This window comes from Ambystoma mexicanum, chromosome 11, assembly GCF_040938575.1.
Source record: "Ambystoma mexicanum isolate Mex_15411 chromosome 11, UKY_AmexF1_1, whole genome shotgun sequence".
NCBI classification, from domain to species: domain Eukaryota; kingdom Metazoa; phylum Chordata; class Amphibia; order Caudata; family Ambystomatidae; genus Ambystoma; species Ambystoma mexicanum.
This window is the reverse complement of record NC_090934.1, coordinates 69,669,267-69,741,355: the sequence shown is the minus strand read 5'-3', so window position 1 is coordinate 69,741,355 and position 72,089 is coordinate 69,669,267.

The following is a 72,089-nucleotide window of genomic DNA, read 5'->3' as shown; positions in this document are numbered from 1 at the left end:
GGGCAACTCGCTCGCCTTGCAAGCCTGACTGACACGCTCATCACAGCAGATGCTCCTCAGCAGAGTCCGATTGGCCTGTACGGGAAGTGTGAGCTTGGCTGACACGCTCATCACAGCGGATGCTCCCCAGTAGAGGCCAACTGGGCTGTGTGGCAAGTCTGTGCTTGGCATCCCCACTGATTGTGTTGGCCATTTTTCCAACCTATTAGTCACTAAACTCAGTGAACTCTACTCTCATTTTTTATCAGAAGAAAAAGCTCAAGGTTCATTTCTCCAGTCTATGCTCATTGTTTTCCCTAAGCCCAATAAAGACCATGAACTCCCTCAAAATGATCGCCTCATATCCCTTTTTAATATCGACTGAAAGATTTATGCAAAGATCCTGGCCAATAGACTACTCTCTTTTTTACCCAATCTCCTTAAACAAGATCAAGTTGGATATATCAAACGTAGAGTGTGCTCCTCCAATACTAGACTCTTTTAAGACATCATAGACCTAATACACAACTCGAAAGATCCCCATGCCGTGAAAGCTCTTGATGTGGAAAAAGTGTTTGATAAAGTTGAATGTGTTTTTTTATACAAGACTCTTTAATGGCATGGCGGCTTTGCCCCGCCCCCCTTTCGTTCTATGAATAATGCCCTCTACTCTATGCCAAAAACTGCAATCTTTGTAAATGGACAATTATCCTCCTTTTTCCCTTTCTCAAGAGGAACACGCCAAGGTTGCCCCCTTTCTCCAATCCGGTTTATTTTAGCGCTTGAGCCATTTCTGGAAACCATTAGGCAAAATGAAAATATTTTAGAAATTCAATATAAATATATTCACATCAAAACAGCTGCCTATGCAGATGACGTCCTTCTCTTTCTAAAGAATCCAGAACAAAGTACTCAGCATTTACTTGATATCATCTCAAAGTTCTCTAAAGCATCTGGCTATAATCTTAATATAGATAAGTATGACATTCTGCCCCTTAATATATATTGTACCACACACCATACTCTTTCCCTAGGTATGAGGTGGTGCCCTAAAAGTTTTAAATATCCTAGGGTTCATATTTCAGCTTCCAGTGTCAGGAGGATAGCTCAGTGGCAAAGTGCACACCGTGGAAGCAAGACGACATGGAGCAACACAGGTTCGAACCCCAGGTCCGCACTTAGAAACCTCTAGCTACTAAGCGCGTTATAAATAACCAATTATAATTTATACATTATAACTATAAAAGCAAGACCATGCATTTCTCAAAGCAAAGACATTTCCTGGAGAAACTAACAGTCAGTCATGGAAAGAGAACAGTAAGTCAGGTGTGGGGCGCATCTTAGTATCTCCAAAATATTTACTGCTTACCTTTAAAGATAGGCTCCAGGTACCTACAGAGTCCCAAATAACCCCTATTCTCCCACCTGCACTACACAAGCACAACAAGAATAGCTTGAAACGTGTGTATATTTCCAGCGAAAGAGCCCTGGAAATAATAAAAAAAACAGAAAGTGACCATACCACACAACCCTGCAGGGACCTCCCCTGCCCCAGGAGGTCCGTGGGGAATGGTAGTGGCTCCTGGGGGAGACCTCCTTTGCACGGTCCTGGGTGACCTCTAACGTTTCTGGATACATCTCCTGAAAGGTTTGGGGGGCCTAGAACCAATCACAATATGGGTGGTTCCGCTGATCCATCCATTGGAGTCATCTGCGCTCCTCAGGAGTAAGTCAGACTTACTACTGGTAACGTCTTTGTGACCTGAATAGGAGCAACACAGAGTTAGTCTTGCAATCGTCTTTTGAATCATTTGTTCTATTTTCTTTAAGACCGTCAGCTCGGCTTCTAAACCTCCTCTCATTCAGGGCCTACCTATCCGCAGAAGGTTCTTCCGTTGTTTTTATAAAGTACCTTTCTTCGTAGTAATTTACTTTGTGGAAATTACTTTGAAATTACCTTAAAATGATGTTTTTTTTGGGTTAATGGGTAAAAGGTGGTGGGGAGGAGGTTGCGCTAGGGGTTGTAGTGTATGGGGGGAATTACTTTGTGAAATGACATGGAACCCTGCCGCAGTGACTCCAGGAATCCCATCTCTGGTTGCCGGGGGACATTCTTTCCATTACTGGTTCACGGATATCGATGTGTGACTTTCAGGCAGCACAGCAGCTTTTATCAGTGCTTTATTCAGGCTTGGTCTTGCTTAGGTTTTTCAGCCTCTGTATATGGTTTGCATTTCTGTGTCCTGTGCTTTGCTGTTGTTCCATGGTGTCAGGCATCGCTTTTCTATTGATCTCTGGGATACCTTACATTTTAAGGTTTGAGAATGATCGGAGCAAACACAACAGTAAAACTGATTGGTCTTTCCCCTTTCTGTAATGGCTTGGCAGGTGAAGAACAATGGCCCAAAGGGTTGCCCAGAGCAATGGCAGTAGTTAAGATTAATTCTAAACCTTCAGGCACCTCTTTTGTGTTGATATGTGTGATTGTGGCAATCTACTGCAGTCCATTAAACTAAATGTTCTGCACATTTTCTTTGTAAGCCATGTTCTGTAGGAAGAAGTAATGCTATTTAGTTATTTATTTATTGTATATTTATAAGGTGCACTATACAGCAAAAGTGTTTCCAGGTGCAACAAGGCGAAAAAAAGGGGGGAGGGGAGAAGGGGATATAAACAACAGTAATGGTCCGAATAGGCCTTGTGACATGCGGATCGTGCAAGTGCCGTAACAAAAGTGCAAAGTGGAGTTGTGTGCAGGCAGGGGGGTACTGATGGTCAGGGAGGGGCCATACATGCAGGGGCATAAATGCAGGGGGGAGGGGAAGAAGGAGGAAGGGCACCGAGGCTAGACAATTGCTGGGGGTGAGTCCGGGGGGCAAGTGTCAGGGGGTGACAGGGCGCACTGCCATCTAATTGCGAGGACAGGGGTGTACCACCATCTAAGTGCAAGGATATGGGGAGGACCAGACTCAGGAGGAAGCCCATCCCACCTAAATAGTCCGGGAGGGGGCCCAGAAGGGCAGCGCTAGTTAGGGGTGTGCTGATAGACTAATCAGGGAGGGCCTGGTTACTCTGTGTCACTCATAAAAGACTAGCCTGCCAGTCAGAGTGGCTGCCCGTTAGCAAATGAGGGGGAGAGGGGAGGAGCTAGAGAATAGCAGGGTTTTGAGAAGATTCCAGAACTTAAGAAGGTCTGGCTCAAGTCTTAGAGGGGCAGCAAGGGCATCCCAGAGGGAAGCACCTGCCGAAGAGAGAGATCTACCCCCCACTCTCTGCTTGGAAAAATATCTGACCTGCATAGAGTTGGAGCTAGAGGGTTGAAGGGCACTAGCAGGGAGGTATGGGCCCCCCTTGCTCCACACCCCGACCACTCCCCACCGTAGCTGAGACTGGATGGTCTGCTCCTTGCTGTTTCTCCCATGATTACTTGTAGAACCCTAGATGTCAAGTTGCCTGCCCTCACCATCCTCTGTCGTTTCTCCCCGCTCGCTGTGTATTTCCCCCTATGACTTGCAGAGCGCTCCATTGAGCTCAATAAACATAATAATAATAATAATAATAATAATAATAATAATCATAATTGTACTATCCCAATATTGTCAAGTGTACATTATTTTGGCCTCAGTTCTAATAATACTACACACCGGCCAGGTTGTCAACCAAACCAATGCTTAACCAGTTATTGTTAACACAGCCTCCATTTTACTAGCATAATTGACAATTACTATCACCGGCCGTTTGTGTTGTGTGCTTTCTCTGATCCTCAATACATTAGGGATACGTTTGCAGTACATGCATGTGTTTACTTAAGCAATAAGCCCCGAGCCGCGGGGCCATTACCGAGTCAGGTAATGCCCCCGTGGCGAGTGGCTTATTGCTATTAGTAACCCAGCCCGCAAGACCGTGATACTAATAGCATTTTTTCTGTTCCGAAACGCTGCAGCATTTCTGAACATACAAAAAAAAAAAAAAAGGAGGTCAGGGAAAATGCCAGCCGGGGAAGGGAACACTGAGTCTGTTTTCCCTTTCCTTGGTGGCCATTGAGAGCAGACGGGCTGGGAAAGAAGCATTCCCAGTGTGTTTGCTCCCAAAAACGGAGACATAAGAAGGTAAGTGGGGTTGGGATGGAGGGGTGGGGATTGTTTGCAGGGGAGGGGGAAGGGGAAAACAACACTTACCTGTATCCCCTGCGGGAGAGGATGGCAGCCTCCAGCCGCGTGGAAGCTCGTAGTGGGGATGGCCCCGTTTCGAGCCTCCTCATTGGCTGAAGAGCTGCCACACTGCCCGCCAGGAACAATGGCAAGGAATCCCGGCCGAGGGATTCCCGGTTGGGTAAATGCCTGGCGATGGCCAATCAGAATGTTTGTTACATTCTGTTTGACCCTCGCCAGGTACTAATAAATAAAAACAAAAATAACAGACAGCATCCTTAGTGTCACTAAGGTGGAAACAATGCATTGCTCATGCTGTGCACAACTGTCACAGAAGGGAAGAAAGGCGAAGGACTCATTAGGCCAGTTACACTGTCTCGCCTTTAAATAGGTGGGCCCTGTGAGCTCTGGTTGTGTTCCTCGTAGTGCTTAGTGACAGAATAATGTCCCCTTTAAGTTTCTGTGCCTATGTAACACTCTATGGTTCAGGAGTACAAGAGAAAGTCTCAGCTGTAAGAATGCTTTTCAAAGTCAGCCTGGCAGAGTGGAAATTATCATTGTCAAACTGAGGTCAAAGTGGCTGGAACTAAAGGGCATGAAGTTCCCTTACTGCTCGGGGCAATCCATGAGCGTTCCCTTACTGCCTGGGGCAATCCATGAGCGTTCCCTTACTGCTCGGGGCAATCCATGAGCGTTCCCTTACTGCTCGGGGCAATCCATGAGCGTTCCCTTACTGCTCGGGGCAATCCATGAGCGTTCCCTTACTGCTCGGGGCAATCCATGAGCGTTCCCTTACTGCTCGGGGCAATCCATGAGCGTTCCCTTACTGCTCGGGGCAATCCATGAGCGTTCCCTTACTGCTCGGGGCAATCCATGAGCGTTCCCTTACTGCTCGGGGCAATCCATGAGCGTTCCCTTACTGCTCGGGGCAATCCATGAGCGTTCCCTTACTGCCCGGGGCAATCCATGAGCGTTCCCTTACTGCTCGGGGCAATCCATGAGCGTTCCCTTACTGCCCGGGGCAATCCATGAGCGTTCCCTTACTGCCCGGGGCAATCCATGAGCGTTCCCTTACTGCTCGGGGCAATCCATGAGCGTTCCCTTACTTCATGCAACCCGATGTTCCATTTCACCATGGCAACTTATTTTCTTTTTTAAACTTCTTCCCTACTGAGGATTTGAACCTGAGCTTTGCTGATAACCAGACAGTGCAACATTTCACTGTGCTATCTTGCATGCCTGTATTGGTCTTGTTTATTTCAATGGACTGCTTGGGACATAAAACGCATTCTCACGCAGCCAAACAGCCCAGCTCGGCAGTGTTCTGCATATGAATTGCTGTAGGTGCAGCAGTGTTTGCAGGGAATGGGAGCGGTGTGTGTGGCTAAAGACATGGGCATGTCCCTTAGGATGTGCAGAAGGTGGGTGATTGGAAGGGGAGCCTATATAAAGCTGCATGCTTTGGGGGACAAGGACACAATGGTGGTCATTTAAATGTAATTTCTTGCACCGTTTTCTTCAGTCTTGCTTGACGTGTTTAAACCGCAGCGTTGCAGGGTGGAGTGGAGGAAAGGAAGGACCTTATATTCAGTTTGATTTGGGGGGCGGGAGAGTGACGGTGCGTATAGGGAGTGGGGAGAGGTCAGAAAAGGGGATGGGAGAGCGGAAACATAGCTCCACTACTTTTTGTTTTACACTTCGACCACCACTGTCACAGGCCACTTACCATCACCAACATTCAGGTGAACACCACAGTTACTTCGATGTGTGCATCAACATTTCGTACACTAATCGCAGTGGTGAATAATAGCCATCATTTCTTAAAAGGCAAAGCAAATGAGAAGGAGTGTCTGGGAGGCAGATCTCTAACTTTAAAAACTTAGTCCAGCTTTGCAGAAGCATATTAAACATGCAGGGATTACCTATTTTAGGGTCAGTTTGTTGTCTCACTTGAATGATTCTTCTACACGCCACACTCAATATTGTGTGGAAGGCATGATCTACTGAATTCTGTGATTTTGTATTGTGCTCTCTTAAAAGCAGGTGCATTACTAACTACAGTTGCACGTCACAGTCTGACAAACCAAATGGCTGCATAGCATAGTGCTCTAGCACCTTGAAGCCTCTTGTGTGCTAGATAGAATTACAATAATGATCTCACACCAAATAATGAGACAGACTCAACGAATATGGCAAAGTGCTTCTTTATTATCAATTGAATAAAGCAATCACAACTAAATTGGAATGCATGGGGGTCTTGTACCCCAATTTGCATCTTCTATGATGTCATTCTGTGTGGCAAGATAGAAAACCTATCAAGGGTAGGGATTGGTGAAGGCAACACATCTACCTATAGAACAGATAAGGATTAGTGCATCATTGGCTACGCCTTATCTGTAGGGCATGCCTTGAACTACCTCTAGATATGTATAGTACTGATTATAGCAGACAAAACATCAGTGGATTGGGTTCTGCAACATTGTGTGTTTGGTTGTCCACCACCCCCACTGATTGGTTGGCATACTATCCCAACCTTGGACTTTTGACTCCTCAGCAGCACGCACATGAAACAAAACCTAAGTATTTCAATCTAGTAGGACTACTCCCCATTTTCCCAATTAGTCCATCATCTCAAATCGGTAGGCCACAAGCCAAAGTTTTCCTTTTGTAGTTGATCCTGTGCCTGCTCAATGTCCTGGAACATTCATGGGAGTGTGAGTGCACCACTATCTCAGATTGAGGTTCTAATGAATTGCCTTTATTTTGGACTTCTGAGTCACGTGTGAAGAGACCACACATTTGTCCATTTCAGCCTTTCATTTACTGCTATTTAATTGTGCTGGGTGATGTTGCTTCTTCTGACCTCTAGAGACTTGCTCACTCTATCTCATATGAACTTTGTATGGTTTAAATTGACAAGCAGTTTGGCACTCACAGATGTTGTGGTCCCACATTCAGAGCGTATCCATGTACGCCCTTTGTGCTCTGTGAATATCCTTTGAAATAGCATCGGTGCTCTGGGCCAACCTTGACTCATTGTCGGCTCTGCACACAGAGCCTTTTTCCTGATTCTTATAGCCTCGGCCTGTATCTGTGTTAGCTTGGTTTAGCTCAATGTGACCCAGCATCTATTTTCCTAATATGTCTGTCTTTGCCACGTTCTTTATTGCTCTATAGCAAGTCTCTATATGTTTCCTTTCCACCTTTCGTTACTGGGTATTTACAGTTATTGGTCAGTAAGTTGCTTCGTCTTCTTTAGATTCATGGTTACTTTAGCTTTAGATTCATGTTACTCTCAGTGCTTCAGTATTTTCATATCGTCTTAACATAGGTTAAAATATCTTCTTCATGACATCAGTCTGTCCTCGTCAGATTTCACTTTAACGTCCTTACATGAAATTCATTGATGCATTCTGACAACTGGATAGGCAACATCCTGACATGTGACATCCTTCCATGCGACATCCTTCCACACTTTCAGTGCAAGGGTACATTCTGTGTGGCTGTCTGAGAGCATACCGTCTCTCATACACTGGATGCTGAATGTCAACAAGGCAGAGGGTTTAATGTATTGCTTCTGGCCGACTGTTCCAGTATGGTGGTGATGAGGGGGCGGGAACTGGCATGATAGTGCCTGCCTGCTCCTTTACAGCATCATAATCAGGAATTGGCTTCATATCATCATTCTAGGATTGGGAGCTATTACTTTTTTTGGATGAAATAAGGGTTCAGAACGTGCAATGCCAGTTTGGCTAACACAATGAGACGCAGCTATACAGAAAAGAAACAAAAACAAACACTCGCAAAGCCAACAGTTTGGGCTTTGGTGTAGGTATGGGATAGGAATTTTCTAGGCACCGATGTGAAAGTACCACCTGGCCACAATATCGAAACAGCTGAAAAAATTAATGATTATCTGGTTACATGGTTTCAGTACCTGGCAAATGCTTATTTAATATCTCAAGCCAACAATGTTGGCTTTCACAGTGCTTGTTTTGAACTAGACGGCAGTGTCAGGGACAGATATACATGACATGGCTTTTTGTTGCACTCGTAGCCATTATCAGCTGCATTAAAAAAATTAACTCTTAGCAGACTTCTTAGAAAAACACTGGCAGTCTAACGTTTGATTGTACTACTTGATTAAAGCGAGCTCAAAAAGATCCCAAGGGAATGTGTGGGGAGGGGCAAAGAGTGGGCGGGAATGCCAGAGGGATTACCAGGGCCATGGGCAGTCAATGGGTGGGCAACTAATCAAACACCACCCGCAAACAGTTATCCTTCCTACCTGTCACCCCCCTACCTGTACTCCAATGCTGTCGATTGGGCTTATATGTGGTGCTTAAGCACCACCTATTAAACTGAACTAAATAATTGTTATGGTGCCTCCTCCAGAATCAATGCAAATACAATATGAGAGCCATCCTATTGTAAACAGGACCTTATATTCCAGCTGCAGGTCTGAACCTGGTAACTACCAGTAATCCAGGGTGACCTTACTCAGGGAAACTAAGAAGAACCCAATATCTGCCATTTTCCATGGACTGAAATTTCCCAAACTCCATTTGGTGTTGGGATAGTAGGACATTCTGGTGAGTTCACACTCACAGGAAACACAGGAGGCACAGATAGATGGTGAGGTCGTGGTCAATTTTGTACACAGAAGCAACTGGATCTTGGCAGAGAGAAGTTGAAAATAGACTGAAGGAGAGAGACAGAAAGAGAGAGAGAGAGAGAGAGAGAGAGAGAGAGAGAGAGAGAGAGGGAGGGAGGGCGAGATCTCTTGTGACTGATTACTAGGGAGTAGAACATAAAAGAGTTGTTTACAGGTAGGATGGTGCATCCAGCAGTTGTAACTGGGTGTGAAACACACATGACATCTTGTTGGAACTCGCACAATTGACACAATTGAGAGACTCTCACTGACCGCCTTGCATGACATGCAGTTATGTGACATTGTTTGTGAGTGGCTACTAGGTAGGAAACAATCACAGAACTGGTTGGAGGCAGGAGATTACAGTCAGTGGAGGTTACCGAGCATGCAGCAGAAGTGGCGTCTTGCTGTGATGCTGGTGAGTCACATATTACCACAGCACAAGTTGAAGATCGCAGCTGCTACCTGCTGGCATTTCAAATCAAATCAAAGACGTTATTTTTCGGTAGGATATGGCATACCATTAAACACAACGATGAACATCACGATATTCATAAAAACAACAGATAAAATCACATCAGCTTAAAAAAAGAATCATGGACAGTCAAGTCTTAATAAAAGGTCTCTCAATGATACAGCGCGCTTTACAATCATTAAGACAGCCCACCCCACATGTACAGAGTCCACCTGAACCAAATAATATAATGCTGACTTGTAGTGTTGCCGACGAGGGCCCTGCAAAGCAGGTTTTATTGCTTGTTCGCTAATTGTTGATAAGGTGGGGCAGAATAAGAATACATGTGCCAAATCTTCCTTAGGTGCCGTACAAAGGAGACAAGACTGGGCTGTTCTCACTACATCACAGCTCTCAGGTGTATGCAGTTAAAATGAGCCCTTGAGAGGGGAAATCGCTGAGACGGATGGTTAGCCCAGCTCAGATAGTTATTGAGGGCAGGGGATGTAATTGAGCTTATGGCCCTTCAGGAACATGCCTGTAATGGATGGGATCGCACAGAATAACTCAAAGTTCCAAATAACCAAACCAACTCAGGAAGATGGCAAAGTACTGTTTCATTAACAATTATCTAAAACAGGGAGTTACAGCGAACATGAACGGACAGACGCTCAATTTCTTTCAGCAATCTTTTAAAAAAACGTAGTATTTATACTAAAAATATATATGAGGTGATGCCATACTACATGGCAAATAATAACAAACCTACTGAGGATCGTGGTAGGCTTAAGGGGAACATCTAAGTATATTACCTGTAGGAACTAGGATTATGATTGGCTGCCCCCTGACAGGTAGACTACATATATCTACCTCTAAAACATGTCATCTTCAAACACATTAGATACACAGTTTCTTATTGGTTCTCAAACTATAAGGTCCTTCATTATATGGACCACTACAATTGGTTGGCACGCGTGTGCTATGTCTGGAACATTCAGATAATTTAGCAGCACGTAAGCCCAGACCTAGGTGCAAGGAGATGGGCCTGATTCTATCTTCCCACCCAATTAGCCCAACATCTCTCATCACCCATGCCTTCTGCCATAAAGATTGTCTTTGAACTTGGCCTTGCAAAGTATCCTCGTCTCAGAAAATACACAGGAGTACATGCAGTTGCTATCGTGTTCCAGGACTCCATGTTTGAACTCTATATTCATCCTTGGCTCACGTGACAGGAGACCATGATCTGGTCCATTTTGCAGGTTTTAAATGTCTTAAATTAATTAAACTTGGCACTCTTGGTGTTCTTTCTTTGCACCTTAACAAGAGATGATTCATCCTTCACATGTTCACTCCTTTCCAGACTAGATAGCTGACCTTGGCTGCTTCAGTTTCGACTCCAAGCCAGACAGCCTCGCCATGCAGCTCCATTCTCCATCTAATTCTTGCTGTAACATGGTTTTCTCTTCCCTCTTCATGAGTCCTGGCTTACTAACATTCATGATACCAATGTCCAGCTTCTATACAATGGTGGCATTGCCCGCATTCTATTCACTACATATATCCAGCCTTTATGATGACTTAGTCTACTTGCGTTTCAGCATCTGTACAATTATTGAACAGTTGATTCTCTGCAAGACTTTTTGCATGTTGTATCTTCTTTTTCGTATTTAAAGGTTCACTTGATTCTTTACTTCATCATTAGTCTTTTCAGGATCTATACATCCTCTTCAGTCAGAATCCGGAGACGTCGTTCATACTCTCTTATTATGTCACACGCTTCTTTTCTTTGCCCCTTATAATATTCCTTCTGGTTCCTCCCTCAAACTGTCATCCCTTCAGGGATACATTCGATAGGGTTGTCTCCATGGGTATCTTCTTTCGAGCATACATTGCGGTATTGGCAACACTGCTGGTGTCAAACACGGCACAATCTCAGGCTTCCGATATATGGGAGGTAGGGGCAGGGTTTCTTGCAGAGGCATGCAGCTGCTCCTCTACATAATGAGTGAATGTGACCTGCTAGCAGGCTTCACAGACTCTGACAACACTCTTCTAGCCAAACGGAACTGGAGCACACTTCTTCTCACAGAATGTACAGTCTTAGGAGGTAATATGACTGATGTATAAAAACAGTGACCCTCTCCTACATCGGCCAACAGTGTCTTTACATGCCTAAGCCAGGGAATATTTGAAAAAGAGTCTCTGAGCACCAAATAACTAATAGGTTCCTGAGTGAAGGTAGCTCTAGTGTTTCTCCAAATACTTACTGAGCCCGAGACCGACGGGTAAGGGTACAACTACATCGCCCAAGAGCTGACAGCCAAGCTCTTGATGGACTGCACAATTCATAGCAGACACCGGCAACCCCAAAATTCTCTTGAAAAATATGTTCTCGGCCACCTGGATCGGCTCCAACCTGCAAAAAACACACAGCTCCATATAATATCTTGCCACAGACATGGCTTTACCATGGTAGACTTTTAGTAGCAATTCTAACGGTGTTGCATTAAATCTGCAGAACACTCTAGATATACCCTGATTGCCTGCTTACACCTTTGTAACTGCATCTCAAAATGTGCCTTTGGCCCCAAGTTTACAGAAAATCTCACCCCCAGATAATCAAAATAGTTAACTCTTGGGATTAGCTCTCCTTTTCAAAAGATAATTAAAGACCTTGGGTGGCACTTCTTTCCACAGTAGGCCATACTAACGGTCGATTTCCAGGCATTTATCTTGAGTCCAAGATTGTCCATAGAGCCAGAATAGAGGTCCACCAGATGCTGTAATTTTCTGGGGGTGCGAGCAGGTAGTACCGCATCACCAGCTGAGGCATGTACTGGCTGGATGGCATCTATTACCCAGCTTGGGAAAGTCAGAAGACAAATTCAATAAGTGTTTGTATAGGTCATTTGTGTAAAGACAAAAAGGAGGGGGGCCAGAACACACCCTTGACGCACCCCACACTCCACTTGGAAAGAGGGGGTGCAATGTCCATCAGCTTCTCTTCTAACTTGGGCCATTGTAGAGAAAAGCAATCGCTCCACCAGGTCCATCAATGGACCAGGAGGCAGTTCATGGATCTGAGCTAAACAGCCTAGCAAGATTGGCCTCATCAAAGGCCGTGCTCTGGTCCATGAAAGCCAAAACAATGGGCCCCTCCTTAAAAAAACAAAGAATTTGTGCTGCAATCAGATACATATTCAAATCCTGCTGTGCTGTTCCCAGGCCCGGTTTAAAGCCTAGTTGAATAGAGGAGAAGATGTTTGTGTTCTCAGCGCAGGACTCAAGTCTCCCTAAAATAGCCTGTCTCAAGATCTTAAAAGCTGAATCCAGCAGGAAGATCGGCCTATAGGACCCTGGCTTCTACCTTCGACACTTGTTATATATTGGGCAGATCAATGCCCTCACCAGGACCCCGGGATAGGTCTGTTAATACAGCATTAAATCTGAGAGTCAAAACAGAAGCCCACAAATCCAGCTGTGCCATGAACAAGTCTGCTGGAACACTGTCCGGGCCAGGGAACCTATTCCTGCCTTGATTTTTAATGGCCAGCATGACTTCCTCCACTGTAAAAATAACACTAGCTGTCATATAGCAAATTGTCAGCTTGGTGCCTCAGACAGGCTGTCCCTATACATGGTCACACAGTCATTAGCGAATAGGGAGGCGAATGAGCTACCCATGACTGTTCCAAGACCACCACTGATTGCCCACAGGTTCTAAATTCATAAAACATTCCTGTGCTAACAATTTCTCAGAATAGATTAACAGTGTTAGAAGGTAAGGAATTAATCCAGTCCTCCCATGTCTCTCTTTCGATTTCTTGTTTCCTGCACACAATGTCTTTTTTATATGCTGCTTGTGCCCCAGTTATGTTCAGCTTTGTGGACAGAGGATTATTCAGAATACTTAGCAGAGGGGTCTTCAGTTTTGCACATTCTGAATTAAATCACCTAGGGTGAGGACTTGCCCACCTTGTGCCCTCTCCCAGAGTAAATGTGGCCGAAAGGTTGGAGAGAAGTAACAAACAGTCTGGCCCGAAAGCCTCCTGTTCCATACACCCACAGAGCAGTCTTTGCCAAATCTGCCAGTTGTTTCGAACAATAATGCTCTGCACACTCTGGGGATCCACTGATCTCCATTTCACCCCGCGGTGCAGAGCAGTGGAAGGCACTCCCTGAGACCCAGCAGAGCCCACATGGGGCAGACCACATTGAAGTCTCATTTCGAGCCGGATGGGGGAAGATCACTGCCTTGGCCGTCAAGTACTCTGCACCCACTGATACAGCTCCAAACCTTTATTGAAACACAAAAATGCTCAATAGTCGAACGTCCAAGTATGGAAATAAAAAGTACAATTCCCTGGAGTGCGCTCTATAAAAGGACCATTGACTGAATGCAGTCCCCATCCGAAGAGGAGCCTCCCAAGTCTAATCCTCTCCCTACAAGTTCACGGATCTTTCATTACAGGAGGCGGCACACCAGCAGCCTCATGGTCTTCAGCTGGATCAGGCAATGTGGCGCCTGATTCACTTCCCAATTTAGCGTTATAAGGCCCTCCCAAAACGAGGAATACCTCATTCATGGCCACCCAGCTCCATAATCCCTCCATTGCTAGTGTTAGGGTGGAAAAGCACTTGTTTACCAAATTGGGCATGTGGGCTGTTGTAAAACTTAACCACCAGCATGTATTGGCCACCCCTCCAACATATTCTCACCCCTTGCAAGAAGGGGTGAACAGACTCAAAATGCAAAACTTAACTTACAAGAAGGAGCTTGACCAATATACATAAACCCATCATGGTGTCGGCCCCGTGATCCCTACAGGGCCGGTATAGAGTGGGTCGTGAATCCTTCTACACCCATGTCCTCCATAGCCCAGGATTCCTGTATCAGTGATATCAATTCCTTCACGCAACAACAAAGATTTCAAATATCCTAGTTTGGAATGAACACCCACCACATTCCAATACATAAAGACCAGGGTTTCCATGGGCTTAAGGCAAGGAGATAACACAAACATTTCATCAACAGAGCGGATGGCCATACTAAGCAGGCCATTATCATGACAATTCATGGGCTCCCTCACAGCAAGGGCTCCAAACTCCCTGCTGTTGCTTTGTCCAGGGAGCCCAAGTAGCAGAGACATGCACCCTGTCTCATGCCAGGAAGGAAGTTGGAGGGGACTGCCTCAGCCTCGCCTCCAGTTTGGGTCTTGTCGGGTCGATAATGAGGCGAGCATGATCAACAAAAGGCTCAGGATTGTCAGTGCGCCTGAGGCATTGATGATCCATAGCTGTGGGCGCAAAACAAAAAGCGCCACCGCCAGCTCCCCCCCTATCCTGCCGGTCACTTCCAAATGCAGGCACGAAAGTTGAAGTTGGTGAAAGAAAAACGAACATTGCAGCCATTGCAAAACATGCAATCTGATAAAATGTGGACAACTGGGAACTATTTAAAGGAGATATCATTCACCCCCCATACTTCCATCAAACCCTGGACTAATAGTCGTATATCAGCATTTTTATTGCCATGTGTCAGGCCCTTGAAACAACAGTTCAAATGTTGGTCTTGCCAGCTTCTCAGGGGGTCGTCCTGTGCACTTCTATGGCCGGTATGGTGCTAAGAGCAGCCTGAGGGGCCGGTTGGGCATCGGCATTGCAATGTTTAAATCCTCCTAGGCCCTGCAACATTCCATCAGAGCTTGCCTAAATCTCGGTGACAGATTGTACAGTCACTGCATCAGGATTGCAAATATGCAGCGGGCTTATAGAGTTTGTCGCAAGGTCCTTAGACTGCATTGAAATTAGTCTTATTCCTCTGGGGGGAGGGTCTAGAAATTGCTGTGACACTTGCTCCATCAAGACCAGGCTTAGACTTCAAAGCCTCCATATCAGAGTGCGCTGAACCGGAGCCAGCCCCCTTGGGCTTCTTGGCTCGATTGCACATATCGCCCAGGTCAGAATGATCCGAATGACCATAGACAGCTTCAAAGGCCACAGAAGCTTTGGGCACCACGGCATGAGCTGCCGTCAACGGTGCTAGCACACTGTCATGATTCCTGCCCCTCATGTCCCCAGCCCTCCAAGAAGTCAGGCTGGAGCCAGGCCACGATACCAGGTGAGCGTTACACACACTTATCACCTCCAAGCAGGAGCCAGACTCCCTTGCATCTTTACCTTACCGATCCTTAAGAGACCTGAATTCCAACCTCAGTTCCAAAAAAGCTGTTTTAAGACCGTTGAGATGACGAATAAGGAGGGATGCTTGGGCTGTGTTTTAGCCTTATAGGCAGCCTGTTGTTCTGGCAGTCGGGGCTCCGGGGATTTCCGATTGGGGACTGCCTCAGTCCCTGATCACTGTAGAAATACACAGAAGCTCGCTAAAATGACAGCCCCCCACATTCCAGGGCTATCATTGTGGCCTGGCAAGCATCCCATCGGGAATGAATGACAAGAATCCTGTGTGAAGTTACAGTCAACATCACCCTCCAAAACCTCCCCATTCAGGAAATCCCCATCTCTTGGCCGGAGTACAGGAGCACTGGGCTCTGATGGTTCATTTATGGCCTGCTCGGTCTGTCCCGGAAAACAATTCTCCTCATAATATCAGTCAATGGAGCATTGGAGCGCCTCCAAATGTGCTCTGGGTGATCAGCCAGCATTGACATTTCTGCTGATTGTGGCCATCGGTCCAATGTCAGCTCTGGGCCTGTACTCCAGAGAGCCCAGGCCCGGCGTTAAGGTGTAAACAATTTGAGTTGCCCCACAAGTGCTTGGGTCTGCCCCTGCAGCACTCTACCCCACTGAGCACCTTGTTCACACTGCTATGGCCCAATCGGCGGTTCCATACAGGCCATGCTCTCAGCAGGCATGCCACGGCTGTCCTCTGGATTTAGGCCCCCAATGATAGACTCAGGGATTAAGCCCCACCATTGCCCCCCCCCCCTCTCTTCATCCAGGTTTACCGAAATTGTTGAACTCTTGTAGTCCGGCTACTAAGGGACACCCAGTCAATGGTTGATCGCATGGACTGTGTCAACGTCGTTTTAGCAACCACGTTCGGGTCCTTGCGAGTACGGAGGGTGGCCACCATTTAAAGGCCTATGTGAATTAATAGCCTTTATAAACTGCTAGGTTGTGGTAGCTTGCAGCGACTGTTTAGCCTTTGGCAACCCCAGTATGCTCAGGCCCTATGCTCAGGCCCCCACTGTCGCTACATACCAATGCGCCAGATAACCAGAGTTAAACGACACCTAGGCACCCAATGCTTGGTTAAACTGACCCCCAAAGAACCCCGGAGAGCACAAGGAAAAACAGCATAGAGTTTGCAGAGTGCATAGAGCATAGAGACCCCCACTACTGGTTTAAAGATTTATATCTTTATTTTGTTGTTGTTCCCTAACTGGTACCAGGGAGTACCAGTGGGTACCTAAGCACAGAGATGCGGACGTACCCACCAGCAACTCCCAACTCCGAACTCGCTGCTTGTCCACAGCCTATTAGCCTGGCGCCGCAATTCCTCTCAGAGCACTAAGAGCAAAGCACTGGCTGCAGCTGACAGACAGTGGCAAGATACAAACATGATGCACACTCCTCTCCAGAGCTAGGCAGTTAGACCCCCAGACTCCCGGGACACCACGCTGCATCCCTTCATCTGGAGCTTGGTGCAGGTGCTGGTATTAGGACAGGTTCGAAGTAGACCGGGATAAGCCACGGAACAACGAGCGCTGGAACACCAAACATGAGCGCTGCCAACAATGCGCTCTCCAGGGATTAGAGGAAAGCACCCGGAGTCAAGCCGCAATGCAACCTTACAATCGTATGCATCTGCTTCTGACTCAGTCCTCCTTTCTGTGAAATCAATCTGCAAAGGAGAATAATGAAACCCTACACAACTATTTGAAATGTATCCTTTGCTTTCCCTTACAGAAACATAGAAAAGCAACTGAAGAACACAAAACAACTAATGACCACACTCAGTGTTTTTTTAGTCTCCTTTCCAGCCTGCAAGCTACGACTAGCACCACACTAAGGTGTCGTTATTGGTGAACGCAAGCACACATGTAGATCTAAATATAACACAACCACTATGTACTTTAAGTAAAGCATTATGACCTCAAACAATGAGTTTACAAGAGCACTCATATCTGTCTCTCTTCTATATGTCCCTATAGACAGTGGACTGGAAACAGCACGAAGCACATATAGATGTTGATCGTTCTGGCAACAGAATGAGAAACCAGAAGGTTCAGAGACATTGTCACACGCAGATAAGTGTGATAATAGAAATCCTAACCTGGACCTCTGTAGCTGGTGTTTCACCATGCACATGTGAAATTGCTTAGGTGACCAACGCAATGCCACCACTGAAGATTGCCGCAGACACAGCCGGCAATTACATGGGGATTGTTTACTCCAAGACTTAGCTACTGTCTGATGCCTGTTCTGTGCAACAGCCTTTGAGGAGACAGCACACGTGTCGCACGACACACTGCACTCATCGGGGTCCTGCCACTGGTGTATCGGCTAGTAATTGTTACGGAGTGAACTCTATGTTGTACGCATGCGCGACCCAGAATGAGGGCTGCACATGCGCTTTGAATAAAGGGGAGCCTTTGCGCAGTAGTTGCCACTGGGAGCTCGTACAAGCCAGACGTGTGTCCGTGTCCTTCTGTAAGGTACTGGGGACCGGACCTGGATACCGGGTGTGCGGCAGTGCATATTACGATTTACAACACTGGCGAATAGGACGCCGCAGAGTGGGGAGGGATTTTCAGATTCGACCAGTTAGTTTCATGAGCACTTTCTCAGCGCCCACTAGCTGCGTCACCTATGCAGTGCATGCATGACTGCCATTTTGTTTTTTGCCTAACGGTTACGGCCCTCACGGGTGCTCGTGCGCCATTGGGGCAATTTTTGGAGCCTCTAGAAGCTTTATCCACCTGAATCCTGCCATCCTGTAAAAGTTGTTTTTCTCCATAATACTCAAAGCCATCCCTCCACGCTGTTCCACAGCACAGCAGCAAGGGATCTACTGTGCCTTGATTGGACATTCATGAGTCCAAGTAGGGCCATTCTCTCTGTCTGCTGCTCACCAGTTAAAGACTCCTCCACCCTTGTATAGGGTCATTTTTCAGTGCCATCGCCCTGCCCCAAACTTTGAAGTGTTTTCTTCCTAGTAAAGGGGATAGATTCCAAGGGCCATCACCTATGCAAACCACACCAAGGTTGGAGCGTGGCTCGCACTGGGCATAGTGCAGACAACTACGCTAGGACCCAAGTCGACTCCTGCACTCTGGGCTGTTACTGACTTACGGCCTCTGTGGATATAAGAGGTGCCTGTGCGGTCCGCAGCCATGGTTGACAACGCCCAAGGAGCTGGAGCCCTACCTCCTGGCAGACCTATTCCCAGGCAGCAGGGCACACTGGCGCCCATGCCAGAGTTGGACATGTCCGGTCCTCCCTCTAAACTAGGCCCCAAATGGCTTTTGTGGGTCAAGAAGTTGGAGGTGTACTTCAGGGCTACAGGGGAGACTGAGGACTATGCGAAAGTGGCAACACTACTATATGCTGCTGGGTCAGAAGTCCATCGGATCTTTGAATCACTGAACTCTCCTGCAGTTACGTACCAGGCAGTAAAGAACATTTCTTAAGCCTGGCCAACCAGGAAGTTGATAGGTTTGTAATGTGCAGCGAGAGGCAGCAGGAGGATGAGTCAATGGATCACTTCTGCGGGAGGTTACAACACCTGGCCAGCACATGCAAATGTGAGAATGAAGAGGGGATGGTCCGGAATCAGCTCATTCAGGACTGCAGCTCGGGGAAGCTCCGGCGCCAGGTGCTCTGCGAACCTGGGCTTACACTGACGCAGATCCTGGATATGGGCAGGTCTTATGAACTGGCGGACAGTCGTTCCACCAGAATGGACGCCCCAGACAAAGTGGGGAAGGGTGAAGAGGCCTACGCCGTCGGGCGTGCTGCGCACAACGCGCCCCAATGCCCAAAGTGGAGCCTATGGATGTCTGAGTCATCACAGAAGCCTGTCTCGACACAACTGTGCCAGAAGTACGGGTATGACCTTCCACATTCCAGCGACTGCCCCACAAAGGCGAGGGTGTGCGGGAGCTGTGGCACTGCAGGACATTTTGCCCGGATGTTCAGAATGGCCACTCCAGTAACCATCTCGCGAGGCCCAGCAAGGTCAAACAGTAGTGGCCTGGTCCAACAGTAGTGGCCCGCACCAACAGCGAATTGTGGCTGCTGTGGAGCAAGATCTACAGGAGCTGGACATTGCTGAGGAGGAGGAGGAAGACAAGGAAGTATTCTTTATATCAAATATTGACACCTTCTCCAGGAAACACTGTCAATCCACATGTGTGGTAGATATCTGCGAGACACCCACCCAATATTGACAGATATGGGTGCATCAGTGTGAGTGATGGCCGCAAGACATTACGAGGCAATGCCGGGACCACCAGCGCTAGCTGAGACCAAGGCCAGAATATACTCATTTGGGGGTGAACACCCACTTCCACCACAGGGAGTGTTCACAACATCCATCACCCACGCCAACCGCTCCATCAAGGCCAAAATCTTTGTGACTAATGTCTGTCCACACTCACTCCTGAGTTGCGCAGGGTCTGAGGCATTGAACATAGTGCACTTTGCCCTTTTAGTGTTCCAAGCGGACATCCAAAGCATGACCGAAAGATTTGCAGACCTGGTGGGCAAGCTCTGAGGGGAACCCATCCACCTACACATCGATTAGTCTGTGAGACCAACAGCGCTGAAGCACCACCGGATCCCATTTCACCTGCGGACACAGGTTGAACAAGAGCTTCATAACCTAGTAGATCAGGACAATATAGAGAGGGAAGAAGGCCCTACTCCTTGGGTATCTCCCATAGTCATGGTAACCTAACCCTAGCAGCCAGGGCCGGTACGCATCTGTGTAGACATGCGGCTTCCCAACCTGGCCATTAAGCGAGAACGCCATCTGATGCCGACGCTCAATGGTGTGGTGGGGGAACTGCAGGGAGCAAAGGTATTCTCGAAAATGGACCTGCGATCAGGCTACCAACAGCTCGAGCTGCACTCAGATTCCCAGTACATCACCAACTTCACCACTCACAACACCCTTTATCAGTACAAGAGACTGAGTTTCGGGATCTCCTCAGCCATGGAGGTGTTTCAAAATGTGATCAGGGGGGCTCTTGCCTGACTGAAAGGTGTGATTAAATTAAGTGTTGAAATCCTAGTGTACGCATCCTCGGAGACAGAACACATTGGAAGGCTGGAGAAGGTGTTGGAGAGGATCCGTGATTTGGGGCTGTCCCTATACCAGGAGAAATGTGTGTTTTTTAAGGAAAAGATTGAGTTTTTCAGTTTTGTATTTCACTTTGGAGGTATCGCACCAGACCAGCGGAAAGTGAAAGACATTCAGGATGCCGCACCCCCAGAGACACCCTCGGGAGTGCGCAGCTTTCTAGGGATAGTGAACTACTGCGGGAGGTTCCTCAAGAACCTTACCTCCCTCTGTGTGTGAAAACATAAAAATAATATGAGGCCGGGAAGCCCAGAAAGAAACACACCAACACAGGTTACAAAGAACATACAAGTGCTTTATTTAAAAGCTACAACAGTTACCAAAGTCAATTGACAAACGGATAGCTATTCGGCTCTCAGAGTAACGTAACAAACTTCAATGAAGGTTCGATGCATTAGTTAAAGAGACCGTACATTGGAATATTTAGGTCTTTTATAAGCTTTATCCAGCCCTTGGCTAACCCTCTCGCGGGTTAACCATTCTAGGAGTCAGCCTATGGGTTCCTTGCCAGGTCAATCCTATAATATATGCATTTTGATTAGTTTCGCTGATATAGTTGTACATTTACACATAGGTCAACAGTAGGACAAGGTCTCAGTTCGCGACCCCGACAAGTGGCCTGCAGGCATATTAATTATTTGTGTGTACAGTGGTCACAACGGCCAGAATTTTACTCAGAATGTCATTCGGCCTCCATTTTGATGTTCAGGGTGACTTCCATATAACAAGAGAACCTAAAATGGCAGCTTACTCCAAGATGGCGACTTACATTACTTTCTCTAAGGTCAAGACCTTGCCGCTGAGTTTGTTCACATATGATGTTTTAGACAACTTGGCGTAGGCCAATACACATACAATTGTTGCGATAGGAGACATAACATTGTTTCAATTCCGACATGTGAACCACTCAGGGCCATCACTAAGAAAGAAGCCATTTGGGCATGGTCGGCCATAGAACAAAATGCATTCGATACCATTAAGGCTGCACTAACGGGAGAAGAAACAATGGCTTTCTTTGACCCCAAGAAGGAATCCGAGCTGGTCGTCGATGCCAGCCCCGTGGGTCTTGGCGCAGTGTTACTACAACTGGACTTGCAGGGTGAAATGCGGCCCAATACATATGCCAGCAAGGCCCTGACAGACACTGAGCGAAGATATTCTCAAATCGAAAGGGAAGCCCTGGCCATCTTGTGGGGCTGCAAACACATTCAGATCTATATCCTTGGTAAACCGGTCTCAGTTGCCACGGATCACAAGCCCTTGATTCCCATCATTTCAGGGGCACCACCAAACCACCCCTGAGGATAGATGTGGATGCTCATCCTAATGGAGTACGGGGTGAAGTTACAGTCCAGGTCCGTAACAAACAACCCAGCAAACTACCTTTCCGGCTACCCCAGGAGAGGTGGCTCGCTGACCGGCCAGCAAGGATTAGACTGCGCCAAAGTGGTTCAGCATGTGGTGGAAGCAGCCATGCCGATAGTACTGACCCTGGCGGAACTGGCAGACACCTCAAGGGCCGATGAGTCTTTTCATTGTATCCAAACTGCTATGGGAAATGGAGACTGAAAGTTGGCCCTGGCATACATATCCCGGAAGGCGAAAGACTCTCAACAGCACCTACAGGTGCTAGGGCATGCCCGTCATGAAATGTCTGTGTCCGACGAAGGCCTGTTATTGAGGGGAAGGCAGTACGTAATCCCTCGAACACTGGTGAACAGGGTGTTGGAATTGGCACACAGCAGCCATCAGGGCACGGCCATGACAAAGGCATGACTGAGGGTCAAGGTGTGGTTCCCAGACCAGGAGAGGAGAGTAGACAAACTGGTGCCAGGCCGCAGCACTCGTGGTGAGAGAACCCTGTATCGAATCCATGGAGAGGAGTGACAAACCCTGTGGCACGGTACATGCAGACTACGGTTCTACCGGAGGGCATGTATTGTCTAGTTCTCATGGACCAGTGCTGCCTTTACCCTGAGGTTGAGTTGGTCGGGTCCACATCCAGTGACCACACCATTCAAGCACTGGACAAAATATTTGTCATCCATGGTTTTCCCTTTGAGCTGTGTTCAGACAATGGTCCACTATTTCAGGGCAACCAGTTTGCTGCTTATATGGAAGAGTGTGGAGTAGCACACCGGAAAGTAACCCCAGAGTGGTCACATGCCAACGGGGAGGTGAAACGCTTTATGCACTCTCTAAACAAGGTTTTCCAGATCACTCAGGGCCTGGGGGGGTTTGGGGGAGGGGGACTGAGGAGAAATCTGTACCAGTTCATCTGGGAGAATAGATCCACACCCCATCAATCCACAGGGGTGGCGCCAGCGGATGCCCTGTTCAATCGGTACCCCAGGGACCTAATACCAGAAGCTGAAGGACGAGACCCTGGTGTTATCAATGATCAAAGGACCACGGAAGAACAGCGAGCACCCAATGAGCATGAAAATGCCCGGAGACATCTCAAGCCTGCAAACATTGAGGTGTGGACACCGTCCTGGTGCGCAACCGACACTCCGAAGGAAAGCTATCCCTCACCTACGAGCCCAGTCCAATGGCCGTGACTCATGTCAACGGATCAATGGTGACCGCCGCCGACCAGAGAGGGACCATCACAAGGAACTCTTCTTTCTTTAAGAAGGTTGACACCCGACCCACCGCTGACAAACCTTGTGCGGTCGGAGCATCACCCTATGCCTCCAGCACCGGGCCAGGTCTCAGTGAAGACCCTGGGGATCTGACACCAGAGGAGCCTTTCCTCGAACCGGCGAGTGAGGAAAGATGATACCCCTACCGGGAAGGCTGCAGATACCCAGCTAGATTCAGTGACTACATTCTGGACGCCAGTTTGTGAGAGCCGGTGAAAACCGTAACAGCCCGCGTTGGGCCATATGTTCTGTGTTGTGTATGAATGTATGTTTCACGTTGACATCATATACCCTGTTAAGTTATGACGATGTTTTGATTGTTATGAAAAAGGAGGGATGTTACGGAGTGAACTGCATGTGGTACGCATGCGTGACACAGAACGAAGGCTGTGCATGCGCTTTGAGTAAAGGGGAGCCTGTGCACAGCAGTTGCAGCAGGGAGCCCGTACAAGCCAGACGTGTGTCTGTGTCCTTCTGTAAGGTACTGGGGACCGGGCCTGGATACCGGGTGTGCCGCGGGGCATATTATGATTTACAACAGTAATGAAGCTGTCTCATGTGCATGATAAAGTACCCGAACTCGGCTAGTGAGGTGGATGGAGCATAACTGCTCAGTGAAGTGCTCTTATTCCTGTGTGGGGATTCAGGCATAACTGCATTTAAAGGCAATATTGAATCCCTTCCGCTTCAATTCTCTTCCCACGAGTCAATGTTAAAGGTGGTGCTTTCCACCCTATGTAAGACTCCGAGAATCAAGACTGAGCAGCACGAGACACAGCAAAAATGGTTTAATATGGTATGGTATTGTTTATTTATAAAGCACTTTGACACAAAACGAGTGCTTAAATGTGAAAAGCTAACTGATACAGAATTTCCAAAACACACAAGTTCTGTTTCCTTCCTAATTTTTCAAATGATGATCTCTCATTAAGTACAAAAAAATGTTAGTTACTGTTCCTGCTGGTTACCCGAAGTCCCCCGCAGTCCCCAGGTGTTCACTTTACTAAGGGATATCGGGGTGGCATGCATGAAAAGGGGCCTCTCTATTACATCTTACCATACTTCTCCTCCTGCTGCCCTCCTGCCCACATCTACCTACTCTTATTCAACCTACTGCTGACTATCCTTCTCTTGCACCAAATCCACCCCATGTTTCTGCTCCAGAAACTCCTCCAGCTCACATCTGCATCCTCATGTTACACCTGATGCTGCCATGCCTCCTGCCGCTTCTAGAAGGCTCCGCTGTCTCCATCGCCACCTCCATCTCTTGCTAAATATCTGTATGCTTGCCGTCGTTCTATTGCTGCCCTGCCTTTCCATGTTCTTCCTTCTCTGATGATACACCTGTTGCATCTCCCTCTTCCTCTAGTGCCGCAGCATCCTTCAGGCCCTGACCCTCAGTCACCTGATGCAAAAGCTCCACCCTTACTGCTGCCACCTGCTCCTCCCCCAGAGCCACAATCTCCTCTATTAGACTCTTAGATTCTGGTTCCATCTCCTCCCATACCATGTGTATGATGTGAGCACAAGGGTCCGATAAATGGAAAACAGTGCATTTCTTCATCATTTGCCGCACACCGAGAACAACACTGCGTGAGCCTGCGTGCAGACTACAAAATGTGTGCTCCGTGTATTCATGAATCTAAACACGTATTTCTAGCAGATCCGCAAAGGGAATCGAGCTACGTGAGTAATGCCCACAACACAACCCCACGCAAACCAAAAACATAGCCGAAGAACAACATTTCCGCAAAGCTCCATGTCCAATTCCGACAGAGCAGCCCAGCTACTACGCACAAGACCCCACGTGAGTAACGGCTGCACCCCAGCTACTCTGCGTGAGGTTCCAAGTAAGTACAGTTGCACCCCATCTGCTCTGTGCGAGGTCCAACTTAAGTAAGGGCTGTACCAAAGCTACTCTGTGCGAGGTCCCATGTAAGTAACAGATGCACCCCAGCTACTGTGCCTGAGTTCCCACGTAACTAATGTCTGCACCCCTGTGAACCATCCCCCCTGCTTGCACAGCAAAGTGCTGGCACATACCCCAACTGCACATCAGGCCCCTCAGGTGCAGACACCACCCACCAGCCCTCCTCAGCTCGGCCACTACCCCAGGCAGCCCTCGCACCACCCCCCAGACACTCTCAGCTCTGACACTACTCCAGGCAGCCCTGAAACAACCAACTAGCCGTTGTCATCTCTGCCACAACCCCATGCAGCCCCTTGACAGTACACTCCCCTCTCCACACTGCCCTCACCTCCAACACTACCCCAGGCACCACCCTCACAGTACCCCACCCTCCCCACACCACCCTCCGCTCCAACACTGTGCCAGGCAGCCCCCTCAAGTCCAGACACCACCCACCAGCCTCTCTTACCCCTGACTCCAACCTGGCCAGGCCCTTAACAGTACAATAGTGCAAAACAACTTCCTCAATTCTACAGGCCTGGAACCAACATGAAGCACACAGGCCACATACACTACTTACCAGCCCCCCTCAAATCTGACACTATCCCAGGCAGCCCCCTCAAGTCCCGTCACCACCCACCATTGCCCCTCACTTCCGACACTACCTCAGGTGCCACCCTTAGAGTACTCCACCCTCCCCACACCACCCTCACCTCCGACAATGACCCCACCAGCCCCCCTTACCTACGACACTACCCTGGCAGCCCCTGACAGCACACTCCCCTCCCATATTGCCCTCACCTCTGACACTACCCCAGGCACTGCCTCAAAGTACTCCAGCCTCCCCACACCACCCTTACCTCTGACACTACCCCCAGCCAACCCCCCCAAGTCCAGACACCACCCACCACCCCCCTCACCTCCGACACTGCCCCCCACTCACCCTCCTCCAGTCCAGATACCACACACAGCCCCCTCACCTCTGACACTACCGCAAGCAGCCCCCTGACAGTACACTCCCCTCCCCACACCGCCATCACCTCGAACACTGCCCCCAGGCAGCACCCTCAATTCCAGAAACCACCCACCAGCTTCTGTCACCTCCAGCTCTACCTCAGATAACACCTTCAGAGTACTCCACCCTCCCCACAACATCCTCACCTCCAATACTGCCCCCAGGCAGTCCCCTCAAGCCCTGACACCACCCACCAGCCTCCCTTAACTCTGACACTATCCAAGGCAGCCCACTGATGGGTCACTCCCCACCCCACACTGCCCTCACATCCGACACTAACCCAGGCACCACCCTCACATTACCCCATCCTCCTCACACCGCCCTCACCACCTCCAGTGGCACAGCAACAAGACAGCTGAATCTAGCAGCAGCTACACAGTAAAACCACCATGTACATGTCACACAGAACAGCAATGTTCTGCAATGTGACGTATCATTGTGCACATTTGCAATTGCAATTTTCTCAAAGTGCAGTAGGTGAATGTCCTAGGAGGACACTAGTTAAAGACATCCCTAACAGGACAGTGGCACATGTGATGTCAGTGCATAGTAGCAAACAACATACAATGAATCAATAGACTGAGGCTGGCAAGCACAACATTCTAAGTCCCTGCAACTAAGATAATTTGAGCATGAATGTTTTGGGGTGATGCAAAGGAATTCTGAGAGTGTGTGAGCCAAGCAGACGTATGATGTGTACAGCCACATATAACCAAACTCACATGTGATGAAGAAGCAATACAGTGGCAGAGGTGCTGCATGACATGAAACCACACACTGTTCGGAATATGATGTGTGTTGGTGAGGACCCCCACGCCACCCCCATACATAATTGTAGAGCGTATGCCACTCCTCCATAGTTTGTCCCCCAACCCACATGAGAGTCACACAAGAAATGCATAGCCAAATAAACCTAAAAGGCATGAACAAAGAAACAACAGCAACTGTGTGATGAGCAAACAGAAACTGTATTAACAATATATACATTATCAAACATCTCATTTTGGAAAGGGGGAAATGTCCAAGGGAAAAAAATAACCATAACAATAAACCAAAATATTAACTATTCACATGGGCAGCTGGTGCAATACTTTGCCATTACGTCCTCCAGGGCAGAGTCCCATTCATCATACTACTCTAGGAGGCGGGCCACTGTCTGGTCCTGGATGGCTTGCAGGCAGTCGCTCATCCTCCTCTCCTCCTCCCTCACATCCCTGCATGCCTCCTCCAGAATCTCAACCAGGCTCCGTGTCCTTCTTTCCACCACCTCTGACCCAGGCCCTGGCAACCCGTGCCACTTTGGCCCGCTGCCTCTCCACCATCAGCTGCATTTGCAAATCCATCCGGATGCCCATCATATACCTGAACCGGCAGCACACCTCTTGCAAGTTGCCCAAACGTTGCTGATTCAATGGCCTCCCTGATGATGTTGGACCTTGTGTTGCTTGCCCCTGGACAGTCCTATGGTGCTGCTGCCAGGCCAAGCGTACCCTGTGCATGCACCTCCACCATGATATACAATATGATATGATACAGCATTTATAACGCACCTATACACAAGTGTTTCAAGGCGTGACGAGGCAGGGAGGGGGAACGAAGGGAAGACAGAGGCATTGATCTTACTAGGCCAAGTGACATTGAGATCGCACAAGTGCATGGGAGGGAGTGGGGAAAAGGGAGGGGGCAGTGCAGTACATGGGATCAACAATAACAAGATGTGCGGCCAACGGGTGGCAAGTACAAGGGTAAGTGCAGACAGCAGGAGTCCAAAGTGCAGGTAGGGGGCCTAGAGGGATACAGATAAAGACCCAAGTGCAAGGGTTGCCGAGGGAGCAGTGCAGGTGTGCAACTGGGCGGGGAGGGGACCTGGGCCAGAGATCAGAGGGTAGCAAGGTGACCAGTGCAGTTTCAGCCAGGAATTCAGTAGGGAACTACATGTTGATTATTTTATTGTAGGGCAGGGTGAGGGGGGGATATAGACCCAGTCAAGTTTTTTTTTTTTTTTTTTTTTAATGTTTTGTTATGTTATATTATATTTGCATTGTGTTTTATATTTATTTTTGGTGGTCTTATTTGTCCACAGTGAAGAATCAGACAAGGAAAGAATACAAAGATTGTCCATGCACAGAAGAAAATTGTTGACACGATATAACAGAGGGAAGAAAATCAAATTGTTTATTCTTGGTCACTACATTTAATGTTGATTCATTTATATAGAACCGTTTCTTGCAAGTCCTGAAGAAGACGATTGTCATTTCGTCTCTCTCTTTTTGGAGAGATACGTTGTAGACATGTGTGTGAAGATCGGCAAAACTACTGTGCTATAATCAGTATTGATACCATGCAATTCATATTAATGCTGCCGTTTTTAAAGGTACTGGTAGTTGGCTTTCAAGCTGGAAATGGTATGCAATATTGCACTTAGTAAGTTTACATCTGCTTTAGTGCAATCGTGATTTACAGAACTAACTGTTAATCCATTGATCAGTCCAGGCTAGTACACTGGTTATGATTTCTTAACTCAACATCCTGCAAAAAAAAGTGTTTGTATTATCTATGTTGATTGTCTATATCCTTTGATTTTCTATGTATGGTCTTATGCACATGTTGACTTAGTACTATTGGATGCATGCATCTAGGAGATAGTAGAGTATTGGATATCCAGCTTGAGACTTATCCCTCAGCTTCCTCCTTTTTCTTCCCTTCTCCTTTTCTTCTTTCTTGAAGGGAAGCACACTTTGCGCTTTGTGCTATTCTCTATCCCCAACTGCAGTATGGGCTATTGTGAGGCATGCACTTTCATTTTCTGTAGTACACTTCAACTGTGCAATATAATGAATTATGCATTTTTATGTATTTTAATGATACATCAAGTGTCAATTGGTTCTAATGATGTTTTTTTTATATGTGTTGATTTAAATATGTTAAATGTTTTTATTTTCCTTGACTTGGTCTATTGCCTCCCCCATGCTCATGATTTAAGTCTTGTCTAATTAGTTTTAAGTCTTTTCTGCATTTCCGTGGTACTCATTGCCTTTGGGTTGTTCATTTTGGTTGCATTTTCTCCCCGGGTCCACGTTGCAGGGGTTGCACATCCTTGGTTTTATAGAGAGGCAGAGAGAAGGCAGAAGCAAAGAGGAAGTCTTGAGATGCTTCCGGTACCGGAGATGGTTCTCCTCAAGTTTTAGAGAGGCAGAGAGGCTGTTCCAGGGGGAGGCTCCAGCCAAAGAAAGGGATCTACCACCAACTTGTTGCTTGGTGAATCAACTGACCCTGAGGGAGTTGGAGGTGGAGGAGCAAAGAGCTCTGGATGTTACACTATGGGGGGTAGAGTACCACCACTATCATGATGTGGCAGCTGGCCCATTGTTGCCTCTTCCGGTACACGTGCCTGGGCAGGCACAGCAAACACCTCTGCTGTTCTGCTTCTGACTTAGGCAGGGACGTGCTGACTACAACACTGGGCAGTGTGGGTAGGATGCGAGGAAAGGGGGCTGTGATGGGAAGTGGCAAGGAAGGCCCCCCGGAGGACCACTGGGGTCAGAGGAAGGAGTTGAAGAGGGGGCAGCTGAATGTGCTAGCACACAAAGACAACCCAAGAGCAGCCCATGTGACAGCTGGGACATTGAGATGCACAAGGTTTTGTGCTGATGTGAGAGGAGGTCAAAAATATCTTTCACATCATCACAAATTCTGCACGTACGCCTCGCAATCCCAGGCAGCAGGGAATTCAACTTCTCAGGGGTAATCTCTGTGGCCCCAAAGGTGGACTCGGCCTGCTGGAGGCATCCAAAATGGTGGTCACAGCTGCATCAGATGGAGCAGGGACAGGAGGTTGGTCAGCTTACTCAATGGTGCACTGCACATCCTCATGTCCCTAGCCCAGGGATGCAGCCTAAACACCCATACATTTATTCCAAGCCACTAGCACAAACTATCATCCTCGGCGACTTCAATCTGGGATATGACGACCCCAAGGACGCAACAGCCGCATCCTTAGCAAACGCCCTCACTGAGCACGGTTTCGCCCAACTTAGTATCTCACCGACCCACCAGAAAGGCAGAATTCTCGACTGGGTAGCAACTCTTAATTGCAACACCACCTGCAAGGCCCCCCAACCTCTTACTTGGACAGATCACTACCTTATCCCACTCGAAATTCACACCAACCGGGCCACGCCTAAGAAACGCCCCCTGGCTCCAGCCTGCCCAACCAGAAATAAGCGTAACATTACCCCCGAAGCCTTACTACCTCTGGTCCTACCCACCCTTAACGCTCTACCGGACAAGGCTGACCTTAACCTACTAGTTGACACCTTCAACAATTCCATGGCTACCGCCATTGATACCATTGCCCCTTTGAAACTACGCAAAAGTAAACCAATTAACCACCTGAACTCGTGGTACACTCCCGAACTCAAACTACTCAGGAAGAAGAAAGCTAAACTAGAACTACTATGGAAAACCAACCCATCACCTGAAAACAAATCCAATCTCAAAAACATCTCCACGCTATACAAAAGCGAGATAATTCGTACCAAAAAAGATGCCTATAACATCAGGATTGACCAGGCAGGCTCCTCCACCAAAGAATTATTTAAAATTCTAAAGGAGCTAGAAAACCCCAATCCCCCTCCAGACAACTGCTCAAAAGATAAACCCTGGTGCACCAGCATCCAGAATGCCCTCAACAATAAAATCACAGGGCTCCAGACCAAAATTGAGAACAAACGTCAACAACTCCTCAGCAACAAAACCACCAACCCCAGTTTAAGCCCACCAACACCCAACAAAGCTAACATAGACTTCTCCTTTAAGAAAGTGACTATCCTGGAAGTCCAAAAAATCATTACTTCCCTAAAACCCTCTAATTGCAAAGGGGACAGCTGCCCTGCCCAAATAATAAAAGACGCTGCCAGAGACCTCTCCCCTTTTATCACCAAGCTAATCAACCTCTCTTTCGATAACAATTCTGTCCCCAACAACCTAAAACAATCCTGGGTACTCCCTCTCCTAAAAAAACAATCCCTAGACCCAGCCATACCAACTAATTATAGACCAATCACCACTGTCCCTTTTCTGTTAAAAATCTTGGACAGAGTCGCCTATATCCAGATTCAGGAGTACCTGGAATCTAACCAACTGCTAGGTATGCGTCAATCTGGCTTCAGACCTCAACATGGAACTGAAACCGCTCTGGTTGACCTCAAAAGTCAGATTGATGAAATCAAAGACAAAGGCAATGCAGCAATCCTACTTCTCTTAGATCTCTCAGCGGCCTTCGATTTAGTCGACCACGAAATACTATGCAACCACCTATCTATCGCAGCCCACTTCTCCTCCTCTGCCTCTGCATGGATACAATCCTTCCTAGCAAATAGAACCATGCGAGTTTTCTCCACCACAGCTGCTGCTGACCCGATCCCCATCACCTGCAGAGTCCCACAAGGCTCCTGTGTCTCCCCCACCTTGTATAATATATTTACGAAGCCTCTATTTGACATATTGGACCATCTGGGTGTCACCTACACCAACTACGCAGATGACACCCAGATTCTCCTCACCATCTCAGGCAACTACAATGCGGACGTCATCCGGATCAACGAAATCTTCTCCATCATTCAGGCATGGATGGCCACCCACGGCCTCTGCCTGAATGATGAGAAGACGGAGCTTCTTCTGGTCGGCTCTCCCAATAACCTGTCCAAACTCAGTCCCAGCTACAAGAACATTATCATAGACGGTAACACCATCCCTATTGCTAAAAGTGTGAAAACCTTAGGCTTCCACCTTGATGCCAACACCAACCTCGTCAAACAAATCAACTCAACCGCCTCGGCCACTGCCTATACGGGTAAGCTAATCAGGGCTAGCAGACCCTTCCTATCCCCCGACAGCTGCCTCACTCTGGCCAGAGCACTCATTCAATCCAAACTAGACTATTGCAACAGCTTGTACCTTGGAGCCAACCTAACCGTAACTAACAAACTCCAGGTTCTCCAGAACAATGTTCTACGCGCAGCACTCAACATCCCAAGGCGTGAGCACATCTCCACAACCAGGAAAGCATGCAAATGGCTCTCCATACAGCAAAAAATTGACCTCAAAACTATCTGCCTCACGTACAAGGCCTTAAACAATTTAGCCCCACCGTACCTCTCCAACAAATTCACCTTAAAACCTACATCTAGAACCACTAGATCTTCCAACTCCTTATGCCTGTTAGTGCCCAGATTTGCCTTAAAAAGAGCAGGAGGCACTAGCTTCACTGTGCTAGCCTCCCAACTTTGGAACACCATACCACTCATAATTAAAACCACGGAATCCTTCCCGATCTTTAGGAAACTTGTTATTGGCTGGTTACTGAACAATGAGTAACATTTACCCCCACCTCTAATAAGCTAGCAGCCGCAACCATACTTGTATTATATGTAAATTTGTTGTATGTAAACCCTTGCTTTGTAAATTATTGTACTTTGTAAATGTAATGTATATGTTATGCCTGTAACCGCCTTCTTAAGCGCCCTTCTACCCACGGGTCCGGAGCGCTCTACAAATAAATAAAACAAACAAACAAACAAACACCCTCCTGGATGTCCACTTCCAATTCTGTGCGCTGGCTTTCATCTTCCTCCTCCTCCACCACCACCTTCATCTCCGTGGATGACTCCAGAGAGCCGTCCTCTCTGGATGGACCCTCCGTCCCCTCACCCTGGCCTACAGCCACTGAGAAGTCCCCAAGCACAACAACCTCATACCTACAGCAGCTCGACCTGATGCAACTCACAGTCCCCCAGACAACTCACCCTCAGAAGATGTAGACTCCAGTCGGGCTGACCGGGTCCGTGCTTTTTCCTGGTGGCTTTGTCCGTGCCCTTCTGCTTCACAACAATGCCTCTGCCTCTTCATGAACTGCAGTAACTATAGAAAATTCCCCAAAAAACATTGACATGAGTAAACCTCATCGATGGATGTGTTGCATACATATAATTAATAAGATGAATCGTGCATCATGTCACAACCATGAACTGAGACACACACAATGCTCACGTACATGTATTTTCCCTGTTTAACATGATTGAAAATGTGGTATGATTGTATTGTGAAGGTTCAATCGCAATCATGACCCATGCACATGTGAACAACGCACATTGTACAGTGCCTAACAACACATCCCCTACAACAGGCAACACCGCCATACCAATCATCAAACAACACAAGAACAACCTTCAGCCACTGTCATGGAGACAGCACTAGTTCACCTGCCCACACAAACCCAGTCAACAATGTCCACATGCCACAGCATGACCTGCAAGCAAGCAACATGTACCGCAAGCACATGTCAGTTGGCCAACCATATTATTATTGCATGTACACCCATACACTTGTCTTACAAATCCAGTCGAATGACATGTCGCATCCCAGTCCCGGAGGTTTCCATGCATGAACCCCACACACATAGGCATCAAAACACATGTGTCACTATCATCATGTGTGCCTGCATGGATGCACTGTCAGTTGTGCCACACATTGACTTGTACATCATACATGGCACTCGCATGCCTACAGCATAGCATGTCCACATTGGTCATGGCCAAGAACTTGCTCCATGCTCACACACTGTACATGCACAACAACAATCCATGAATGCACAATCTGGTAATCCTCATGCAAATGGCAGCATACAATGTCTGATGTCACAAATGGCCTGCATTGGCATGAGTCACCAATCAGCTGTGTCTCACAAACACACACGACTCAAACAGGATGTGGCATCTGCAAACATACATGCCACACATATGCCCTAGAGCATTGTCCCACACAGGTACTCACCAGCAGCATCCAGAAGACTTTTACAGGCAAAGAGCCAAGAGTGGTGGTCCAGATAGAACCTCTCAAATACCTGCACCTATATCTGGCTGATCCAGTGGCAGACAGCACGGTACACCGTCACAGTTCCTTCGTATCGCTGCGGGTATGGCTGCAGGTCTTGAGGTCGTCCCAGCATTTCCAGACCGTCTCATTGGGCCGGACTGGCACTCCCTCTGCGTGGATGGCAGCCGTGATGTCATCCCAGATCCTTTGCCTTGCGTTGGTGCCCAGATGTGTAGCTGGGTTGTAGAGGGCATCATAGGCGCCCAGGATCGCATCCACCAGGATGCCAGGTTTAGTGTTGCTGTAGTTGGCAGCCCTCTGCCTCAACGTAGGGATGCTGCCCTCCCCAAATGATGTGAATGGGGCAGACATGGCACACCCGAGGCAGGTATGGGCTTTCTGTGTCCTGGGTAAGTGTAATGGAGCAACTGTGGTGGTGGTAGAGGTGGAAGTCCTGAAAAGTACAAAGGAGGTGGTCACAGGGCCAACACAGTAGTCCAAGCAAAAGTGGGGCAGTGGGCACACCAAGAGAGTGCAGGTTGCAGATAGGCACTCACTCTCGAGCAGGCAGTAGCACTATAGGACTGAATGAGGCCCAGCAGGGCCAGAGAAGACAGAATCAACAGCAATTTAGGCAGGGGGAACACTGGGGTGCGTCTTGCATCCACAGCAGCCAATAGCAGAGAAACAGTCCTAAACGCACAAGTTACGTCCTGTCTCCGCACCTACGTGACACGCTTACATGGCTCATGGCAATGACTCCATAAGATAAGTCAAGCGACGCACATCACTAGTTGTGCGAAAAGGTTACGATCCACAGGAGTTACAAAGTTGTATGTGTATTTTGCTACGGAAACCTTACCTTAAGATATCGCGTACCCAATTTTCATTGGGGAGGGTGCTTGCCTCTGTGCATACGCACGTTTTTTTGTGTACTTTCTGAGGCATACAGTGTGTCATGTACGTACATTTTCAGTATCTGGGTGTCACTGCATATTAGGTAACATATTTTCAGTAATCGGAAGCTTTCTGGGTTTCACATATGCAATATTTCTGTTTGGGGGTGCCACTGCATATCGCATACCGCTTTTTCAGTTATCTGAAGCTTTCCAAGTACTGCATATGCAATTGTTTTGTTTTTGGGTGCCACTGCATATTGTGTACCTTTTTATCCCTTTTTTTGCACATTTAAGCCTTGCTGGACCACACATCTATGTTGTACATCATGTAGACTGTTCCCTGATTCATTTTGCCCAGGACAATAACTTGGTGGGCCTTCTATTCATCCCTTACACCAGTGACATGAGTGGAAAGGCTGCCAGAGGGATAGGGGGCAGACAGGTCGGGGTGGGTGACGTGGTGGTGAAACATCAGGGGCGTGGTATGGAGACACCTGTCCCAGCCCCAGGGGGGTCAGGGACTTTGTATAGTTACACCTGCCCAAGCCGCAGGAGGACAAGTCAACAACCAGTCCAAAGGTGGCCCAGCATCTGGTTGCCACCGGGGTTACAGTCAGACTGGGGCAGCTCCAGCACCTCATGCCACTCGTGCAGGAAGTGATGCCCTGCACAGAAGGAAGAGGTGCAACCCCAACACAAGGCACAGGACACTGGCCCGCAGAGGAAGAAGAACTTCACTGATTAGGAGCTCCAGATCCTCATTGACTCTGTGACCGATCACCATCACGACATGGGCCTGTATGCGCGGAGCACACATACATCCGCACAACGTATGGGGCATTGACAGCATGTCATGGACCAGAAAAATGAATTAGGCGTAGAAATGCGCATCAGTGGAACAGGTTGTGAAGGCTGGAACAATATCACCCCACGCACCAAACACAAGCCTAGTGTCCACAGACCACATCCACATTTACTTATTTCCAGTGACATAGAGTGCTTACTCATTATGATGCAGGTTTCCGGTTACCCTCCCACACTCTGGGTGTACTCTATGGTGCTACTCCCCTCACCTTCTTGTGGATTGGTAGACCTTGTTTAAATCATCCAATCCACTTCCGGCTTCTCTGCACTTCACAGACGTTGACTAGAAGACACACGTTCGGATGTACCTACTCATGGGCATCTTCCCTTTCCCAGACCTGATTAGTGTGGCATGTGTTGACCGTGGTGTTGTCTCTGGATATGGATGGCTGGCTGTTCCCATGTGATGTTACTGAACATTGAAATGTCACATGTGCAGTTCTTTTACCCTGGTATCTGTGGCTTCTTGACAGTTGAATGGCCCATCATTGTGCGTTTTCACCACTGATGAATGTTAATGTGCCCACTGCTGGCATGAACTTGATGGGTGGGGGGTCACTTGTCAGAAAAGGTGATGCATCTGTTGCTTACTGGACCAAGTGTGTGGCTGCACAATGTCTGATTGGTGTATGTCCTGCCATTTTGTGTTAGAGTAGTCCTTGCCGCATATGTGCATTGTTGTCTCTTTGAACATAGATCAATGTGTCTTTCTCCTTCTATGTGCAGGTGAGGATGCATCAGGTACAGTGGAGAAAGAGGAGTAAGAGTTGATGGTGCATCAGACCACCATTGTGGGACGTTGTGAGGTAGGTTGTGAGAAACCACTGGTGCTCCGGACCATCCCTAGTCATGCTGGAGACCCTTCTGACTCAGCTGTTTTTGATACTGAACCTGATGTGCATACCTCAAAGAGGGCAAAGGTGAGTGGCCCAATGGGTGGATCAGGTGGAGCCTGTGAGTCTACGGCGAGGAAGCTGGTTTCTCGAGGCCTGTCAATGGTTATCCTTCTGACTGTGGTGGTTACGGCTGCAAGGCCACCCTCCCATGATTTGGCTTCAGGAGCTGGGGCTGATGTCCCAGGAAGGTTTGCAGACTTGCAGCCAACCTCAAGGGCACCACAGCAACGGGCATGGAACCTTGCATCTGGCTGCCGTGCACTCTGCACATGTGGGGGACATATGCAGGCTGGGAGACAGAGTGGGAGCAGCAGAGGTTGCGCGCCATCCTCTGCCATGGGACTGTGTTGGACGAGATATCTGAGTGGATGGATAAGATGGCCAAGTCCATGACCACGCCAGTGGCCCAGGTAGAGAAACAGCTGCAGGTCATGTGGTCCCCATGATGCTTGCAGAGACAGCGCATGGAGGCGAACATTAAGGGCCGCCGGGCTGATCTGCAGGCACACAGTGAAGTCCTGAGGCATGAAATGTCTGTCATGATGACTGCCATCCATGAAGAGCTCTCAGCCACTAGAACACAGATCCATGAGGAGATGGAGGCCTTCAGGCAGACAATCTCTGAGCATTTCGATGCATCACAGGTGAGCGTGCAGAAAGACTCTGTAGCCATCCGTATGGACATGCATGGAGACCTCACCAACCTCACTGAGCTGGTGCATTGAACTGTAGAATGGCTGGCACGGCCAGTGAAGACCAGTCCTCGGCACTGTGTGGTGTGGCTCCAACACCACGTCCTCCTGTAGATCACTGCAGGGCGGGGGTCCCTGCACATACCAGCCTCCGTGTCCACTGTTGCCGTTAGGTCCATGAGCTCATGAACAGTTTTTACATTTTATTTTGGCAAATGGTTGGTACATGCACCCTACCCTCCCATCTCAAGGTTGGATACCCCCGCAGACCACCTTCCATGATGGACCGGTTCTTTTTTTGGGGTAAATGCCAGTGTTTATTTGAATTTGTTTTGCTTCCCCTTGATTCTGACCAGAGACATGTTGTTGGCTTGTTACATTCCCCTGGCCCCCATGTGGCTCATCTATTTTTTTCTCACTTTCACCGGTGGATTTATTCTTTTTTCTTTCTTTGTGTCACTTGACATGTGCAATTGCACTCTCAGGGGCATGAAGGATGCAGGTGGGAACAAGCATCCATGTGCAGTGACGTCACCTGCCATTTTTGCATCGTGGAAAAATGGAGGGCATGTGCAGGTAACATTGGGTTAAGTGATTCTTAATGCTTGTGTGCTTGATGCATGATTGTGAAATACTGCTGTTGTAATGCAATGTCCCATTTTATGCATTGCTACAGAGTCGTGCAGTGAGTACACTCCATGGGTGGACTGCCATGAACTTGTTTGCATCCCTAGTCCCCATGCCCTCTGCCAGGGACTGACCCTACTATCACGCATTTGGAGACACATTTCCAGGTGGAGGTGATGAGGGAATCACATTGTGATATGCCTCACATCTCATGTCGGTGTTATTGGTCACCATGGAATTTGCATGCAGTGCACATCTCAACATAGTGGGGCTCAACCTGGTGTCTTGGAGAATGTCTGGACAGATTTGTGTCTGTACACATGCATGAGTGTGGATGTGCAGTTACACTTCTATGTGTGTCCATTGTTTGTGTGAATGCACTTAGATCACATAACTGGAAGTGAATGGACAGCACTATATGCACTTTCCCCATTGATGATGGTTCATTGAATCTGGATGTACGGACTGATCTGCATGACCAACCGTGATGATGTGTCCATACTTCCACTCTTCCACTCCCCCTGTCCACATGTGTCCTACTATGCCCTGCAGGGGTACTCCCTGTGCACACTTCTCTTTGACCTGTGCCACTTCACAATCCACTCCCTTCTACACTTCCATGACCTGCCCAGACATGCCGCTGTTCAACATGTGCCACACACATTGATTCTCATGCATCATCATCCTCCGCTGCCGCGCTTCATGTCATAGACTATGGATGATTATTCTGGCATCTTGCGTGCATTGACTCGACAGGACATGTTTGTCACACTTGATGCATGTCATGTTAGAAAAATGTGTGCATGTGTTCCTGTGACTGACTGGTACTGTTTTACACAATGAAGACACTTTTATTACAGTGTTTACATTGCCCAACAACTCACAATTTAAAGTTTAGACAGGGACAGTTTTCTCTCTCTATCCCTAAACTAGTGAGACAGCCCATCAGCCCAAGGGACAGTTTGAGCGTTTTGTAGAGACACGTACCTAGGTTCTCAGGTCTAACCAAACAGGTGTATTCCCCTCGCTCCTTTTGTGTGTTCACATTACGCTTTGAGCTCTAGAGAGGATGTGAGTTTGCCCAATAAGCCTTTAGTGTCAAAGGGCAACCTTATTTAGCCTTTCTTCTAAGGACTGCTCACGTGACCTCTGACCCCAAAACCACCACTTTGAAAGATCTTTCCACCACCAAAAGGGGCTTCAACTAGGCTGAGACCAACACTCAGCTCACCATAACACTACAAGTGGAAATCCTTCCATCTACCTGAGGCTTCCTGCAGAGGCCAGGGGACCCAAAAGAAGCATCCAGTATCTATCTAAGGACTGACCCTCTGACCTTTGATACCAAAACCACCACCTTTGGGAGGTGTTTCCCCACCCAAAAGGGGCTTAACCTGGGCTGAGGGGGACATGGAGCTCACCCCAACACCACCAGAAGCCCTCTTTCCATCTGCCTGAGGCTGCCTGCAGAGGTCAGTGGTCCTAGAAGGATCCAGGATTAATCTAGGTACAGTTCAGCTCACTTGACTCCTGAGAAAGTTACTTCTTGGATACTTTGGGTATAAAGGCACTGTCCTTTGGGCTCCCCTTCACACTGGCGTCCAGAGCTAAGGGACGATAGAGCTAAGTGTTGCTGTTATATCCTTCTCCATGTCATGCTGTGTTCCCTGTTAGCAACTGTGGGCCACAAGTTGCAACAACAATGCCTCGCATAAAGCACACAAAGAACATCCAAATCAAACTCCAACACAACACTCTACTAAAACAACTAATTGCATACACCTGCATTCTTCTCAAGTACCCTTCTGCACCTGCTCACAAAAATGAAATGAATGAACTCATTAGTGCACACTGGACAGAAATACTCTTCCTTACATAAGCATGGCTAAAGCCCCACCACACAACTATTACTCCCACAATTCTTACGCTTAAATTGGCTTATTACTCTTCTCTTACATCACAGATGCCTACTGTGCTCTATATTAGGGTCGGTGAAGTGCTGGGTCTATAGATTTGAGGAACATGGGTCAGAGGCTCTTCAAATCAATCAGTAGATGCAGGTATTGTCCAACATATGATGGTTCTCACATCTTGCATACCATCCCCCACCCACAGGTAGATTGCAAGGAATCATGAGGGAGATGTCCCTATGATGTGCTGTGGGCAGCCAATAAATATCTCAGGAAGAAGGCCGACACATAAGAACAATGCCAGTCAAGTACTCCCTCGCTCTCGCTCGCTTTCTCTCTCTACTTCTCTACCTCTCTAGCTATCTCTCTCTTTCTATATATGCCCCCCCTTAGCAATATGCCTTTGTGTGTCTCACAATCTGTGAGAATTGACCTTGCATTTATAGACAAATATTATCATGTTGTGGGTCCTGTAGGAATTGAACCATCACATGGGTTGCAAAAGACCCTGTAAGGGGCCAGAAAACCAAGATGCAGGGTCTATAACTTTGTTTATTTTCCGAATTGTGTACACTCTTATTCTTTGTGTATTTTGTAACAAATGAGTAGGCTCATCAGAGCTACCAACAAAAAAGAGGCCAGCATGCAAACTTAAACATGGCCTTGGTGCTCACAGAAGAAACAGTGCATTGATTGTTATCTGAGCAGGACCCTTTTCACAAAGGCTGGTAATTATGAGTGACAAATTGATGTGATCTCTCACCAAATGCATCTGTTTAAAAAGGAAATATTTAATTGCACAGATATTGACTGGTTCATTTTGAAATGTTGCAATGGTCCTTTCTAATGATCATCTCTTGTAGTCATGATAAAAGTGTAAGACTTGGTTTCAATATCCATATTCATTATTTTCCGATAGAAGTTTATCATTCTTAGATGGGCAGTATGGTAAACTCCTAAGATATTAGTTCAAAAAGCTCCTATGGTAAAAGGAAAATGGGCTTATAGTAGCAATGAGGTATCCTGTCTGCTTCGCATGATCATTTATGAGCATTTAGGGAACATATGAACGAACACAGGTCTTTATATTTGACAAATAAGTCTGTGAAAAAAGGGTTGGATGCTTCAATCACAACGAACATATTACACTTTACTTTGGTGCTTATTTCGTTTTTTTCACAGCACGCAACCTGACATTAAAATATTTTTTAACCATATGGGTACATTTCTACAGCTCCAGGATTTGAATGCGATGACACAATGCATTTGGCATCTGTCAATGCTGTGAAAAAGAAAGTAAAACAAATATGTTAATACATCAGGGTTACAGAGCTTTGCATACAGAATTTCAGAAGAAGAAGGGCTGAGAGAATATGTCTGGTCACTTCCCTGGCAAGTGCTGCCACGGGGAAGATAACTCTCATCACCCTCTTGCTTTGGGTTCCCTCAACCCTGGTTTCTCTCCTCCTTTGGTTTGGCCCACTGGGTTCACTTTCCTGCCAAGTGCTGCCACAAGGAAGATGACTCATACCAGGGAAGGGATATTTGTCCAAATGAGGCTGTGCACTTTTGATAGATGGAGGAAGTACAGTGACTGAGTTTGATAGACCCCTAGGAGCATTGGATGCCTAGCTGGGGATCAAACTAGAAACTCTGAATCTATGAGTTTTGGCTGATTCTAGAGCATCCCCTGTAACGTATATCACTTCACTGTGATGTAGCCCTAGTTTTGGAAGTAGTAGATTTGTTGGAATACATTTGGCCTGTACCATTCGACCGAAAAAATATTAAAACAAATTGGCTAATACACACCGATCATGGTGCGCGGGGGCTGCGGGGGTGTCCCCTGCTACCCATGATTGTTGTGTTTTGGTCTTGTGGGGTTGCGGGGTGTCCCCTGCTTCCTCGATATTGGAGACAGGGGACAAAAAAAAAGTGGGACCCTGGCTGCGTCAGAGCCGACCCACGTAAGAGGGACAGAACCGACGCTGCAGGGCTGAATTGGTCCGGGCGACGGGAATATGTTAAGTGGGGAGGAGGGGTTGGTTTGAGAGCATTTCAGCCTCTGACAACTGATCGCATGCAGCTGTTTGTTTTTCTATCAGTTTGCCGCAATCAGTTCTCAGATGACCAAACTTACCCAAACCCTAAGTTTACATCAACGTTAAATGACTGAGCAAGGTGCTTTTTGTGCTCTCCAGCTAAACACTGACATTCATGCCAACCACTGGGACACACTTTAGTCCTCCTCATATTGAATGGGCAAACCCTGGTCTACCAATGAGCTGAGTGATGCCCTTACTCGGCCACTACTGTGAAAAGACAGTGAAAGTTCACCTTGAAGGTCTGTTCTAACACCTTGCAGGGCGGCCATTCCTTTCCACGTTGAAGGCAATTGAAGTACAAAGAACATTTGTTGGTTGATGTGGAGCTTGTTTGGAAGAGCAGAAAAACAGCATCCGGTTGTGCTACTGTTAGGTGGCACTTGAGAGCAGGCCATGGCTGTAGTGACACAAACCAATCAGGATTTGGCTGTACAGGAGACAGTTGAAGTGGCATTCCTTCACCTAGAAACGTACAGTTATATACACGCCACAATGCCATATAGATACAAGTATTACCATTATTATTAGTAATGGGTGAAGAAGCGGACGTGCCCTAAATCAAAGGAAAAAGGGCATTGGTCATCGGGGCGACCAAACTTTTAAAGGTGGCATGATAGGGGAGGCCGTCATTTAGCTCATGGAGGAGTTACAGTACCTGTGGATTCCAATTTCTGAATGAGCATTGGTCATCAGGGATGGACTGAACTTGGCAATGTTTAACTGGGCTTGTTTAGGTCTTGGTCAGCTACTCTAGACTACTCAAAGAACTGGAAAACCATACTCAAGGAACTGGAAAAAACTTTTGGTGTTCTTGGCCAATCAGTAATTGGGGCACACTGAAAATGCAAAGAGAAGTTTATATTCCAAAAATGAACATGATAATTAATAATGTTGTGTGGAGAATAAATAGTTTCGGATCACTGGTCATCCGGAGTATTGAACCGATATCCCCTGCAGCTGCTTGCATCCCAGTGAAGGCTTCAAACCTTTAGGGTTCTTCAAGGCTCTGACAATGACGTTTGCTTGAGCGCATAGGAACCTTTGTGCAGCCAAGGAAACCTGCACGCAGTGTGGGCAGGGTATGAATGTGCAGACCTTGTTGAATGATGTGGAGGGACAGAATGGCAAAAATGATAAACAGTGTCTCATACAGTACTGTCCTCTGGTCCCTTCACCACCACAATCTGGACCTAAACAGTACACAGATAACCACCAGTGTCGAGCAGAAGTCCAGCATCAACACACTATTACTCAGTCGCTGTGGTGCGCTGCACGGCTCTTAATGACATGAATAACATTTGCCGTAATGCAAGAAATGGACCTGCAACACTGCATGTGTGGTGCAGTGAACTCAGTCCATCAAAATGGGTGGCGTCCCCCTTTAAGATATGTGCATTAAGAAGGGAAGGGATAGAGAGGTTCCCAGTAGACAAAGGGAGTGATGCCAGGGCCTCTGATTTGGGTATGGAGATGTTCTGACGCTTCTCATGTGGCAGTCAATAAAGGTGGTCTTGTGGATGGAGGTGGTGGCTGCCATGCTCCCGTCGCGATGACGCGCAGCATCTCCCAGCTGACAAATCAATATGCACGAGGAAAGAAGACCACATCTCCCACCTGGACAAAGAGCTTTCTTTTATGGGGTCAACTATGGGATTGAGAAGTTGTGCGACACCACTCTTTGTAATTGACTCAGAGAGTCTCAACTGACACACGCTCTCCACCTCCTGGTTGGGGTTCCATCATTCTCTCCACCACAGGTTAACCTACCTGTGCCATGAGCCCACTTCTCTTCGAGCGCCCCTCCTACATAACCCCTGCAGCCGTCCATTTGCCTTTACCCCCAATTCTTTTGCTCATGCACACAATGCTTTTAACCCCCCATGAATTGGCATGACACAAGATTTCAATTGGCAAAATTGGCCGCAGTTTTATTTCCATGACAACAGAAGTATTTGTACACCATAGTGACCTCATTCTGTACATGTGGCGCTTGCTTGCCGGATTTCCTTTGCTTCCCCCTATACTTGGTATAGTAGGCCCCCAACTCCCCCGACCCATTGTACCTGTCCTATCCTGCCCATGCAGGGGTCCGTGGGTGGGGCGAGCGCCGTTTGTTTTGGGGGGGAAGCTGAGCCTTATTTGTTCCTACCAGGCGCCCCCGCCGTTTAGGCCCCCAAGAGGCGCTGGTCCAGAAGAGCGAAGACCCATTCTGTTTCCTTCTGGCTCATCCGGAGTCTATCATTTGTGCTTGGTTGCCCAAACACCGCCAACTTGTCATCCTCTGACCTGGGTGCCCTGCGACAGCAAAACCCGGGTGTCGTCCTTCTCATATTTCGTGGGTGGGTGGGTGGAAAACGAAATTCCTCTTCCTTGTTAGGTGGCGGCGACCGGGTCCCAGTGCAGGAGCGAGATGCCTGGTCCCTGATCCCGCCTGCTTTTATCCTGCAGGCCCCGCCCCCTTCCTTTTGTTTACCCTTCGCGGGCTTTCCGGACTATTGAGTTTCTTGGCGCCGTTCCGCCCCCTTGCCCTTTACCCTTCCGGGTGAGGATCCCCGCTCCCGGCGGCATGACCCCGCAGGGGTTACCCTGCTGCCTCCTCCATTTTGCGGAGGTTTTACGTCGTCAGCTCCAGGAACATGCTTGGCTAACCTTACTTCCATTGCGTCTACAGTTGTCTAGCTCCGCCCACCTCCCCGGTTTAGTGCCCAGCAGGGGAGGGCCATGATCCGTGACACATTGAGAGGCCTCCCTTTCTTCCCACAAATCCACGTCGCGCTGATAGAATACGTTTCCACTGTGCAAATGGGATTACTGCTTGTTGCTTCATTTAAATATCTCCCCCCGGCTGCAGATAAATTGGAGCCATTCATTGCGTTCCTGCCTCCAGGAATCCGTGTGCTCCGGCTATCACGGTCTACAAGTCACTTTAAATAATTGAAAAGGCTTCCGCTGAGCCGGGGCCCCGCTTGATGTGTTTATTTTTTTCTCTGTCTTTTTAGTCTGGTGATGTTGGATAGGCTCACGCAGGGGCTTGAGATAGCGGGTGGGGGCTCTGGGAATGCACAGCTGATTAATGCCGGGGAGAAGTGGCTCGGCTTGGCATGAAGCTGGCAGTTTAGCCGAGGGAGACAGCACGCCAGCAGCGTCTCTGCAGCACACCGGCAGCACGGCTGCAAGGAACATCAGGCGAACTGGGCAGCAATTGATTTTAAAACGGGGTGCCCGCCGCAGGCCTTCCCCCCCTAAAAGCGGGGGCCTTCCATAAAGCGTGATTGATTCACTGCTCCCGCAGCTGTAACGAGGAGTCATTGCAACTCTTGGGTGGAATAATGCTTACCGACGCCACCTTGAATTACGTGTACTTTTATAACTGCGAGGTTGGCGCCACTCAACAAATCAGTGGACTCAGAATGCGGGCCTTACCCAGTAATAAAGGCCCGCAATTTAAGCCTCTGGATCAGCGAAGCCGGCCATAGGGGGGGTGGGTCGGGCGACTGCCCGGGGCTCCCCGCCCTCCCAGGGCGCATTTAGTCCCCGTCACGCCAGCTCAGGGGAATCTTTCAAGGGTTCCCCCCAGCTGGGGTTGTGGCAGAAGGCACGGTAGGTATTTTTTTTATTTTTTATATGAGAAATATCAGATGGGTTGTGAGCCCACCATTACCGATTTCTCATTTAAAAAACATCCATATTGTGACGCGAGATGTTATGCCGGGGCAAAAATCGTTATTATCTCACGGCTGTTTGGGTTTACCGGATGGTAATCAAACCTGGAGTCTTGATAAATCCCCTTGTTTGTTTGTTTGTTTATTTATTTGTAGGGCGCACCAAACCCTTAGGTAGCTGGGCGCACAACATGATATGAATACTTACAGCTTTGTTACAGGTATATACAGGTAGATTAACAGTGAATAATCGCAGTTACAGTTCAAATGCTGACATGTACAGGTAGAAGGCAAGACGCGAGAACACATAGCTGTTTTGCTCGAGACATTAAGGGGGTAATTCATAGAATTCAGTGCACAAGTGGCGCACGCGTCTGGCGCAGAGTGTGCGCGTACGAATCCCTGCGCCAGCCGCGTGCGACAAAATACATTTCCGCGCACAGCGTATTCATGGATTCCAGCCACCAAAACCAGCCGTGGCGCACAGTGGCGCAGCGACCCTGCAACAGCGCCAGTTACGCCCCCAAGAACGCCCCTTGCGCAGGGAAAAGCCATCAAAATCCCCAATCCAGCGCAAAGGGCTGCGCTAACCCTGTACCAGCATGGCAAGCGGGGAAAGTGTATCACTGGGGTGCGCGGGAAGTTCCTCACGTTATTTCAGCTGGATACATGTATTTCAGGGGTGCGCGGGAAGTTCCACATGCAATTCTATCAGGGTACGTGTACATCAGGGGTGCGCGGGAAGTTTCACACGTGAATTCAGCAGGGTACGTGTATTTCAGGGGTGCGCGGAAAGTTCTACACGCGATTCCATCAGGGTACGTGTATATCAGGGGTGCGCTGGAAGTTCCACACGCGAATGTCCTGGGTACGTGTATTTCGGGGTGCGCGGGAAGTTACACACGTAAATTCAGCAGGGTACGTGTATTTCAGGGGTGCAAGGAAAGGTCTACACGCGATTCCATCAGGGTACGTGTATATCAGGGGTGTGCTGGAAGTTTCACACGCGAATGTCCTGGGTACGTGTATTTCAGGGGTGCGTGGGAAGTTTCACACGCGATTGGCCCTGTGCAAGCGTGGTACGTGTATTACTGGGGTGCGCGGGAAGTTTCACATGCAAATTCAGCAGGGTACGTGTATTTCAGGGGTGCACGGGAAGTTTCACATGCGATTGGCCATGTGCGAGCGTGGTACGTGTATTACTGGGGTGCGCGGGAAGTTTCACACGCAAATTCAGCAGGGTACGTGTATTTCACAGGTGCGCGGGAAGTTTCACATGCGATTTCAGCTGGGTACGTGTATTCCAGGGGTGCGCTGGAAGTTCCACACGCGAATGTCCTGGGTACGTGTATTTTGGGGTGCGCAGGAAGTTTCACATGCGATATCAGCAGGGTACGTGTATTTCAGGGGTTCCGTAGAGTACTACACGTGAATTGGCCATGTGGGTCGTCCCAGGTGTACGCTCCACAACCTCCACGGCCCCTGCAGGCAGCCCACACCACGGGGGACTACCCTGCACCCCCACTCATGTCCCCCAGCACCCCCACCCCCCAGCACTGTGGGGCACCCTCCACCAGGCCCCCACACATGTCCCCCTGCACCCCCACCCCCCAGCAGTGCAGGGCACCCTCCACCAGGCCCCCAACTCATGTCCCCCTGCACCCCCAGCACTGTGGGGCACCCTCCACCAGGCCCCCACACATGTCCCCCGGCACCCCCACCCCCCAGCAGTGCAGGGCACCCTCCACCAGGCCCCCAACTCATGTCCCCCTGCACCCCCACCACCCAACACTGTGGGGCACCTGCCAGCAGGCCCCCACTCATGTCCAACTCATGCCCCCCTGCACTTCCACCCCCCAGCACTGTGGGGCAACCTCCACCAGGCCCCCAACTCATGTCCCCTGCCCCCCCAGCCCCCAGCACTGTGGGGCACCTGCCAGCAGGCCCCCACTCATGTCCAACTCATGTCCCCCTGCACCCCCACCCCCCAGCAGTGCAGGGCACCCTCACCAGGCCCCCAACTCATGTCCCCCTGCACCCCCACCCCCCAGCACTGTGGGGCACCCTCCACCAGGCCCCCACACATGTCCCCCTGCACCCCCACCCCCCAGCACTGTGGGGCACCTGCCAGCAGGCCTCCACTCATGTCCAACTCATGTCCCCCTGCTCCCCCACCCCTCAGCAGTGCAGGGCACCCTCCACCAGGCCCCCAACTCATGTCCCCCTGCACCCCCACCCCCCAGCACTGTGGGGCACCTGCCAGCAGGCCCCCACTCATGTCCAACTCATGTCCCCCTGCACCCCCACCCCCCAGCAGTGCAGGGCACCCTCCACCAGGCCCCCAACTCATGTCCCCCTGCACCCCCACCCCCCAGCACTGTGGGGCACCTGCCAGCAGGCCCCCACTCATGTCCAACTCATGTCCCCCTGCACCCCCACCCCCCAGCAGTGCAGGGCACCCTTCACCAGGCCCCCAACTCATGTCCCCCTGCACCCCAACCCCCCAGCACTGTGGGGCACCCTCCACCAGGCCCCCACACATATCCCCCTGCACCCCCATCCCCCAGCACTGTGGGGCACCTGCCAGCAGGCCCCCACTCATGTCCAACTAATGTTCCCCTGCACCCCCACCCCCCAGCACTGTGGGGCACCCTCCACCAGGCCCCCACACATGTCCCCCAGCCAACATGTCATCACAATCTAGATCCCTGGCCCTTATGGTCAGCCTCCAAATGCCAAACACCCACCCGAGTATTGCATCCACCCACTTAGAAATGGCAATAACATGATAGAACCCCAATTGCAAGTTTGGAAATGAACACATGTCCCTCACATATATCCAATGGGTGTCAGTGAATCTCAAAACCCATATCATGATATGCATGAAACCAATGAGATGATACTACACATTGAAGTTTGAACAAAAAATATGTATTAAAAGCAACATAAATTGAATCAAAAATAAACAAACAAAAATCGGAATTTAAAAAAATAAAAACCAGCATGTCTGTGAAATAATGCAAAACCACAAATCATAATCCAAAGGAAAGGTGTCCAAAGTCACAGTCCACAAAAGTAAATCCAATGGAAAATTAAAATCGAAAACCATTGCTCCATGGGTAAATCATAAAAAAAAAATGAAAATCCAACAGTCAACTATATACAGATAAACAATCCAGGGTTCATGATCCCAACAGAAGAAATGAAACCGATCTAATAACACTACCTAATAAAAAAAAACTATATACAAAAATGTGGCCCATTGTCCAAAAGGTCCAAAAAAAATGCAAAACCAAAGGAAACCTAACACTAACTGCAGAACTAATTACAAGGGCAGCGGGCGAGTCCGACGGCTCACTTTTGGATGTCCCGGGCCAGGGCACCATCGAACTCCTGCTCAATGTCCCGGAGGCGGTCCTCCTCCATAGTCCCGAGGGTCCGCAGGGCCATCGACGTGTCCACCTCCAACCCCCTGCGGATTGCCTCGAGGCACTCGGCCCGCCTCAGGGCCCTCCGCATGGAGTTCTCCGCCTGACCATCGTGAGCCGTGCCTCTTCGGCCCGCTGCCGCTCCGCATCTATGGCATGGCCCAACCGCTGCCACACGGAAGACACTTCCCGTCCTGGGTCCTCCTGCCCTCCGGCCGATGCCTGCCCTTCCGATCTCGAAGGCCCCGAGCCATCATGGCTCCCACCACGTTGCTGCTGCTGCTGTGCCTCTGCCTGTGCACTGCCTCCTGCTGCCTGCACATCCTCCGCTGGCTGGGGTGCAGTCGTTGATGTGGCCACCCCTGCTGGACGTCCGACTCCCGACTGTGGCAGGGATGCCTCCTCCAACAGCCTGGCCGCACCGTCAGAGGCAGCTCCACAGGGCACCCAGGTGACTGATGGGTGGGAAGATGGCACGGAGTACGACTGGCGCATAGGGGGTTCAGTTGAGGAGGGGGTCGTAGCAAGCCCCATCAAACGGAGGAATCCGGCCTGGGTGACCTGTCCCAGTAGGCCGACGCGGTCAACGAGCCATTCGAGATGACGTGCAGTCTCCTCATGAAAAGACTGCAGGTCACCTCGCATGGCCCGTTGGCGTAATCCCACACCAGTCAGGACAGGCTCAACCCGGACCCGGATAGCCACGTATGCAGGCAGAGGAAGGCCAGTTGTCGTGAGCAAATCCCCTGCCTGAAAACGGGTCTGGACGTAGGCATCCCTGCTGGTGCAAGATGATGCAGTGACAGGATCAGGGACAGGATTGCACACAGGCACCTCTGCGGTGGCCTGTGCTGCCTCCTGTCCCTGGTCCTGCACTGCACCACTAGCACCAGTGGAATCCCCACCTCTAGACCCCGTCTCTGTTGCTTGCACGGCCTCCTCCTCCACCAAACCCCCCACCAACCTGGATGACTCTGTGCCATCTTCCCCTGTTGGGCCCTGTGGGGTCCCAGCTGCCCCTTCTGCTGCCGAGGAGTCCAACTCCAACCTCCGCCTCTTGGACCTCCCCCCTGCAGCTGCGGCCTGGGACGCAGCACCGGACTCCCCAACGAGATCACAACCTGGGAGGGGAGCCGGGCCTTGCATCTCCGGCTGGCGGTGCGATCCCCGCCGCTGTGCTCCACAGCACCTTCTCCGCCCTCTTCATCAGTTGACGCTGCAGACAGGGAGAAATAAAACACAGGCATCAGGGCACTGTACAATGGCCACATACACACATGACAGTTGTACATGAGTGGCATTGGCAAACCTCAGACATGCCATCACAATCCCCAACACACATGTCATTTCAACTTGCACACATGAGCCATACCACAACCATATCGCAACTGCCAGCACCATCCATACACATACAACAGCATGAGCAGGCAAAGGTGAGCCAGACATAACATGCAACACAGGGAGTGCACTACACATGTACACACACCACCACACTTGCATGCATGTGTACACCTCTGCCAAGTGTTGCAGCGTTCAGATGGGCATCCATGTCACATCTGCCAATCAGGCTTCCACATCCTGCTATCACATGCATCCATGTTGCATCACTGTTGAACCCTTGTCAAATACACACACATGCACATGTACACAGTGCTGATACATGCAGCTGAAAACAACATACATGCGTGACATCACGAACATGTCCACTTACATACACATTCATCCAAACATGTGTGCCCACACAACTGCATTTGGCATGCAAGCCTACACACACAAGCACCATCCATGTCTCACAAATTACAGCCCTCGCATGTGTTAGCCTCACGGCCCTGTACAGCCCCACCCATACTCGAACCCATACAAACAGATGTGCAACCTGCACACTACTGAAACATCACCACACGCACAGCTCACAATCAGGATGCATGTACACTTACCGCTCGACTCCAGACGGGTCTGCCTCTCAAGGACCTGGACGTGGAGCGCTGGGGATATGCATTCCAGGACCCTCATCTGATCTTCCGACAAGTGGCCCCGGCGCCCCTTAGCATCCGCTGCCTTCAAGAGGCGCCGGGCCTTGTTCAGGGTCCTGGACCTGAAGTCCTCCCAGTGCTTCTTGACATGTTGGAAGTCGCGGACTGCCACCCCCTCCGTGTTGATGGCAGTCACGATGTCCGTCCAGATCCGAGTCCGTCCTTCCTTGTCAGCGCGGGAACTTCCGAAGAGGGCATCATACTGGCCCAGGACTTGCTCCACCAGGACACCAACTTTCCTGGCACTGAAGTTGGGGCCCCTCTGCCTCTCTGGCTGGGGGTTGTCAGTGGTGCCAGATGTTGCAGTGCCCGACATGACAACCCCAGAGGCAGGAGTGGGTGGGCAACTGGGTCCTGGGGCTGGGCTGTGGAGCGATGGAATCCCAGTCGGGAGTCTTCCGTTCCAGCAAGGGTGGTCACAGCAACAGCACCCCTGGCTGATGTGCAGGCAGCAAATGGCAGGGCACGTGGGCAGCAGGCAGTCAGGCAGCAGCAGATGGCAGGTGGGAGCGTGCTCGGGGATCTGGGGGGCAGTAATTCAGCTTTCTGGGCAGAAGCGTGGTCTTCCATGTGCTTACCCGTGGCCAGCTTGATACGGAGTGATTTGGCACGTGAAAATTCTGCACGTCAGCGTGTAATTCGAGGAAAGGCCCTTAGCGAGTAAGCACGTCTGCACGCATACGCAATTTCATTGGACAGAAGGCCCTTCAAGCGCAAGCGCTTCTGTGACGTGACGCGCGCAGGCGTGCATGGGCGTTTCAGCATGCGTGAAAAACGGCACGTCCGCGTGTAATCCGAGGAAAGGGACCATGCGCATAAGTGACGTGACGCACGCAGGCGTTTCCCTCAGCATGGATTAAAGGTGAGTGGGGCCCGCAGTTCGCTGTACATGCCTTTCGTGGAGACCGACGTGTGTTGCTGATTCCTGTTGTTTCCATTCTGCTGCACGCCATCACAACTTCACAGCTATCAAGGACGTATCTCTTCTTTTGGTGGGGGTATCTGCTACGCGTGTTTTTCTGCATCGCGCTAGTCAGACGGTGAGTCGCACATGCTATTTTTCCTACTGCGGGTGCCCCTGTGTATCGCACCCATTTTCGATGTCATAGTAGCCTGCGTGTCCCACGCGTACGCGTTATTCGTGTTACTGGGTGCCACCGCGTACTGCGGGAGGTTGAATCCACGCACGTAGGCTGCAGGGTTGCGTGCATGGTTTTACTGCAGTTTTGGGGTGCCTGAGCGTTGCGTGACCCGTCACTACATCACCGGGGTCACATACAGCCTTGCAGGTGCAGGGGGGCTGTTAACATCTTGCTTCCCACCCCCTTCACCCCAATTGCCCAGGTCAATTGTGGTGTACACCTCCCATTGGCACTACTACATCTGTGCCATGGTTGGGAGGACACCAAAGGTGAGGGGCGCCTCAGCTGGGCGTACTCCTCGTGGCGGGCGTGGTCGGGGACGTGGCCGTGGTGACCAGGGAGTAGGGGGACCCCAGGGTGTCCAGGGCGGCCACAGATGGGGAAGAGGCAGGGGTGCGCCACTTGAGCACAATGTTGTGCCATGTGTCGGTGCAGTCATGCCACCACCCCATGTGGTTCCGGGGGATGCAGCTTCTGCATCTGGCACTGGCGCCCGTGTGACCGGAAGTCCGTTCCATCGACTGCCACGGTCCCAAGGGTAGTGGTAGCTGCAGGTGCAGCTGTGGGCACTGCCACCCAGGCTCAGGGTCTGCCAGCGCAGGCTGCGTTGGCACTTGAGGAGCCCTTGGTAGATTTCCAACAGGCCAGGAGGGAAACCATAGGGGCAGGCCAGGCTGCTCAGACCAAGACACGTGTCCCTGGGGCAGTTATGTCATCTGCTGCCCCAAACAGCCGGGTGTTGGCAAGTGCAGGGGCAGATGCTCCCAACAACACCCCGGTTGTCAGTCTCCCAACCAGGACCGTTGCGGTCAATGACCCTGCCACAGCTGATGTTGCTGCGCAGGGTCCATTAGAGGGCACCCAGATGCCAGTGACACAAGTCAGGCCTTTAGTCGTCCCTCCACCTGCCACTCCCTTGGCTCAATCCACCGAACCCACTGGCCATACTGGTCAGGGCGGCATTAGCCAGCCAGGGTCTCTGCCACAGTCCAAGAGGAGGAAGGTTGCACCTGCAGCACAGGCTGGGACCCCACACACAGCCATGACCTCCTGCACGTCGAGGAAGAAGCCTTTCTGCAAGCAGGAACTGGACTTCCTCGTGGGCTACGTGCAGGGCCACAGCCGTGACATGCTAGTGGGTGCCAATAGTCAGACTACGGCTGCCCAACGTGACACCCACTGGAAGCATGTTGCGGAACATGTCCGTTCATTCGGCCATAAGGTGCGCACGGCGCAAGAGTGCAAAAAGCATTGGAATGACATCAAACACAGCACTAACGCTAAGCGTGCCTCTAATTACAACTTGACTGTGGTGACTGGCGGTAGGCCTGCACCAGAGGAGGAAGAGCTCACTCCGCATGAGGCACTCGTTGCGGAGTTCATACCACCTGAATTGGTCGAAGGAGTGGGAGAGATGCTGGACTTTGATGCCCAGTCCAGTGAGTGTTGATGCGTGTTTGTTGAGGACGTGTGTGTTTCACTTGTGGGATGTGTTGTGCATGATTGCCACTACATGTGACGTGTACATGGTTCTGATGTGTAAGTAATGCAATGCTTCCGTGATGCATGTCTCCTCTGCCTGCATGCGGGGACTCCATGTAGGCATGCTCCCTTGCCCCTCCTCCGCCACTCTGCACCCCAGTCCCGACTGCATATCCCTGACCCTCCTTCCCCACCAGGGTCTCAGAGGCCTGTGTGAGTTTGACCTTGCAGGCACCCGGGACACGGTGGGGGTGGTTGTTTCATGACACTCCCACGCCTATACACGGGACCTGTGAAAGTACACATCCGTTTATGTTGCATCATTCTATGTTATGTACCACACATGGTTCTCATCCTGTCGTGACATTGTTTTACTGTGCTACCTTGGTTGTTGCATCATTGTGGTAGTACCTGGCCTTTGTGAGGTACTGCTACGTCAAGTCATCTACTGGAGGGTGTTCTGGTTCGTTTTTCTGGCTTGGATTTTGTGATTTTGCAAATGAGGGTGGACTCTGAGGGTGCAGGCACATTTTTACACACAAGGTGGGAGATGGTGATGAAGGGGAAGGGTGATCCTGTGGCCAGGTGAAATTGAGGGTTGAAGGCTCCATGACCCAGTTGTTCAGTGGGTCATGGTCATTTGTGAGGGTGGGGGGGGTTTGTTGTTGATAGTTGCCTTGCCCTGCAGTGTGATGGGAACCATGACATTGTAATGGTGGTATCCTATGTATATGTTGTGTTCTGCTGATCAATGCCTGTTCATGTGTTGTGTTTACCTTTCAGGTGTGAGGGGATAGTTTTGTTTTGAAATGCTGGGGTGTACACATGGCGAATGTTCACATGTGATGTGTAGAGGACACTGATGGTCACTTGATTGCACATGCATATGTTGAGTGCATGTCCTTACTGACCCACACACTTGCACTATGATGCACTACATGTACAACCACCCTTGCATATCCACGTGTACACTGTTTGCCTTCTGGTGCCCAATGTGTCCCTGCAGCACATGTTCTGTGACCAATTATGGATCCGGTACATGCCTAATTTGCTTTTTGATGTGGTTTGTTGCTTAGATGTGATGCTCAGGGTGTGCATCACACACAATGGCTGTTCACTGCGCTGTGCGCTGAACAGTGTGTTGCAGGAGTTGGACACAGCACACAGAAGCTGCAGTGTTGATTTTGCAATGCACAATGTACATGTAGACAGGCATTCATTGTTATGTTACGTCTACAACTCTTGTAATGCATTTGGAAATGACGTATTTTGGGTGGGAGGTTGTTGGTCAGTCATTTCATCTGATTCCATGTCAGGCATCATTGTCTGATGCCACTGTACATTTTTGACATGGCAATGTGTACCTTATTGGTACTGTGTTGGTGTATGGGTATTGCTTGCCATGTCATGTTGTGGTTTGGGAGGGTTTGAGTGACATAACAGTGATGGCCATGGCCTGTTTTGCAGGTGTGTGTGATTCACACCTTGCATGTCAGGGTCATCCGCTTCTCAAAGCAACTAGCTGGGGGTAGATATCTCTCCGCGGCAGGGGCCTCCCTCTGGAACAGCCTTCCTGCCTCACTGGAACTTGAGGAGAACCATCTCCGGTTCCGGAAGCACCTCAAGACCTTCCTCTTTGCTTCTGCTTTCTCTCTGCCTCTCCCTTGCAAAATTCTTCACTGGAACTGCACTGGATCTGCAACTGGGCCACTCTCACTGACCTCGGTCCCTGGCCCAGCCACTCTCCACTTGCACTGCCTCCCTGGCAACCCCTGCACTGCGGTACTGTCTCTCTATCCCTACAGCCCCCCCTTCCCAGCACTTGTCTGCATTTACCTTTGCAGTTGCCACCAGCTGGCCTATTTATTTGTTTTTTAGTCTACTTACCCTGTACTGCACTCCCCCCTCCCCTTCCCCTTGCACTTTTCCCTTCCCCCTACCCCTGCACTTGCACAATCTAAATGACACCTGGCCTAGTAGTATCGTTGTCTGTCTTCCCTTGTTCCCCCCTCCCTGCCTCATCGCACCTTGAAATACTTGTGTATAGGCACGTTACAAATGCCATATCATGTCATGTCATATGTGTGCCTTTTGGTCACACAGGATAGCTTGTGTTTAGTAGCTAGGGATGCAGACAATGTGGCACTAACATGGCAACTATCTCAGGGTGGTAGGGTTGTGACAGTTGACTGTCTCTTTGTCATCATCGATTGTCACCTGGTATGTGCCAGGCCTGTGTGCACTCCGCAGGGGTGGGAGTTTAGGTGAAAAATGTGGCCACAAGCTGGGTCCGGGCTTCCTCGCCACGTGCCCTGTCCCCTCCATTGGGCAGCGCCTGTGCCTGTGGTTGGGGATGTGGGGGCACCACCATGTCCACCGGTACGCCCTGCCGTGTTGCAACATTGTGCAGGACACATGCTGCCACAATGATGCTGCACACTACTGGGGGTGCATAGAGTAGCTGCCCGCCAGAGCGGTCAAGGGAACGGAAACGTGACTTGAGCACTCCGAATGTGTGCTCCACTATGGCCCTGGTTGCAATATGGGCGGCGTTGTATCTTACCTGGGGTGGTGTGGTGGGGTTCCGGATTGGCGTCATCATGTGGTTGCTCAGAGGGTAGGCACTGTCCCCTGGGGAGGTGTAAATGGTTGTGATTATTGGGGTTTGTGTATTTGTGTGTGTGTGTGTGACATGCATGCATGTGCAAGGGCATTTGTACTCACCTAGGAGCCATGTGTCGCCATGCTGCCCAGCTTCCAGGGCCTGGCTCAGTGCGGACATTCTGTATATTAAACTGTCATGGGTGGAGCCAGGGTAGTTTGCATAGAGGTGATGATTCTCTTTGCATCACATACCACCTGTACATTGATGGAATGCCAGTGCTTGCGGTTTTGGTAGATGTGCTCAGTGGCCCTAGGTGGACGTAGGGCCACATGGGTGCAATCTATGGCACCGAGCACTTTGGGGAAGTGTGCCACCCTGAAAAAATCCAGGACAACGGCCTGCCTTTCTGCGGGTGTTCTGGGCTTGTATATGTGCCTGCGGACTGAGGGGCGCGCTGTCATGATTGCCAGTACCTGATGTAGGCAGCGTGACTGCATGGCCTGTGAGACCCCCCCACTATGGCAGTAGTCTGCTGAAATTACCCAGTGGCCAAAAAATGCAGGACATTGAGCACCTTCTCCAAGGGGCTCAATGCTTGGGAGCAAAGGGTGGGGGATGTAAGGTCATCTTCCCACTCCCTGACCAGGTCTAGGATGATATGGGGTGGAAACCTATACCTGCCGTAGACCTGGTCGTCAGGCATCCCAAAAAGGCTTGTCCGTGGTGCGAAAATGCGTGCCCTGGCTATTCTCCTCCTCCTGCGGTGTCCCACGATCAGTGCTGCGACAAATGGGGCATTCATCGTAGCTGTATATACGTGTTTGTTATTTGCGTGCACTTTTATACTGTGCGCGGGGACGCTTCCGCCTGCCTTCGTGTGGCGGACGCGTTGACGCCTGTGTGCGTCTTTTGCCGTGCGCGGTTTTCCCGTATTCGAATCCATGAATACGGATTGTTCGCGTGCGTGTGGGCGTTCCGTGTAGTTCCCTGCAGTACTTCCCCAGTTACGCCTTCTTTTTCACGCGTTATTCCCCATTCCGCATGTTACGCCCACTGTTCCGCACACTTTGGTTGTGTGCGCCGTGCTATGTGCGCTTTTGCTGTGTGCGTATCAAACGCCGTGCGTGCCCGTGTGCGCCATGGCAGGATTTGGCGCACGGACAGCGGGAAACACGCGTAGCGTCTTTCTTGAATCGCACGTGTGCGCGTGCGCTGGGTTTCTCACGCTTGCGCCACCTTGCGCCTGCTTGCGCTGGGATTTTCGGCGCACGTTTGCTCCATGAATCGACCCCTTAACATTGTCAATGGGCCATTAGTCAGCGATAAAGCCCTCCAGCACAGTGATTGTTGCTCAGATGGAAATTGCATTGTATTATTGACTGCCTCTCACCCAATCATAATGCTAAAAATGCAGCCAGTAACATTCAGTGTTGACCTCATTGTAAACATTCTGCCCTCAGCAACAGCTTGACGAGTAACAGACAGCAATTGACTTTGTATTCCCCAAAAGGATATCGCGCAAGATAATGTTGTGGAAAATCATCAGTAATTTGGCTGAAGATTTTCCGTCCAACATACCTCCAAAACAAGGAGGAATTACCGACGGCGGAACGTCGCCCATTGATGATTCCACAAAATGCTAACTTGTCTTGGAAGAGGTCATCATCACGTCACAAATGCCCTTCCTCAAATCGTGGCCTTTGGTGTCATCTCGGCTCTTAACATGGGGCTAAATTATTATTCTGCAATACTGACCCCTCCCGTCATCAGAAAAGCATAATTCACAAAAGGGAGACCTCATTTCACTTCCGGCTCAGACATACACAGACATCGCAGACATGTTCCGCTCACTGTCCAGTCTACAAGCCTTATTGTATTTATATATTTATTGCATTTTCTTATACGCCCAAACCCGGAGGTGTCAAGGCGTAGTTACAGACATCTTGATTATACAGATACAATAGGATGGATTCACACTACATTTCACAAGATTAGATCATGATGCAGATAGGCTAATGTAGTACAGAAGTTGGCTAGCGATCACATTGTTCGGCAAGGGCAGAGGAGTAGCTACTGTGGGGCTGGAGGTTGCATAGTACTTTATTTGGTTGATGTGAGAGGGGAAGGAGGCCTCAGGCTAGAATGTATTGAATACGCAAGTTTTTAGTGTCTTCCTGAGGCACTGATGTGATGACTCATTTCTAGCGTGTAATGTGAGTGTGTTCCAGAGTTTTAGAGCCATTACTAAGAAGCTGCGTCCCCCTACTCTGGAACATTTGTAGCGTGGGACAAAGAGATGTGCATTATTAACATGAGAACCATCTGGAGCATAGAGATTAACAGTATGAGGGAATATTGCCTTCAGAATCTAGCCCACATTCTTTCCATCTTTTGCTTCAGGCATTAAATAGAGAGTGGACTTAACACATGAGCAGAGCATTTAACAAAAATCCTTTCCTGCTAATAATCTTAATCTTAATATTCCTAACATGCCAGGTGAGGTTTCCCTTTGTCTTTTGGGCTGCAGAGAACACTGTTACTTATTTTTTTTTATATACTAACAGAGAAAGTATTAGAGATTAAGAAGCCATCAAATGCTTCCATGGCTCTTTGGAGACCTATCTGAGCCTGGTCCAAAATTACCAAGATGTCAGCGGATGCCAAACCTTAAATGGGAAACGGTCCAAATTTTGGGTGGAAAGTTTCCACATTTACAACACAATCATTAAAATCCAAAATCCGAATCTGAAAAGTGTTGGTGCCAAAATACAATCCTGGTGCAGACCCTCAAAAGACTGAAACATTTCAGAAATGCGACCCTTCGCATCCAGTCATATTTGAAAATAGGTGTTAGCATGTAGTGTTAATTATATCTGTAAGGGCTGAATGAAATCCAAAGTTGAAAAGTTTAATCCACAGTTTGTTGCTGTTTACTATATCAAAAGCCGATGATAAATTCACAAAGGCAAGAGACATCGATATTATGGGGGAAAAAGCAACTGGAGCAAAATCCAAATACTACAAGGGATTACCCCAATGATTGGCCCTTGGGATTGTGCATTCTTTCTTGGCATACAACTTTGTATAGAAAACCCTCCGTTTTTCAGGAATAGTATTTAGTTGAAAAAAAGATTGAGACGCCCATGTGTCATTTCCTATATTCCAAAAACCTTTAGAATCTTTCCTTAGAACTGCAACGAGACTTTGTCTCACTCTTTTGACCTTTTATTTAGCTTGTATAGGAACACTACAGGTGTCTTAATTCTGCTGTGCTATCTATGGAGCACTGTATCGTCCGCCACCTTCTATACTGTCTTTTGCGTATTAAGAGGATTGTATCAAAGGAGTGGCGGACTTACCCCGCTTGCATGGAGACTCAATTATTACCAAATTCTCTTAGGTCAAAAAACCTCTATCCTCTTTTCGTAAAGGTAAACCATACACAATACAGGATAATGCATTATTTAGATTAGACACAACCGTTTTCGGTTGAGTTAATCGGTTCACATCGGCATTAACCACCACCTCAGAGGGACCCATGGAAGATTGTGTGTGCTCCCAATGCAACTCAAATCACACGCCAGGAGCTTAGGATCTCTTACAGAGGTGTCCAAGATACCCTCCCTACCCTGACACTTCTCTAGCAGAAACTGGGAGACACAATTGTAATCAATGGTGGACGACAGGTTACCTCGACACCATGTCAGGCATCCCCAATATCTCAGCAACAGTTCACAAGTAACATCCAATCTATTGCTCTCCTGCGCCGGGAGATCTGACTGATTTACGATCTTAAACACTGAGTTATAATCACCATTGAATTCCACAACACTGCAATTCAGTTCACCTCCTATTAGGACTGAACCAATATCAATTGTTTATGCCCATGCCAATAGAATGTCTACTAAATTATATAACAGTGTATCACTTTTTTTATCCCCTGGTTCCAGTAAAGCTTTATAACTAGAAAATGTAAGGGACTATCAACACCTTTATTATTAATGGTGATTTTTACCACCAGAATAACAGGAAACTGATCCTCAAAAATTAGACAAGGATCAGAAGATACATTATTTTGATTTGGCTCCACCAGAGGTCTTGCGAAATGGTTTCCGATAGCAGGTTGAACAAAGCTGATACAACCATCAAGATGGAGGCAATCTCTGGACAAATCTCCTGTAATTAAATGATCTTACATTTGTTAAATACAAGATCGTCAGGATTCATTTTTAAAAGATGGGAGACATCTTGAGTATTCAAAGAGAGAACTCCTATCCGGGAAACTTTCGAGACACGCTCATGCCAAATCCTCTCTTTTAATCTTTGCCTGTAACGTCGTAGGCGACCAGGGCAAATCTGACTTACTGCAACGCTGCATTTATCACCAGAAAAAACTGACCAGTCAGTCTCCACTGGATTCCCTGCAACACGTTATAAAAATGTAACCTCCCCTTTTGCGTGATTGGTCGACATGGGATTCAGTTGTAAGTCGGAGGGCACAAACATTTCATAACCATAAACTAAAAGGACCACCTGTTCAGCACAGAACATATCATACACTGCTTTAGATTTTAAATGAATAAGAACTACATCTGTGCAAAGACTATTTACAAATTGGAACCAGTCAATGTCTTCAGAGATAATTGTGCGTAAATGTGGAATTGAGTAAAACAAGTTTAATACATTTCAATGATTTAATACTGCCAATTCCTCCGCTTGTAAAATACATTGCAATGTCAAATACAACTGTAGATGTTCCTTGGAACTTTTGGACAAATGAGGGACCTTCAGTTTAACTAGAGAACTTCGCTGCAACCCATTATTTTTTTTTTTTTAACGTTGTTTATTTTAAATCAAGGCAGAATGATAAATACAGACATTGTATGCAGTAGTTGTCTCAGCAAGTCGAACCCCAGTCTTTAGACCCCCCCTGTGTCTTCTCTCTCCATCTTCCTCCCTGGGTTATCAGTCCCACATGCTCTATGAGCGGGCTCCGCCCGCTCGGGCGGTCCGGCTGGAGCCTCAGCAATTATGAGTCTTCCTCCGGACTCTCCTGGTTTGTCAAGATCCAGCGGGCTCTGGCGGGCTTATAGGTCAAAGCGGGGAAGCGCTGGTCGAATTCCAGGACAGGGGCCCAGATATTCTGGAAGCGATGTAGAGTCCCCGCTCGCGCTGCCGTTACCTTCTCCGCTATCAAAATGTCCCATAATTTGGTCCACCATTGGGCTATGTGGGGGCCTTCCGAAGATTTCCAGGTTCGGGCCATCACCGTTTTCCCTGCCAGGAGGCAGTGAGTCAATAGTTTCGCTCTGGGTCCGGAGCGCGGGTAGATCCCGGGGATTGGAGCTCCTAGCAGGATCGGTTCTGGTGTCAAGGGAATCGTTGTTCCGGTAATTAGCATGATGGACCCTAGACAAGCCATCCAGAATGGTCGAATCTTCGAGCAGTCCCACCACATGTGGAAAAAAGAGCCCGGGAGGCCGCATCCTCTCCAGCAAGCGTGATCTATCTGGGGGTTCATATGGTGAAGTCTGAGGGGCGAGTAGTACCACCTTAGCATGATCTTGTACGCGCATTCCCTGTTGGTGATGCAGGTGGATGCGGTATGTGTTCGGGTCCAAATGTCCACCCACGTTTGATCCTCTATCGGGTGTCCCAGGTCTGCTTCCCATTGGGCCATACATCGGGTTCTTGTGGTCAGGAAATCAATTAGGAAGCGTCTGTACAGGGTGGATACGCAGCCGCGGGTCGGAAGGTCTCCTAGGGTGAGTTCCAGGGCTGTGGGAGGACGCGTAGCTGCTAGCAGGGTTTGGGGGTGTGAGCACCAGTGGCGTAGTTGGATGTAAGAAAATCTGTCACGTTCCTGAAGTCGGAACTTCTCCTTACATTGGGCGAAAGTGAGCGGTTTCTCCCCTGTATACAGCTGGTTTATAGATTCTAGCCCACCTTTGATCCAATTGTGGAAATTGCGAGGATGCGTACCCGGTGCGAACATTGGGTTGTGAAAGACCGGGGAATGTGGGCTCAGTCCCCTTGGCACTCCCTTTCATTTCAGCGCCCAGTCCCAAGTGCTAAGGGTGTGTTTGGTCGAAAGCAGGAGCTCTCCCCCATGGGACCTGAGGGGGGGCGGGATGTGTGGCAGAAATCGCAGGGGCAGGGGCGTCTGCGACTGTTCCAGCTCCACCCATCTCGGGCGGTCTGTCGTATTTTGCCAGGCCTGGACCAGGGCCAGTTGGGCTGCCGCTCTGTAGGCCTGTAGGTCTGGGACCCCCAGCCCCCCCAATTTGGGACTCCCCAACATAGTTCTGAGAGGGATTCTCGCCTTCTAACTCTCCAGATAAAGTTCAACATTTTCCAAAACTTCGCTGCAACCCATTATTAACCGTACCTGAGACAGGGAAATTTAAACCAGATTGATAAGCATTGTTTGCCACAGGTTCCACGTCGTCATCGCCACAATTAGAGTAGTTCAAATTGTCCGCAGAAGAGTTACGTGGCTCATCCAACACGTAGGGGGATTAATCCAGAGAATGTCCCAGTTAGGAATCATCTTTTTTCTTTTTACATTTTTCCCTTTAATTTGTACTTTTTGCCAAATAAAGACCTAATATGCCCTTTGGCATCTGAATCCTCCATGTCGTTGTTCATACACATTGAAAGTACCCATTGGAATTTCCTGGATCCTCGATTTCTTTTAGAGGCCAGATCTTTTATATTTGTTTGATTTTTTACTGTACGACCAAAGCTGTTTCAATCTCTTAGAACCAGAGGAGGTATGAGTTGTGACATCCTTATTTACACACATGGGAAGATCAGTTTCGTCTTCGACCTTCACACTAAGCACCTCCCCTGGCTGAGTCACCACTGCCCCACTTAATACAATCGGGAATTTTGAATGTCATCTTGCACAGCAGCGGCGTCAGAAAGAAAGGACATTTGAAGCACATTTGTACAGACGAATGCATAATTTCACATTCTTTTGATATTCAAATTTGCTCAACTAAACCAAGCTTTGAGTTAATCCCAGATAGCACAGCTTTATGGTCACTTAACGCCTGTCTGATATCATCATAAAAACCTATCAGAGAGTTAAGATCAATGTTAAGAGTACTAATGGACGTGGCCCCCAGCACATAGACTGGAGATGTGGGTATTACCCAAATTGACCTTATATAATTGACGTTTTGTCCTAACTGACCTAATAACAGTAGTCCTAATCCCCTTCTGCACAATTGACTTTTACCTTTATTTTACTTTTATATATATATATATACATATATATATATATATATGTGTGTGGGGTGGGTTTGGGGTAAGAATATAATCAGTTTGGGTAGGGGTTGTGGGGGTTTGGATTAAGTGGGGGGTTAGGGTGGGTTTCCCCCTGAATATATGTCCTAATTGACCTTCATTTTAAGATCAATTGTGAACAGATCAATTCTCCCTCTAGCAATTGTGAACTGATCAATTCTCCCTCTAGCAATTGTGAAAAGATCAATTTGTATACATCAGAGATTTGACAAGTGTACTGAATGTGTGGCAGAAGAATGCATATCTTCAACATTTCCTGCTGAATGTCCAGCAGGGCTTCCCATTAAGTGCTCAAAGAACACAGACGGAGAAACTTAAATAAAAACGTTTAGATCCTTCCGGATGCAAAGAAGTAACATCAGAGCAAATCAGATCTACTGAAAACCTCTTGTTTCTAACATTTTTTAGCCGTCTAGCCGTTGGGTGAAGCATTAGCATGTCCCGGGAGGATAGCTCAGCAGCAGTGTGCGTGTCTTGGAAGCAAGACGACACAAAGCAACAACAGGTTCGATCCCCGGGTCCGCGCTTAGAAACCTCTGGGTGTGCGCGTTATAAATACGTAACTAAGACAAAAAAAAAAAAAAACACTATTACGCAACTAAGAAAAACAAACAATTACTGTAACAGCGCCTCGATGCCTGCGGGCTGTGTGCGCGCTTTATAAATGTTAAATAAATTAGCACCACAATTTTGTGAGACTTTGGAGACCTCCTCCCACATCACCTGAGCAGTGACTTCTATTCATTGTGGGCCATTATGGAAGTAGGTTGTAATCTTCCTAGGTGTAGGACATTTGTTGCAGCCTAAGTACAGAGAGCGGAAGAAGAGGCACCAGGCAAGCTAGAGTCTGGGATTACTGTGTCAACAGATTGTAGCAGCCTTTTGTTATTTGACACCGAGGACTTGTTTTTCCGTTGCTGATGGCAGCTGCTTTATTCGTATTTACTCATGATATATAAGAGAAACTATGCGATATTTTGGCTTACAGTTTATAAAGTCAGTGGAGCCCTTCCAGCCAGCCAGCTGCCGTCAAACTGCACTTTACTTCATGTGTCCTTACGCCACTAATGACCGTTACTATTAGTGACTACTAGGCCTGGAAGAGCCAGGGAAGTCAGTGGTAGGGTCAAGCCAGGGTCGAGCATGGGGGTCTGGCCTGTTTCTTGGGGCCAAATACGAGCTGAGCCATGGAAAAGCCGTGCAAAACAGGGGAGGGCCCTGTGTCAGGGTCTGGGGGCAAGAAAAGCGTCTATCAACAAGAAAAAGGGCATAATGATCTGGGGCAATACAAGTTTATGAAAGGGGAAGAACAGGTCGCTAAAAGGGACTGGGGTAAGGAAAGGAGCTAAAGGAGGCAAGACACCGAACACAAGGGAGGTACACGTAAACTGGGGGTCAGGAAAAGGGGCTAAAGGCGACTGGGGCAATAATGGGGCTAAACGGGGAAATGTGCTAAGGACTGCAGTGTAGGGACAACACTGGTGTTTTGGGGAGGGTGCTCAGCTGAGGAGGAAAAAGGGTATGGGGATGGTTGCCTTTTCTGTGTGTGAGAATGTGCTTTGGAAGGGATCGAGCGCCAGAAGAGCACCAACATTTGTACGCTCTGACTTTCAACTTTTTTGTGCTAATCCTAATTTTGAATTTGCTGCCAAGGACTGCACGGTCACTCCTGGAAGCACTCCTGTCCTGTATCAGCCAATCTATGAGTGGTGGCTGGGGCAGGACAGGAAGTCAGGCAGCTGGAACTAGAAGTCAGGCAAGAGCGATTTTTTTTAAACACATCTTTCCCCGGGGTGGGGGCAGTCAGAGGGGATTCTGGCTGACCCCTGCTTTAAGCATGCCCCGAACCGAGTCCAAGCTGTGTCCCGGGCCGGCACAAACCAATTTGGGCTCACCCAGCTCTACACTTCACGAATGGTGTGGATAGCACTCTAATGTCTGGAGACTAGCACCCTCAGAGATGTTGATCCCACCTGGGCTGAAAGCCCATCACACACCGTTTGCCACGGTGACTTCATGGAACAATTCTCTCAAAAAAGAGCGGCTTGCACGCCGCGTACTGCCATATCTTCTCTTCACCTTCACAGAGGTTGGCCATGATGCTTGAGCCTGGGCTCCCAGTGGAATGCACCACTTCCAGGACTCACCTTCGCTAACCTTTCAGAGGCAAGCTGCAAGGCCCTCCTGGTAGCATGTAAGACTTCCAGGTATGTTTAGCCGGCTCAATCTGGACAAACACTAACACTCAGAGAGTACGTCAGCACATGCTCAAGCCGTACCGCCAAAGAGGAGCTTTCGAGCACTGACACTAGTTCATATGATCCCACTCTGTTGATTTTCCTTGACACACAGTTGAAGTAGTTTTTCGGGCAAAAATGAGATGCAGGTGATGCGTTCATCCCAATAAGACATCGATATACCTGAAAGGGCCACTGTTATAAGTCAAGCATAAGTGCACCTGTGGCTGACTTCTCACATTTCCTATTTCTTTCTATAGAGGGTTCCCTTCTGTGCCCGCTTGCCAACTTTCACCATCTGTACTCATGCCTCCTGCAAGCAGTATGCCTTTGCAGTATATCTGTGTGCCGCCACACTGGCATGTTTTCCACCGGCATTGTAAAATGGTGTCACATTGACTGGTCTGAACATGATAATCACACACGTAGGGAGTGTGAGAGCACAATTGTATCTTTAAGCAACAAGACTCAAAACTTTGGCAAACATAATGTTTTCCTCTACATTTGATGGGTCAGGGTATGATAGTAAATATAATTATAGTAATAAAATCCAGAAATTACATGGAATGGGCATTTACTAGGCTCTCGTATAATGGTGCTACCTGGGCATATGATGTGAATACCTGGCAAATGCTTATCTAATACATCATGCTAAAACTCTAGGCTTTGTTTTTTACTTTTGAATAGGATTTTAGTTCATGGAAGAGTTATAGATCATGTGACTGAAGGCACACGTGGTTATGTCATTTCTACAGCTGTAATTAAACTATTAACTCTCAGACGGAGACCAAAAGGGGGGGGGCTCCAACCACATATGCATTTCTTGGCATTATGTTACTATTAGAATGCCTGTGTTGTTCTATTGATCCAGTTATGTTTTAAGTGCTTCAAATAGTAAGCCAAAGTATCCTAAAAGAAAAAAAGGATTTTCCTGCAGAATCAATCCGATGTTTCAAGATACTGCTTTAATATATTAGCAGTTATTTTTGTTGATGTTTTCTTTATACAAGTCGTAATCCACAACTTTAGTGGTACATACAAAGGTAGGTGCAGTACAAAAAATAATAACATCCAATTTCAAAATCATTGGTGGGTTAATACTGTCTGTGTGCTAAAAAGTCACCTTCATAACATACACGAAAATCGGTGTAGACACATGAAAAACAACAACAAGAACCATCAGTTGCCTTACAAATTAAACAATCAACCCAAGTCATTATTTGTTCAGTATTTGTTTCCTCATGTGTTTCAGAAAAAAGAGAGACGGTATCTAGCAGTTTTTAAAGTCTGATTGACAGGTATGCAGGTCCAATAATTTAGAACGCTGGATTGGTCACTTGGACGTACTAGATGGACCGGCTCTCGAAAAGGGGGGGAAATATAAATTCAACTGAGGACCAAAAATCATTGGTTTAACTCTAAGACAACTCTTTAGAAAAATCCCCTAGCAGGCTAAAGTTTTATATTTCTGCTTGTGTGGGCACAAAGAGAACCCAGGAGGATGTGTTGAGGTGCGGGTAGGGGCAGGTAGTGGCCGGGAATGGCCATAGGGATACCGTGACCGTGGGCCGTATATGGGTGGATAAATAACCAAACCACACCCACAAGCTGGGCGTCCCTCCTCACATGTCCTCTCCCCCCTACCTGTATCTCAATGCCTCAAAGCACTAGTTTTGTTTTATCCTTGCTGCTTTAGCACCACCTAAGAGCCCAAAACGAATACACAGAAAAGAAATAGAAAGGCCGGATGTAGCAACCCAATGGTATGGTTGCTTGAAGCTTTGGAGTGCAGACGTGGCATTAGGGGTGGAGACAGGTCTCAAGGCTCAACAGGGGTCGCAGCTCAACAGGAGACAGCAGGGGTGACAGCTGCGACCCTTGTTGTCTCCTTGCTACCCATGACAAAATAAAAATGGATGTGGGAGTCCCCCAGGCCCATGAGCCCTGTCTCCACCCCAATGCCACGTTTTGCACTCCTGTTGAAATCAGCCCACCTGGGTCCAATACCACCCATACTGCAGTCTAAGACCCTTACGCCCAACACCCAACTTGTACTTGTTCTCCTTGCCTGCCTGATCCCAGGATAGCAGCCATCTTAGTTATTTTGCACTACTACTCTTCCAGCAGATGCCTTTAAAGGAACGGATCACATGTTGAATTTTTGCACCCCTCCTGCAGCCTAGGCCCTCTGCTCACCACCTCCTTCCACAGCACTCTGAAGCTGTTCGTGCTGAATGCTGGTGCAGGGCAAAACAGCTCAATTAATAATCGGTCCAATTGTGCTGCAAGCTACATCTCTCTTCTAGAGTAAGAACGTCAGATGATCAATTCCCTGCTTTATCACCATTACGTGATGCACCACAATCAATGTCTGGTATAGTGTGTCAGGCCTTCACAGCACCGCTGTGGCACGGCTGCCATAGATGTCTGGGATATTGTGCCAGGCCTTCATAGTACGGCTATAGCACAGCTGCCATAGTTCTCTGGGATATTGAGCCAGGCCTTCATAATACGGCTGTGGCACAGCTGCCATAGAAGTCTGGGATATTGTGTCAGGCCTTCACAGTACGGATGTGGCACGGCTGTCATAGATGTCTGGGATATTGTGCCAGCCCTTCACAGTATGGCTGTGCCACGGCTGCCATAAATGTCTGGGATATTGTGCCAGGCCTTCACAGTACGGCTGTGGCACGGCTGTCATAGATGTCTCGGATATTGTGCCAGGCCATCACAGTATGGCTGTGGCACGGCTGCCATAGATGTCTGGGATATTGTGCCAGGCCTTCACAGTACGGCTATAGCACAGCTGCCATAGTTCTCTGGGATATTGTGCCAGGCCTTCACAGTATGGCTGTGGCACGGCTGCCATAGATGTCTGGAATATTGTGCCAGGCCTTCACAGTATGGCTGTGGCACAGCTGCCATAGAAGTCTGGGATATTGGGCCAGGCCTTCACAGTACGGCTGTGGCATGGCTGCTGTCATAGATGTCTGGGATATTGTGCCAGGCCTTCACAGTATGACTGTGGCACGGCTGCCATAGATGTCTGGGATATTGTGCCAGGCCTTCACAGTACGGCTATAGCACAGCTGCCATAGTTCTCTGGGACATTGTGCCAGGCCTTCACAGTATGGCTGTGGCACGGCTGCCATAGATGTCTGGGATATTGTGCCAGGCCTTCACAGTACTGTGGAAATCGAAATAATATTGTACCTCCTATCGCGTTGTTTGAATGTATGTTGGCCTACGCCAAGTTGTCTAAAAACATTGTGTACATAGATTCCGCGGCAAGGTCTTGACCTTAATGTATTGTGCAAATCGCCATCTTGGATTAAGCCGCCATTTTAGGTACTCTTGCAGTGTGGAAGTCACCCTGAACAACAAAATGGAGGCCGAATGACATTTTGAGTGGGATTCTGGCCGTTGTGACCTCCGCACACATGAATAAGTAATATGCCACCAGGCCACTTGTTGGGGTCGCGAACTGAGACCTTGTCCTATCCCTGACCTATGTGTAAATGAACGACTGTATCAGCGGAACTGATCAAATTGCATACATTATGGGATTGACCTGGCAACGAACCCTAGGCCTGGTCCGAAGAATGGTTAACCCGCGAGGGGGGTTGGCCAAGGCTGGATAAAAAGTATAAAAACCTGAGTATCCCAATGTTCGCTCACTCACACTAACACAGCGAACTACCGTTGATGGTTCGTTCTGTTACTCTGAGGGCCGAATAGCTATCCGTATGTCAATTGACTTTGGTAATTGTTGTAACTTTGAATAAAGCGCTTTGTATGTCCTTTGTAACCTGTGTTGGTGTGTTTCCTTTGGGCTTCCCGGCCTCATATTAATTTTTCTGTTACCACAGTTGGCGCCCGAATAGGGACCCTCAAGATTGATGCCGGACATTGAAGGTTGACGCAGACTATCGAACCGGGATCGGACGGTGTGATTCTGCGGGCCCGACCGATCGAGACGCGATACCTCGGCAGCGCTGCACGATCGGATCCTTGGACGATAGTCGTGTGGTCTGATACCGGCATCTTGACGAGGGTCCAATTTTGAGGCGGGCAGATTTGCCGAAACCACCAAAACACAAGGTAAAATTTGTTAGGTAAGTTCTTTGTAAACCGTACGGTCCTCCTTAGGTTTGGTCAGGTGCAGTCGTGACCCGGCTCTTAATTTAACCCTGACACTTTGAATTTGGCGTATTGTATCTGCAGACACAATTATTGAACCAGGCAACACAAATTTTTTGTGAAATGCCTGGGAAATTGTCTAGCTGTTTTAGGGCTCTGTTCCGCAGCGATCGACAATCCTTGGAATTTAGCTGCCCGGCACCACAGGAGGGGTCGCCGGCGTGTACTATGTACTGTAAGTATGGCATTGGAAGTATAGTATTTAATGATATTTGGCACAGACAGACCAGACATGCCTCCGAATTTCAGAGGCCAATCAACGGTAGTTTTAAAATCCCCCGTATTGAATACTTAGAATCGATCCTGTTAAAGAAAAAGGCTAGACCAGCAGCCTTTGATGTGTTACAAAATTGGAAGAAAGAAGCATTGCAGCAGCTTAAAAGTAGGGATAAACATGCACGTCGTCATAAAACAAACGCTGAAAAAGCATTATTATATGATAAAGAAAAGCAGACAAAATCAGTTAAAAATATGGATAGAGCCTTTTCACTCGGGATCCATAAAATGTATCCCTCTAAAGATTTCCATGTGTCTGAGGAATTTATTGAGAAATTATTAAATGAACGCAGGCCCGATGCCTCAGCGCCACCTCTGTATGCTCCTGTTTTGGGCACTTTGGCCATTCCTGCTGTTGTTCCTGTTGCTATTCCTGTTCCCCATGTACAGCCTATTGTTCCTAGTCCCTTGGTTGTTGTTCCTCCACCTATCGCACCGCCCCTTCTCCCTGCACCTGCACCTTTGTTAAATTTACAAATACCTCCGCTCCCGAGTGGCCCCGTATTGATTGGAGTCGATCCAGGTGCAGGGTCAAAGATTGTGACTCGTAGTACTGTTTCTGCAGATAGGAAACAGGAATTGTTTGCATGGGCTAAGCATTGCATGGAGAAAGGTGATCAAGCTAATGTTTTTTTCTACATTATCTAATTTGAATAGTTTTCCTGAGAAAAATGTTTTTATCGAAGGTTTGGGGACTCATTTGTGTGTGATGTGGGGTAGATTACAAAATTCAGATCTTCCACAAGGGGTGAGAGATCTGAATGCGTTGGCACTTTCGAGGGACACAGAGCAGAAAGTATATGGACATGTTGAAAGATTGTTTGAGTTTAGGAAAGACTTTGAAAAATCACGAGATGAAGATGATAAAATATATGTACAGAAACGGTTCCTTCCATGCCGTAGAGCGGCACCTGAGGAAGTACGAATTTGTACCAAAGATGCGGTTCGATGGATCTCAGATTCATCGATACCGCCAGACGAAGTGTATGACACGTATAGTCAGTATACAGTAGAGATGCAAAGAAAAGTAATTCAGGTGATGGTGCAGCACCTGCAAGAGGAATATGTAAGGAAGAAGGTTAGTTGCCCCATAGAACTATTGGGGATTTGTAAAAGGGCTTTTTCGCCCGACACCTATAAAGCTGCCTTAGCGCTCGACCTGGCTCTATTGCTTAGTAAGCAGCCGGAGGTACCTATATCTCAGTTGCCTATGAGAGAGGTTCCTCCGACCTTTGTCACAAAAGTTGAGATCCCCGCCAACGCGGCGACTGGTGCCCCCGCGGTGGATATCCCTGCACATTATGTATCACAATTCGTTCACGTCCCTTTTTCACGACAGGAAGTGAACACAATTAGACAATCAGTTCCCGATATTAGGAAAAACCCGACGGGGTTTTACAAAGAAATAGAGTCCATTCTACAGTCCTCTGTGTTCACCTTGAGTGACATTGACTTGTTATTCCCTGTACTCCTACCCGTAGATGTATGGAAACAGGTTCGGACAATAGACGATGTGCCGGGGTTGGGAGATACGTGGGCAAATATGATTAGAACTGATGGAGAAAGACCAGCTGGTGAGAAACCGCCACAGGTAATACTTACGTTACCTGATAGGATTGTCGCTAAGTTAAAAACTATAATCCCAGAAAAAAGGATTATTTGGGACAAGCTTATGGCCTGTGTTCAAGGGAAAACTGAAGGCACCA